Source organism: Panicum virgatum, chromosome 7N (assembly GCF_016808335.1).
Source record: "Panicum virgatum strain AP13 chromosome 7N, P.virgatum_v5, whole genome shotgun sequence".
Taxonomy (NCBI): domain Eukaryota; kingdom Viridiplantae; phylum Streptophyta; class Magnoliopsida; order Poales; family Poaceae; genus Panicum; species Panicum virgatum.
In genome coordinates this window covers 11450177-11505876 of record NC_053151.1, presented here as the reverse complement: position 1 = coordinate 11505876, position 55700 = coordinate 11450177, and the positions used below count along the sequence as shown (strand labels likewise).

General features: G+C 46.2%; 1 pseudogene; it reads right to left on the bottom strand.

Annotated features, from left to right (window-relative positions):
- Positions 1-32791: 32791 nt before the first annotated feature.
- Positions 32792-33234, bottom strand: LOC120680935 (annotated as a pseudogene).
- Between the last annotated feature and the right edge of the window lie 22466 nt (positions 33235-55700).

Genomic DNA, 55700 nt, shown 5'->3' with positions numbered 1-55700 from the left:
AAATAACCAGAAAATGATTTATATCCATCTTTAAGTTTATTAATCATGTGAGGGTCCAAGCCGCTCTTGACCGTGAGCACGGCTAACCGGTTAGTTTTAACTCTGCAGAGGTTGTACACTTTCACCACAATTCGCGTAAAAGTTCCGAAGAACTTTGAACCCAACCACGCAATGTGCTAGCTAGGCACAATACCATACTTCCGAGGTGTGATTGCATAGGGACGCAACGAGGCCTTTACAAAGATTCCCTAACCCATGACAGTCCGCTAAGGTTTCAAGTCAAAGCGGTCATAACACTGTCCTAATGAGGTGGTACCTTGCCAAAGGACCATTAAACAATACCAATTGCCCCAAGAGGACCGAGCTATACCCCGTCGATGCATCCCCTCTTGCCCTTTCGGTAAGACTATCACAAGCTAGAGTCTCTAATTAATCAGCCAAGACCAGAGCCATATAGTATTGTGGTTGGACTATTTTCTTGGGTGGTTCTCCATGTTCCAATTAAATCATCATAATACTCTTGTAAATAAGCATAGATAGAAAGATGGTTAGGGTCACTTGCCTTTCTCCAACGAAAAGCTACTCTTGCTGCTCTTCAGCTTTTGCTCACTTGGAACTCTTGATCTTCAATCTTCGAACGGCGATCCTTCTACTCGGACCAATCATGGAGCAAACATACAAGCAAACAAGAAGATATATCTAAGAACAATACACCAAAACAAAGAAAGGCTTTAAAAGAACACATTAAAGGATAGGGCTCGCTACTACGGTTACGAGAGCGCAAGAAACGCGAAAAACGGAGCTAAAACGGCGATTCTATGGGTTAAACGGTGAGTCAGGAATTTATTAGTCACGATTAACCAAAGGGTTAAGGACTAACAGAACAGATTTGCAAGACACAGAAAACTGTGCTCACAGAGGATAACAAGGTCATAAAGCTATCGCACACGTTGCAAGGATCACGTGAGCGCGAGAATCGATGAAAACGGAGTTAAAACGTGAAAGATATGGCTAAAACAGTGCACTAGGGACTTGTTTGCGATAGATTTAAACTTCCAGGGGCTAGCTTTAAAGAAACCAGGGACTAAAACCTAATTAAACCTTAAACGCAGGGGTTAGATTGCAAAAAAACTCAACTCACGGACGGCGGGTTCTATTTTAGAAAAACTCAAGGTTTAAAACGTAAAAGGAAGGACCTATACGTAAATATTTTTAAACATGGCTGGACTGTGGGTTTATTTTGTGAAAATGGAAGGGTTGTTTTGCAAAAGAGACACACGAACCGGTATCTAGGGTTTAGGAGCATCGGATCTAGATCTAACGGCTGAGGTCGATCCGAGAAACCGATCTAATCTAGATCGTCAGAAACAGATCGGGTGGTTAAGAACGAAGGGGACGTGCGGTGGCAGCGCAAGACGCCACCAGCGAGTGAACGCGGCGGCGAGTGGCGGCGATCACGCTGGAGTAACACCTAAGCGCATTCCCGAGCTCGATTTGACGTGGCTTTGCACGTGAAGACTACACGGGGAACTCGATTGCGGGGTCGGCAAGGTGCGGGGGTGGCCAGACGCGATCGGGCAACGGCGAGGGGTGGCTCGGCGGCGTAGTCTTGCTCTGGTGAGCGATAGCGCGCGGCACAGAGAGGGTACAATAGAGAAAAAAAGGCTCGGCAATGCTGCTCACCTCGACGCGAAGCTCCGAGGCAGCTGGGACACGGCGGGGAGCGGCAGAGCGGCGGTGCAGCAAGCTCCGGACGGTGGCGGCAATGGAGGGCGCAGAGCTAGGGTTTTGGGCGTGGGCAAAGGTGACGCTGCGGGTTTGGGGTTCTAGGGGCGAGGGTCGGCGCTATTTATAGACCGGAGGGGACAGCCTTGGCGTGTGGGCCACGCCGAGGCTGCGGCGGCGCAGTCGGGTCGGGCTGGGACTCAACCAGAGTCCTGGTTGCGCACGGGGGAGGGGATGACCCCGATAGGTGGGCCCCACCTGTCGGTGGCAGGGAGGAAAGGAAAGGGTGGGAGGCTGGGTTGGGCTGGGGAAAGGGAGATGGGCCGGAAAAAGGGAAATGGCCCAGGGAAAGGAGTTGTCGTGCCGATTTGAGCTGAAGAAAAAGAAGGGGAAGGGGGAGAAGGCTGGGCCGGCAGGGGAGGAAAAGAGTTTGGGCCGGTGTTGGGCTGAGAATGTTTTCCTTTTTCTTTTCTCAAAACCAAACAAACAAATTCAATTCAAATTCAAACTCAAAGATTTGAATTCAAAAAATGAACCACAAACAATAAAACAAATGCAAGGCAGCATGGATGCGCAACAACAAAACACCTTCATTTAATTTAAAAGGCATACGATTATTTTCTTTATACTAAATTCCCTGTAACGAAAATAAATGTTGACAAAATTTTAAAATTATGAGAAAAACATTGATTTATTTTTAATTTTAATCACATCCTAAAATCCAAAAATTTCAGGGTGTGACAGAACTACCCCCCTTAAAAGGAATCTCGTCCCGAGATTCACAAAGCTAGCAAGAGACAAAGGTTTAGGTGGGTAGCATCCGGCATATTATCTTCCTTCTCGATCATTTCCTCTTACAACGTATACTGTTTAATTCCTGGTAATCATACAAAACGCTTCACGGGTATTCAGTCTAATTCCTCCTTAAACTTCCATTCTTTCCACAGCTTCGTTGGCACATCTTTCGAAGAACATCCTTCGTACCTTGATAAAGTGATTTGAATAGAGCTTGATTGTTTCTTTCTGGCTTGGAGTCTTGTATCACCTCTCAAGTCTTCATGTAATTCTGTCATTATTTATCATTTTTTTTCACACCAACTGGCAAGATGTCCGTCTTCTCCACACTTGAGGCATTACAACCCAAGATCATGGGACCTGGTCTTCTTATGCTTTGTTGGACAACTATGGGCATTGTGCCCTCCTTTACCACAATTGTAGCATGACCACTGAGTATTGTCTACATCTTGCTTCGTTGGGCATCTTCTAGTGTGATGACCTAACTTGCTACGGTTGCAACACTGTTGTGAAATATTCCCATGTTCACATGAAATAGCAAGACATCCATCTGGGCTATTTTTCTGCTCCACCATAACTCTTTGCACATCATGATTCTTCTTGATAGAGTTGTCATGCGGAGGTTGAACAGCTTTAGGCTGTGGTTGGTTGAAACTGGATTGAGTACAGCTATCTGCCAATGGTTGCGGTAACTCCAACTTTTCTTGGCTTGTTTTACTAATTTGTTTCTTAAGCTGCTTGCTTCTTTTAGGCTGATATTCTTTGAAAGAGATAGTCCAATCATCGAGGTTTATAGTCTGAGTACTGTCTTCATCTTGGGCGACTTCTTCTATGACTGGATCTTGGGCAGATAACTTTCTGTTGATCTCTGAATGGTAACGTTGTCTTGCTTCCACTGTCATTAAGCTATCTTCTTGAAGACACAGACGACCATAATGCTCACAGCATTGACATGTTCCAGGAGTCTTACTAATCTCATGTTTTTCTTTTTGGAGTGGCTTTGGTGCTTCATAGTTTCTCTTACGCCTTTCATTATTCCATGCTTCAGCAACTTTCATTTGTTGATGACCATTGCAGATGCTTGGAGGTTGCTACTATTGTTGTTAGTGTTGCCATGAACTTCTTTCTTGACATCCTTTAAAGGATTAGGTAGAAAGATAGAAGATAACAAGGAGGTGGGAGGTACATAAGAACCCAGCTAAACAACTGATGTCATTGTAGGTAAAAGACCCACAATACACCAACAATCATTACAAAGAAGGGAAATCAGACAAGGTCATAAAGACAAACATCATCATGCAAACACAGAATTCCACCAGACAACATAGTCAAAGAGCGATGCTACACGTTGTTAATTGAGTTAGAGGGATTATCATAAGCATGGTTATATCTTCCAGCTTCATCGTTGATGACACGTGCCTTCTTCAATTTGTCCAGCGTTGACTCCACCTTCGTGATTGTAGTGGGAGTGTCATAATCTCGCTCAGGCTTGATTCTTTAGTGGAGTTCTGAATCCTTCATCCAACTTGAGTAAGAATGTGGGTAAGTGGTACAATTTCCAATCGCTTCGACTTGACTCCTCATGATGAACTGTCAGCTCAAACCTTCAGATGACTTGGACGGGCATTAGGATACGTGGTATGGATCACCTAATTTTCTTGAATCAGGAAAGATAACTTAGAATCAAAAATCAAGGGATGATTCCAGAGCGGTATTGTTATTATTATTATTTTGGAAAGAAGAGGCACAATGTGAAAACTGAGCACATTGTAACAAAGAAAATATGCTCAAGAAAGATTAAAAGAAATTCAAGGATGGAATTTGTATAATCATACATCAAGAAGGATTAAAATCAAGGAGTGATCCAGAAGGGGAAATTAGACCGTCCAGAATTGAGGGTCTAATATTTGCGAAATAATAAGGTGCAAATGAGAAGGAGTCAGACGAGAAAGGTGAGTTATCAAAGCAGATTGAGAGAAGAAAAAGCTAAGGAGTGAGAATATTCAATGGAGGAGGTCAAGGAATAAGAATGAATGAATTTTATATAAAAAAAAATTAGAACACGGCCATTGCTATCTAGGCTTACGTCCTACAGTCGACACAGTTCTGATACCACTTCTATCACACCCGGTTTTTAAAAGAAAACCGAATGCATAGCTATATGTATGCCAGGATCAAGTTTCATACATATAGAGACATCATAAGTGAATAATCAGTAACAGTATCACGTAAAAGAGAAAATAAAACAAATAAAAGACTATCAGAGTTATACAGCTTATTCTGGAAACGAAGGCTCCAAACTTCACAGGCAATCGAATAGGGGCTGCGTACGCCTAGAACTCAGCAACATCTTCAAAAGACTTCACCACAACTTTCTCCTTCTGAGCAGCAGTAAACAAGGGTGAGTACACTTATGGTTGGTACTCAGCAAGGCCACAAGAAATAACCAGAAAATGATTTATATCCATCTTTAAGTTTATTAATCATGTGAGGGTCCAAGCCGCTCTTGACCGTGAGCACGGCTAACCGGTTAGTTTTAACTCTGCAGATGTTGTACACTTTCACCACAATTCGCGTAAAAGTTCCGAAGAACTTTGAACCCAACCACGCAATGTGCTAGCTAGGCACAATACCACACTTCCGAGGTGTGACTGCATAGGAACGCTACGAGGCCTTTACAAAGATTCCCTAACCCATGACAATCCGCTAAGGTTTCAAGTCAAAGCGGTCATAACACTGTCCTAATGAGGTGGTACCTTGCCAAAGGACCATTAAACAATACCAATTGCCCCAAGAGGACCAAGCTATACCCCGTCGATGCATCCCCTCTTGCCCTTTCGGTAAGACTGTCACAAGCTAGATTCTCTAATTAATCAGCCAAGACCAGAGCCATATAGTATTGTGGTTGTACTATTTTCTTGAGTGGTTCTCCATGTTCCAATTAAATCATCATAATACTCTTGTAAATAAGCATAGATAGAAAGATGGTTAGGGTCACTTGCCTTTCTTCAACGAAAAGCTACTCTTACTGCTCTTCAGCTTTTGCTCATTTGGAACTCTTGATCTTCAATCTTCGAACGGCGATTCTTCTACTCGGACCAATCATGGAGCAAACATACAAGCAAACAAGAAGATATATCTAAGAACAATACTCCAAAACAAAGAAAGGCTTTTAAAGAACACACTAAAGGATAGGGCTCGATACTACAGTTACGAGAGCGCAAGAAACGCGAAAAACGGAGCTAAAACGGCGATTCTATGGGTTAAACGGTGAGTCAGGAATTTATTAGTCACGATTAACCAAAGGGTTAAGGACTAACAGAAAAGATTTGCAATACACAGAAAACTGTGCTCACAGAGGATAACAAGGTCATAAAGCTATCGCACACGTTGCAAGGATCACATGAGCGCGAGAATCGATGAAAACGGAGTTAAAATGTGAAAGATATGGCTAAAACAGTGCACTAGGGACTTGTTTGCGATAGATTTAAACTTCCGGGGGCTAGCTTTAAAGAAACCAGGGGCTAAAACCTAATTAAACCTTAAACACAGGGGTTAGATTGCAAAAAAAACTCAACTCACGGACGGCGGGTTCTATTTTAGAAAAACTCAAGGTTTAAAACGTAAAAGGAAGGACCTATACGTAAATATTTTTGAACATGGCTGGACTGCGGGTTTATTTTGTGAAAACGGAAGGGTTGTTTTGCAAAAGAGACACGCGAACCGGTATCTAGGGTTTAGGAGCGTCGGATCTAGATCTAACGGCTGAGGTCGATCCGAGAAACCGATCTAATCTAGATCGTCAGAAACAGATCGGGTGGTTAAGAACGAAGGGGACGCGCGGCGGCGGCGCAAGACGCCAGCGGCGAGTGAACGCGGCGGGGATCACGCTGGAGTAACGCATAAGCGCGTTCCCGAGCTCGATTTGACATGGGCTTTGCACGTGAAGACTACATGCGGCACGGGGAACTCGATTGCGGGGTCGGCAAGGTGCGGGGGTGGCCAGACGCGAGCGGGCAACGACGAGGGGTGGCTCGGCGGCATAGTCTTGCTTCGGTGAGTGATAGCGCGCGGCACAGAGAGGGTACAATAGAGAAAAAAAGGCTCGGCAATGCTGCTCCCCTTGACACGAAGCTTCGAGGCAGCTGGGACGCGGCGGGGAGCGGTAGAGCGGCGGTGCAGCAAGCTCCGGACGGCGGCAGCAATGGAGGGCGCAGAGCTAGGGTTTTGGGCGTGGGCAAAGGCGGCGCTGCGGGTTCGGGGTTCTAGGGGCGAGGGTCGGTGCTATTTATAGACCGGTTTGGACCGCCTTGGCGTGCGGGCCACGCCGAGGCTGCGGCGGCGCGGTCGGGTCGGGCTGGGAATCAACCAGAATCCTGGCTGCGCACGGGGGAGGGGATGACCCCGACAGGTGGGCCCCACCTATCCGTGGCAGGGAGGAAAGGAAAGGTTGTGGGGTGAGGTGAGTACCAGGATTCTGGGGTGAGGTGAGTACGGTGAAGGGGGCCGCAACCAAAAGGTTGTTGTGCCCCCGATCAGGGCGCGTAGAGGCGGCGGACTCGGTCTCTGACCGAGTCTCGTGCGCGAGATCAACCAACATTCTCCCCCTTGATCTCAAACTTATTCTTAAACTTAATTCTTTAACTTGACTTACTTTCAGCTCCTCTCAATAGATTAGCACACAAAGACCAAGGGTTACGACAGTCAGTTACGTACTGTCGAACTCAATGACTACAACATGCTTTTCTATCTTGAATTAGAACAACTCAAACTTCTGGGGGATGGTTGCATATATGACCCCTTAATGTCCAGAATCACAGTCTTTCCATTAAACCCATGTCGGCAAGATGTTCTCTGAACACTTTGGATGGAAGACCTTTAGTAAGCAGATCCGCCAGCATTTCCTCTGACTCAATGTGCTCAATCTCAATCGTCTGATCCTGGATTTTCTCCTTCACAACTTAATACTTAATGTCAATGTGTTTGGCAGCACCACTTGACCTGTTGTTGTAGGAGTAAGATATTGCTAGCTCATTATCACAATATAACTTTAGTGGTTTTTCAATGCTGTCTACCACTTTTAATCCGAGAATGAACTTCTTTAGCCATAGTGCTTGTCCGGTTACCTCATAACATGCTATAAACTCAGCATACATTGTTGACGATGCAACAATTGTTTGCTTTAGGCTTCTCCACGAAATTGCTCCTCCAGCAAGGGTAAATATATATCCTGACGTGTATCTTCTTGTATCTTTACATCCTGCCCAGTCAGCATCTGAATAGCCGACTATCTTATGGGCATCTGACTTTCTATATGATAACATGAGGCTCTTTGTTCCTTGCAAATACCGCAAGGCTTTCTCAACTGCTTTCCAGTATTCTATACCTAGATTTTTCTGATATCCGCCAAGCATCCTGATTGTAAATGCTAAGTCAGGGCATGTGCAAACTTGAGCATACATAATACATCCGACAGCTGAAGTGTACGTGACTGACTTCATTCTATAGATCTCATACTTAGTCTTAGGACACAAAAAATTCCCGAACACGTCGCCCTTGATTATTGGGGCAGGCGATATACCACATTCATGCATACTATATCTTCTCAAAACATTCTCAATGTATGCCTTTTGTGATAAGTCTAATACCCCTTTCTTTCTATCTCGGTAGATTTCAATTCCAAGGACGTATGACGCCTCTCTGAGATCTTTCATATCAAAATTTGAGGACAGAAAACTTTTAGTCTCCAGCAACATACTCATGTCACTGCTTGCTAACAGTATGTAATCGACATACAACACAAGGAAAGTAAATTTCCCATTCTTAAACTTCGCATAAATGCAGTTGTCCCCAACATTTTCTTCGAAACCAAATGATCTTACGGTTTCATCAAACTTAAGGTACCACTGTCTTGATGCTTGCTTTAATCCATAAATGGATTTCTTTAGGCGAAACCCTAAATTTTCTTTTCCTTCTATGACAAAGCCTTTGGGCTGAGCCATGAAAACATTCTCATATAAATCTCCATTTAGGAATGTCGTCTTAACGTCCATCTGATGTAACTCTAAGTCATAGTGCGCAACAAGTGCCATGACTATCCTGAAAGAATCCTTTGACGAAATAGGTGAGAAGGTTTCAGTATAATCGATTCCTTCTCTTTGAGTGAAGCCTTAGGCTACAAGCCTTGCTTTATATCTTTCAATATTCCTTTTGGAGTCACGCTTAGTTTTGTAGACCCATTTACAGCCTACTGTTTTGGCTCCTTTAGAAATTTCTTCTAAGTCCCAAACTTTATTGGAATTCATTGATCTCATTTCATCCTCCATGGCAGCCTGCCACTTAGATGAATAACGGCTTCTCATGGCTTCCTCGAAAGAGGTGGGATCACCTTCCGTGTCTGCATCCTCACTTATATAAACTTCATAATTAGCAGGTATAGCTGATTTTCTGTTTGACTGTGACCTTTTAAGAGGTTCTTGAGCAGGCTCACTGGCACTGCTCTCTGCTTTAGGAGGTTGTTCTGGCTCCTCATGTGCAGCAGTAGGAACTTCAGGCTCCACTGTAACACCCCGTCCTCCAAAGCCGCACTGTCCAGCCCTTCCGAGGGATGGGCATGCGTACACATAGCACCCTGCTTACACTTTCGTCCTCGCTTCGTGTAAAAGGATTAACCTGAAGGTGCTATGGATCGGGGACAAAGGCTTATAAATTGACACAACCCTTGCTCAACTAGCAATATGGTACTAAACTCGCTCATGGGCCACTACTGGGCCGAAACAAAATGGGCCGGGTGTCACACACACACCCCCTCAAAGAACCCGACGTCCTCTTCAGTACAACTCACCCACACGGGCAAAGGTCCAGGACTGCCCCCTCTTGGTGCACGCACGTTCAGTGCCGGCGCCATATGCCATGCTGTGTGTCCCATCTGGACCCACACGCGCCATGCACCACATGCCCGCACACTGACCCGTATGCACAACCGCGAGGGTCGGCTCTGATACCACTTTTAACACCCCGTCCTCCAAAGCCGCACTGTCCAGCCCTTCCGAGGGACGGGCACGCGTACACATAGAACCCTACTTACACTTTCGTCCTCGTTTCGTGTAAAAGGGTTAACCCGAAGGTGCTATAGCTGGGGGACAAAAGCTTATAAATTGACACCACCCTTGCTCAACTAGCAATGTGGTATTAAACTCGCTCATGGGCCACTACTGGGCCGAAACAAAATGGGCCGGGTGTCACAGCCACTGCAACAGTGGGGACCTCAGGCTCACTAACAACTGCACTCAGAGTACCACCAACAGGTGCTGCAACAACTGGAGTCGCAACAACAGCAGGTATCGAGAAGAAAGGCTCCTGAATCATAGGAGTTGGGGCACAAACCCACTTCTTATCAAGGCTTATCTCTCGGGGTACCGTGCTCCCCCTGATCATCTCATCTTCCAAAAACATAGCATGTCTTGTTTATACAAATATAGTATGTCTGTCTAGGCAGTAGAAATGTTATCCTTTTGTTCTTTCAGGGTAGCCAATAAAATGGCAACTCACTGTCTTAGGTTCCAATTTTCCAATATTTGGATTAAATAATTTAGCCTCAGCTGGACAGCCCCACACATGAAAATAATTCAGTGTGGGCTTCTTTCCAGTCCACATCTCATACGGTGTTTTAGGCACCGACTTACTAGGAACTCTGTTTAAAATATGGGCGACGGTTTTTAAAGCCTCCATCCATAACTCAATCGGTAGAGTGGTGTAACTTATCATACTTCTGACCATATCCATTAAGGTGCGATTGCGCCTTTCAGCCACTCCATTTTGCTGAGGTTCACCCGGTGTAGAATACCGGGTGACTATGTCATTTTCCTGTAGGTACATTGCAAAAGGTCCAGGAACTTGGCCATATGGGGTATGCTTCCCATAGTATTCATCACCATGGTCTGATCTTACAACTTTAATCTTTAAGTCATGTTGATTTTCAACTTCAGCTTTAAATATCTTAAACTTTTCCAATGCTTCTGATCTATGCTTAATTGGATAAATATAGCCATAGCGAGAGAAATCATCAGTAAATGTAATAAACGAATCAAAATCATCTACTGTCTTCACAGGAAAAGGACCACAAATGTCCGTATGAATTATCTCTAAAATTCTTGTGCTTCCTTGGCATCTTTCTTAATTTGCTTAACATACTTTCCTTTAATGCAATTAATGCAATATTCACTATCTGAAAAGTCTAATGGGTGGAGAATTTCTTCTTTAATTAATCGTTCAATCCTCCCCCTCGAAATATGGCCTAAACGATGATGCCATAATTTCGACGACGATTCATTATCACTTCGCTTTCGCTTAGTACTTACATCACAAACATTCATAGCAGAAGAGGTAATCATATCATTCACAGACTCACAATGGGAAAGTAAATAGAGCTCGTCTTGAGGGATGGCAAGACCAACATTCTCATTATTATACTGAATTACACACTTTCCATCCCCAAAATGACAGTGAATGTTCTCATCATCCAAACAGGATACTGAAATCATATTCCTTCTCATGGAAGGCACAAATAAAATATTTCTCAAATACAAAATAAATCCACCATCTAATTCTAAAGCAAGATCTCTGATGGCGTCAACTCCAACTTCGAGTCCATTGATGACTCTAATGCTTCTTTCCCCTCTTGGAAGGGTCCTCTTCATATGGAATCTCTGCAAAGAATAAGCAACATGAACAGTTGCTCCTGAATCAATCCACCAAGTATTGGTGGGTAAATCTAAATAAAGAGATTCATCTATGAATGTAACTTTATCCTTACTTGTTTTATTCAGCCACTTCAGGAAGTCCACACAGTTGTTTGTGTGGTGCCCCTTCTTGCCGCAGCAACGGCACTGATCTAGCGCCACCTGGTCCAGAGGAATAAGCCTGCTTCTGCGCGGGGGCCTGTCACCATCTCTCTGACTTGTGCCTTGACTTGCACCCTGGCTGGAACTCTAACCACGCTCAAACTTATGCTGCCTACCCTGAAAGTTGGTCTTCTTGAAGAAAGGCTTGCTTGGTTTATTAAAGAAGTTCTTCTTCTGTTCACCCTTCAGATGGTAGACATTACCAGTAGGGTGACCTCTCTGAGCTTTAATCCTTTCTTCTTCTTGCACACACATGGCAATGCACTTCTCTATGGACCACTTCTCCAGACTGATGTTGTAATTCACAACAAAAGTCTCAAACTCCTTTGGCAAGGAGTTCAAAGCATGGTGGACAACGAAGTCATCCTTCTGCTCCATGTCATAGGACTTAAGCTGTGCTGCCATGTTGGTCATCCTCAGAATGTACTCCCTTATGCCACTGCCATCATACTCAGCGTTCACAAACTTCTTAATGAGTGCCCCTGCATAGGCCTTAGTAGAACCTGTGAACTAGTCCTTAATCTTCTGCAGATACTCAGTGGCAGATCTGCACTCAGGGATGGCACTTCTGATCGACTCAATGATTGTGCTTCTTATGACCATCAGACATTTCTTATTGGAGTTCTCCCGCTTAGTCTTCTCAAGATCATATATCATCTGCCTTGCTGGATTGTTGGCGGCACCAGGAGAATCATCCCCAGCCATCACAGGCTCCATAGGGCGAGGATTCTAAGTGGCATAGTCAATATCAGCCATCGTGAGAGCCATCATCAACTTCTCCCTCCAAGAGGGATAATTCGAGCCATTCAATGGTTCCAGTCCATTGATCACACTTAGAGCATTGGCAATCTTAGATGGTGAAGCTTCAGAAAAAAATAATAGCTTAATTAGTAAACTGAATAAAATTAAAATGCTCTTAATAAACAATGAATGCTCTATTTCTAAATCACCGTTGGGCAGAGATAGAAAAGAACAAAACTTCATTAAACTTAATGAACATGGCAAAATATCATCAACGTTGGTCAGAAGATCAATACCAGTTCATATACATCATAAAAAAATTTCTTATTGCATAAAACTTAAACCTTTACTCTCTAGATAAATATGAAAATAAAGCTTAAAACTTAAACTCAGTGCATAAAAATTTAACTCAGAAACTTAATCTTAACTTAATCATGCAGCAAGTATAATACTTTAACAGTGACAAAAAAAATTATACACATATAAAACAAATTATATAATATTGAAAAAGACTTCTGAAAAAAGAAAAACAGCTACTGTGCTGCACTGTTCACCGGCTGAAACCGGCCCGAAACAGCCTAAGGCCTGCACCGCAAACTCCTACCCCCGCGACCTAGGCCGCAGCCTGGGCCTGGGCCGCGAAACCGCTCGCCCGCCTGGGCTCAAACCGGCCCATCCTTCCCCGGCGCGATCCCGGCCGCACGATAGGATCGAACGGCCAGAAATCAATGCGCCTATGTATAAAAATCCGAAAATCACAGCGGGCATCAGAACCCTAGGTCATTTCTCCCCATTCTCCCGGCCGCGAGCTCTTTCTCTCACTTTTCTCCCCCCGCGCCACTGCTTCCTCTTCGCCGGAGTCCATGGCGCCGCCGTGCGGCCCTTCGCCGGTCACGCGCTCGCACGCGGGTGAGCGCGCCGCCGTTGAACGGCCCCACTGTGGCGCCTTGAGGGCCCTTGCGCGCGCTTCTGCACGCGCCCGGACGGCTTTGCCGCCCCTTCCCATGGCCACCGTCGTCGACGACGACCAGGTATTTCTAAAAGGGCCTCCAATCTTGTTTGCGCGGGGGTTTTTTCTTCGATTTGACCGGGATTGCTTAGATTAGGGTTAGGGTTTCTCAAATTTTGGGGATTTCTTCGATCTTGGGTGTCTGGGTATGGGGATTTCTTAAGACTTGGATTAGCCCGAGATTTGTGGGTGTAGGGCTCAGGTCAGCCAAAACCAAAAGGTTTTAGGGTTCTAGGGTTAGGGTTAGGGTTCTAAAACTTAGCTCTGGTACCATTGTTAGGTCTTATAGGATCTTTCCCTTTCCCTAAACCACTAGAACGACTAGGATTAGATTGAATACCTTTGGTTTGCTGGCTTGATGACATGGTGTAGTGGCGAGTATCGGCGTCCTTGTGCCGTAGATGTGCTCAGCTACAGCTCGGGGTCGCCGGTGTGGTCGAAGCAGAGGTGACGGCGCGGTGGCAGCGACCCTTCCCTCCACTGCGCGCTAGGGCTAGATCGGGTACCAGGATTGTGGGGGTGAGGTGAGTACGGCGAACGTTGGTTCGCGTGCCAGCCCTCACCCCCTATTTATTTAGCGCGTGTGGAAGGGGAGCCGCAACCAAAAGGTTGTTGCGCCCCCGATCAGGGCGCGTAGAGGTGGCAGACTCGGTCTCTGACCGAGTCTCTGACCGAGTCTCGCGTGCGAGATCAACCAACACTGGAATCACTATTGTTCTGTTATATTTGAGATGTCATGGCTAGCATTGTCTTCTCAGTTTGATGAGTGATTACCAACACATTCTGTTTTGACGGTCTCACCACGTGGAGTGGACAAATATCGCGACTAAGAGGAGATTGTGTTATTCTTGGTCTGTGGTGGTGTAGGTATATGGATGGCGTGGTGGTCGGTGGCATGGGTTCGGATAGGCGAGCGGTCATGCCAAGGGCTGGGAGTCACGCGACGGTGAAAACCGGCCCAGGAGCATGGGCCATGGAAGTCGCGGGGGCGCGGGTGATCCACCCCTAGGGCCACAAGCATGTGAACGGGGGTGGAGACAGTGACAGTCAAGTCGGGAGGAGCTGGCAGAGGCTAGACATGCATCGGAGATGGCTTGGCAGGTGTGCCAAAAACATCACACGAGAAGGATTGGCAGACTCCTCCAAAACCGCCTCCATGGAGAGTTCAGCAGTTTCCCAAAAACTGCGGTGGGCAGAGAAACCGAAATGACAAGTGTCTATATCCGGGAGTTTGCGTCAAGTCGAAGCAAAGCAATTGAAGAGTGATGACCGCTGAATCGGGATCTCCATGTATCTTTTACGTTTTGGCTCCTACAGATGTTTTTAACTTAATTTCAGTATTAGGGGGTTAAGTGTAAAAGGTGCAGTGGCAATAAATTGGGAGAGGACAACACCCCCTCTCTTTCTTAGCCATTTTGACATGTTTTAAATCTAGGCTAAGTGCTAGTTGCTAAGAGAGAGTTTAGGCTAGATATTTGAGCATTCTAGTTTAGCATCCTCCACATCAAAGAGGGTACGATGAAGGGAGTCAAGCCTAGTTCAAGTACTTAGAAACAAATTCTTCGTGATTTATCAATCACTCATGGTGGATTTGTCAAGTCCTTTGTGTCCCTTGAGTGATTGATTTCTGAAATCCCCTTCCCCCCTCTCTTGCTATTTGAAGTTCTTGGGCTCTAACCCATGCATTTTGTTGGTGCTTCGTCCACGGGGCTAGAGTGCTGCCCTTCTACTGTTTTTGAGTAGCTATGACGTGTGAATGCCCCATTGCAAGCCACAACTTTTCCTTTACAATGAGCTATCTCGATTTGGTGTCCTTGTGTGCATGCATTTTTCGTTCCCTTTCCCACAATCTCTCAAAATACTTATGGATCCTGGATCTTCCCTAGGGGGTCTTCAGGGAACTTGTCCATGATACATTGGTGAATCTCTCCTCCAAATTTGAAGTGTTTTAGCCCCTACAAACTATGCTTACTGGAAGGTCCACATGTAGACCTATCTTGAGAGTAGATCCAGAGTACAAACATCGAGCATGTTCGCGTTACACAACTCTCTAGGCTGCTCCCCTTTGACATCTACCTGCTATAGGGTTCTCCCCTTTGACATCCCTCTAGCGCCGCCGCTGCCACTTCCCCTCCGCCCTCTCTCGCACGCTCTTCCTATCTCCTGGGCCTCTCTTTTCTCCTCTCCCTTTTCTAGACGAGATGCTGCTCATCTCCCGTTGGTTCTAAGCTGGTTCAATGCGTGATAGATGCCGAAGGGGCTCATCTTCTTCCTCTCCCTTCTCACTCACTCCCTCTCCCATTCTGTTATGGTTTGGGCAATGCGACGGCGCACACACAGCATTTTTTCCTGCTTGGATGCCTAGACGATGCCTTAAGAACCATGTACATAACACAAGGTGTGCGACGGGATAAAATGGACCTTCATATGGAGGGCACAATTTTCTATTTATACAATGTGATGTTGTTTTGGATATATTATATGTTTCTGTACAATATTTAATTTTTGAAGTTTTTTTACTCTTCTATAAGTTCTTAAAAAATATTGTGTTTTTATCAAGTATAACAGAATAACAAATTTTTACTCTTCTATATTTTTGTTGGTGAAATAAGAATGACAAATTTTCACTAGCGTGGCGCTATGATAGCATAAAAATTCATCAACCACATAGGACCATCGATAATACTCCCTCCATTCACTTTTGATAGCTATATTTCACCTTGACATAATAACCAAAGAAAATAACCTTACTTATCATGTAATAAATGCAACATGGACTTTTTTGTTGGTCCTCCAATGCTTTAGCTGGAAACTCCTCGTTACTAGTGCTTTTATTGCCATAGCCCATGCCAATAGCAAATACTCCCTCCATTCACTTTTGATAGCTATATTTCAAAAACTTAAATGTTCATAAATGATAGCTATATTTGCTATTGGCATGGGCTGTGGCAATAAATAGCACTAATAACGAGGAGTTTCTAGTTAAAGCATCGGAGGACCAACAAAAAAATCTGTGTTGCATTTATTATATGATAAGTAAGGTTATTTTTCTTAGTCATTGTGTCAAGGTGAAATATAGCTATCAAAAGTGAATGGAGGGAGTATAGCTATTATTTATGAACATTTGAGTTTTTGAAATATAGCTATCAAAAGTGAATAGAGGGAGTATTTCTATGCTTATAAATTTATTTGTTAACTTTATAAAGGTTTACTTTGTTAGCTTAATTTCCTTGGTTTTTTTGACGAATATGACCTAACTTCTACTGAACTTTTTAATTTTGTTGGTTTTCAGCCACCATAAAAATCTGCTGTCACTGTAGCATACCATGTGGCTCAATAAGATATGTGAGGGAAGTGTAATTATTTGCAACTTTTTAGTAGACGTGCATAGATGTGAGTGGCTATTGTTACTGTTGTCTGTGTAAACACTTACGTTTCTGATATATAATTAGTAGTCGATGGCCCACATTCCGGGAAGAACTAGAAAGTTGAGTAGAAGTGGAGAATTAAGCTGGGCCACATTCCGTTGATCGTTTCGGTTGGTCAATGTTGGTTGGCAGTGTCCGGTTTCCTGCTTTCCTCTTCTTGACTTCCCTCATGTCCTTTTCGGTAGCATTCAACTATCCCCTTGTTAACAAGTTACAAAATTCAAAATCTATCACATCGAACGAGAATATTATATGCATGAAATATTAAATCTAGACGAAATAAAAAAATTAATTGCATAGTTGGTTTGTAAATCACGAGACGAATCTAATGAGCCTAATTAGATCATGATTAGACACGAAATTGCAACAGTAATTGCTACAGTAACTATATGCTAATGATGGATTAATTAGTCTTAATAAATTTATCTCAAAGTTTACAGACGAGTTCTGTAATTAGTTTTATAATTAAACTATATTTAATACTTCAAATGTGAAAAAAATCCATTTCAAAAAGTTTACATGGGGAACTAAACAATGGTTATATATGCGACAGTGAGCTAGCTGTCATCCATTTTGCGGCGCTATCTATTGTACTGGCAGCAGCTCTCGACATAGGTGGATCCATCTTATCAATGGAATCCAATATCCTCTCCTGTTCACATCTTAATGAAAATAAACAAATCATCAGTCATAATGAAATTAGATTAAAGTAGTTGAAAGTATTGCCCGCCCAGGACACCTAGCCTTTACTTGCCTTAAAGTCTTGGTAGTTAGTGCAAGATAGTAATTAGAGCATACTTATATTAATGTTTGGCTCTTTATTCTCGAGGGAAAGCTAACATGCATAGAGCAGTATTTTAACTACCTGTACAACATGACAAACCTTACGGGAGTTTAATTTACATTCCCTTGCGCGCTTGTTTACTATTCGCATTTAAGCTTCTACCTATACTTGTTTTGTGTGTCGTCTTTACTTTCCTAGAGTAGTTAATAAGGCTGCCTTTTATACGAAGACTCTACATTGCAAGTCTTTTAGGAAGTTGAGACTGTATGTAACACCCTATTTCCACCTCCTTTTCAAAATTTGCCAAATAAAATTTTGAATTTTCAAAGTTTACATAAATTTTGTCAAAACCACAGGTGGTTTCGATTTTCCTTTTGAAACAAAAACTCTTCAAAAGGTTTCCAAAAGCTTTTGAGTGCCTCTCTAGGTTGTAGTGGTTTGAATAAATTTTGTGGTTCATGTTTGTGCCCCAAACATGTCAAATTCCATTCAAATTTGAACCCAAAACCATTTGAAAAATATTTAAACCTTTAAACCCTGAACTGGGCCGCCCTTTTCCTTTCTCCTCCGCGCAGCCCAGCCCGACCCGCTGCTTCCCCCTTCCCCCTGGGCCGCTCGGCGCCACGCGGCCCACCCCACGCGCGCGCACGCCCCTGCCGGCCCGCGCACACGAAGCCGCCTCCACGCCCGGACGCGCCCTCCTCTCCCTTCTTCTTCCTCCCGACCGGCCCCTACCCTCGCCTGAGCCACGTGGCCGCCGTGCGCGAGCTCGCCCCGCCCTTTCCTCGCTCAGCCCCCACATTCCTCTCCCGGCCCCTACGTTGCTCGAACCGCTCGCCCCTCTTTCTCCTTCTCTGCCCCGCACCCAGCCCTCATGCCATCGCCGTTGATGACCAGAGAAGCTTCCCGAGTTTCCCCGCCCGAACCGACCTTCCCTCGCCTATAAATTGGACCCAGCGACCCGGAACTCCTTTTCGCCACAGCCAAGCCACTTCACCGCTTCCTGTCGAGCTCAATCGCACGCGCCACTGCCTTCCCGCTCTCGGGCCGCCTCTACGAGCCGTGCAATTAGCTGCCGTTGAGCCCGCACTGCCCAACCCAATCTGCAGGTGAGCTTCACCGAGCCCTCCTCTTGCTTCTAGGCTAGACCCAGAGCCGCCTAAGGCCCTCCCCACACCGGAACACTAACGCCGGCATAATACCGCCACGCGCAGCCGAGGTCTTGCCGTGGCGAGCTCGCTACTGCACAGTAGGACCCCGCGCAGGACTTGACCAGGCTTACTGCTACCCCGCGGTAGCACCCCGACCCGTTTAACCCCAGTGCCAAGCCCCGGCGTAGCCCGAACGCGCACGCCGGCGAGCGCCGCCAGTGCTGCTGCGCCCATCGCTACGCACCCTGCAGCCCTCAGCTAAGGCCCTAGGTAAATTACGCGTGTCGCGTACTTCATCCCAGACCCAAGCCCGAGCCGATTCGACCCCTGGAGAGCCGAGATTGGTGAACTCCGGCGAGCCCCCGCCGCGCGCCGCTGCGGAAAAGAACCCCGGCGACCGAGCGCCGCCGCCCTCGCGCCCAGAACCGATCCCAGCCGTCCGATCTAGAGCGGATGCACGTGATTAGAACCAGCATAACAGTTCGCATGCAACTTTGCTAAAGAGCCCCTGAGCTTTTAGAAATCAACCCATAGTCCAACGTAGTTCAAAAATAATTAAGAATTAGCCCCTGACTTTACGGTTTAAACCCTGTAGTTTTAAAATATAGAACCCGCCGTCCGTGGGGTAAGTTTTCACAAGTAGACACCCAAAAGTTTAGCTTTATCACATTTTAGTCCCTAGTTTTTGCAAAAAGACCCCTGGACCAAGGATATTCTATGGAATATTCCCTGGTTTCACCTTTTCTAGGATTTAAAACTTCCACAAGCCATAACTTTCTCATTTTTCATCCAAATTCGATGATTCTTGTTCCTAAAATTTTCTAAAATCAAGATCTACACAACCATACCAAATTTACTCAAATCAAAGCTTATTTTCAAATGTTGCTTGTTTGATTGTTGTGTTTGAGCACGATTGTCCGAGCCGGTAGTGACGCTTTCGACGTACGTGCGTAGGTTCGAACGACGTCGAGTTCGATGACGACCCTGAGGACTCGGATTACGAGGAAGAACCCATCGACAAGCTTGAAGGCAAGTCCTATCGCCCCTCCTTGATCATATTGAACCCAGAATTTTTGCAAAACATAAAATATGACCAATATTTAAACTGAACTTTAATTTTATGCATGATGTGATTTTTTAAACATTTTTCTTGGGGATAGTGATAACCCAATTTGCTAATTAAACCAATCCTTGAGCTTTGAACACCCTGATTCCTTGATAACCCTAGGTCAAAAACTTTATTTCAAATGCTTAGGCTAGACGCTTCTCTACTGCAAAACTTTTAAAACAACATTTTCTCGTGTTGGTTCATGAATGGTTTAAAAACTATTTTGAGCTGGGAATGACATGGCTAAGTACCAACTTTGTACATATGCTACAGAGAGTCTGCCCTAGCGCATAAGGATTGTCGTTGTGGTTATCACCTAGCATTTCATACGTGCAACCACATGTCCGACCTAGGACGGACTTGGTCACGAACCCATAGGCTCTTAGAGCCACAATTCACCTGGAGGCGGGGTGCAACGGACACAAGGAGCGGACCCAGAACTTGTGTGGCGTACCAGAGTCTTGCCCCGGCACGGGACCTGTGTGGCGTACCGTGTCGTGAACTGAATTATATATCCTTCAGCTGTGTGTTATCGGGCCCTTGGTTGTTCCGTGGCTATATGTCCTATGCGTGTACGGGATCAAGTTGTGCTTGACGCAACTCAAGTACATCATGTGGGGAAAGTGTACAAACTCTGCAGAGATAAAATCTATCCGGATAGCCGTGCCTGCAGTCTCAGGCATGCTATGGTGGAGTCACAGTGGTTAGGATTTTAAGAGTTTGGTGTGTATGTTTAGTTGGAAAAGATTTCCAAACTCGGGTACCGAGATGTCGGGCAAGGCTGTGTGGAAATGCCAAAGAGTGGCAGTATGCTTCTAAGCACGGGAACTGGCAGGATTGAAGTATCTCCCCCAGGGTCAAAAACCCTTTATGATGAAATACATACTCTCTTCGTATCTCTTCTTTTCCAAAGAAATATTGCAAATTACGCACATGCATTAAAAATAGTTGTTCCGCAAAACTAAACCCAAGTCTTTCCTTGCCTTACCCTTTGCATCTAAATAACCTTTGTGTCAAAGATAGGGCTTGCTGAGTACATTACGTACTCACCCCATCCGATATCATGTTTTTTAGCAGAAGATGCAGAAGGCGACTTCGACGCAGACGAAGATGTGTAGATAGGGTTTCGCCTACACCCAAACTTTTGCCTGAGGTTTTGGGTGATCGCATAGTGCTTCCGCCGTGTAATAAAGCTTACGGCCTGTGAGCCGATACGTAAGAACCTTATAAAGGTTTGTGTAAGACTCTGTGTTATGTATTGTATGTGATGTCAGGCCTTTGTACCATTTCTGTTTATCTATGCGTATCAGCTACTGATCCAGGGACTGATATAGTAAGCACAGTGGATCTCGGAAACGGGGTCCGACCGAGGTGGTATCAGAGCCGAAGTTTGGCCGTAGGACGAGACCCTAGGATTGACCGCTAGAGAGGATCTAATTTACTAAAAACTAATTTCAAAAAATGCTTATAGCCTTTTCTTGTCCTCTACTTTATAAAAATTGTTTTATCTCTACAACTCATCTTTTTCAAAATTTTCGTAGATGGCAGGATACGATGACGAGATGACCTCTCCCTTCCCTAGCCTAGGATCCCTCTCTGTGGTGCTGTCAGAGGCTGTCCAGAGAGCCGTAGGTGCCGAGGACAGAGAGCGAGCACTACGGTTTGAGTTGGAGCAGATCAGAGCTCAGCTCGCAGCAGCAGAGGACCGGATTCGCACCATCCAGGAGGCATGGGAGAAGTCCGAGGAGAACCTCGCCAGGATCCTCGACCAGGTCTACCGGCACTGCTACCATGCTCATGAAGGACCATGACGCTGCTACGTAGCTCGCAATAGGCTTTTCACTTACCCGTGGGGCGGTAAGGTGAAGAAGATCAATTGCGCACCTAGAGACATCGACGCCAAGGTTCCACCTCCACCCCAGCCAGCACCTGAGGAGGAGGAGGACCCAGAGATTCGGATCTACTACAACAGCGACGACACCGCCGAGTCCCTCGGAGAGCATGACCCTAACCTTAGGCTTGCGGACTTTGAGGACTTCGACGACGACGCCTGAGTTGACCAGTAGTAGAGTCTATGTTAAGTCAGTGGCGAGTGTGGCATCGCCTTGAACAACTGCCTCTGTTAGATAGTTAGTGACCCCCTAAGCAATGTCTATGCGTAACTTATATGACGCAAAGCTATGTTCTAGTTATGTATGTATGCAATCCGTGGGTCGCATGTAGGAAAAATGATGTATGTGTTTGTGCTTGAGTTGTAATGAAGTGTTGTTTGTGTGTATGTTTGCCTTGTGTGCCTTGCTTTGTTTTGCCTAAAAATATTCCTTGGATAAACCCCCCCCCCATAGAACTCTCTTCTTACCCCATGCTATCACCGGGCGCAGATGCCGCGTGCTCCCTCCACCCGCATTCAAGCCCGCCGTGAGCGTGCCGCTCAGGGCAATGAGGAAGCAGCTAGAAGGCAAGTTGCACGACCAAATCGTGGTAGACAGGTTAACCGAAGGAATTCGTTACCTGTCCCCGCACGAGCGAATCGTCGTCAAGAGGAAGAAGAGGAAGTTCAGCAAGAGTTGTCTTATGAGGAAGGAGCCAACTACGATGATGAGGACTTGGACGAAGATTTTGTAGCTGAGGAAGAGGAAGAAAGTGAAGAAGTTGAAATGGAACCGGATGAAGAGCAGGAGTTGCCCGAGCCTCCGATGAATGATCTAGTAGCCGTTATGGCTCAGTAGACTCGGTTGCTGGAAGCCCTCCTCTAGGACCGACAAGGACACCGAAAGAACGCCCGTGGACCAGAGGCAAGACTTTCAGAATTCTTGAAGTTTAGACCTCCCACCTTTGACCACGCCGAAGACCCTCTCAAGGCCGATGATTGGCTTCGCGAGATCAATAAGAGGTTGGACATCATCCATGCCAGAGGAAGAGACCGAGTTCTCCTGGCAGCCCACCAACTCATTGGAACAGCTGGAGAGTGGTGGGATAACTACAGCAATGCCTAAGAAAATCCCGAGAACATCACCTGGGAGGAATTTCAGGAGGCATTCCGTGAATACCATATCCCGGAGGGGATAATGGAAATGAAGGCGGAAGAGTTCCGCAATCTGAAGTAGGGTGCCATGATGGTCACCCAATATATTCGGAAATTCATGAAGTTGTCCCGCTACGCACTGGATGACGTCGACACCGACAAGAACAAGCTGGACCGCTTCAGGAGAGGATTGAGTCCGGCACTGAGGACCCAGTTAGTCACTCACATCTACCCGGATTTCAACACACTTATGAACAAGGCGATCCTTCTGGAAAACGCCCGTTCGAAACTAGAGAATGATCGTGTGACACCTCAGGTGTCAGTTTAGCCAAAGCAAGACCTTTAGCACATCATCCTACATAATTCCGCGAAGCAAAACTCAAACAAGAACCTTCGGTTATGTTTCTTTAATTTCGTATGCACATATAGGTGTGAATTTGAAGTGCATGTGCTTGAAACATAACAAAATTTTATGTGTTCAAACTCGAGCTGGCATAAATGGTATCCACGCACTAAAACCCACCTTGCTTAATTCCTCATAAACTTCTATGCAAATCGAATCAAAATTCAAATGCTGTCAAATAAAATGATAACCCTTTTCAAATCATTTTATCATGGTTTCATAATAACTTTCAAATGGTTTCACCAAAGTTCCTAAAACTTTATGGGCATGTCCGCAATGACAAGATTAACAAAACTCTAGTTGAAGCCTAAGAAAGAAACTGAAAATTTTCACATAAAATGATAAGTTCCTTAAATTGCAGTTTTTGAATTAATTAAATAACTTTCAAACCGTAGCTCAAATGAAAAAGTGCCTAAAACCAAACTTGTTGATCTCAAAATTTTGAGCAAGTTTGGTATTCACAAGTTTTACATTTGACCTCGGGATCAGTGAGAAAAGATCATTCCAATTTGGAGCCATTTCACTTTTCCTTTTATTACGATTCTGCCCCTGTGTTTCTTCTCCCTCCTCCCGCTGCTCGCTGCGCCATGCCTACTGGTTTCCCTGAGCCCGCTCCTCCTTGGCGCGCCACCAGCTCGACACGCACCCCCGTCTCTCCCCTGCGCGACACGCCGTCGTCGCCGTGCACCAGCGCCACACCATGCCCCAGACCTTCGCCCAGGCCGCACCTCCCCCAAGCAGCCCGCCCCAGCTCATCAGTCCCTCGCTGCACTACCTCGCGCCTATAAAAAGGGAAGCACCCCTGCGTTCGCGCCTAGACCTCCCGAACGGTCCGCCATTGCTTCGGCGAGCTCGCCTATCCACTGAGCGCCCACCCCGGCCCTCCTGTTCTCGAGCAAGCCCCGCCATTAGCTCCACCTCGCCCCAGTAAAGCTCCCACGCCCAGCCATTGGCCCTCTCCCTCATCAGAGCACCCCCATTGCCATCGCCGGTGAACAGAGCTGCCGCCGGCTGCCTACTCACGCGGAGCCGCCACCTTTGGCCTAACTCCGCCCAAATTGACCAACCTACAAGTTCCTCCGACACTCACAAAAGTCCACCAGCCTGGCCACTCCCTCCCCACCTCACCGGACCGCAGCCGCCTTGCCACCTCCACGCCGCCGCCCCACTGCTCCCGTGGCGCCGCCGCCACAATCCACCTCTGCCCAACTGAGACCACCGGCAGGTGCGGCCCGCCCCCCTCTCGCTTCTTCCCCAGCTTGCCCTGTTCGTCCCCAACAGCCTAGGGACCCAATTGCGAAGAATTGAAATCTTTCCAGGGGCCTGAATACAAAAAGTGCATGAACACTTGAATTCAAATAAGTGAACTTTAAAATTCATAACAAATCATAGAAAAATCTGAAAAATACAAATTCAACTGTTTTCGAATCCTTCCAACAAAATCTACAAGTTTTGTTAAAACCGCATCTTTAGTTTTTGATCATATTTTAATCTAACAAAAAGGTTAGAATAATTAGGATATCATTGTTCTAGGAGTTCTACTCAGTAACTAGGGCTGATTTTTTGGTATGTCTTACTTCATGCTATAAGTAGGCTTGTGTAAAATTTTGACCACTAGTGCACATCTCTAACTAGATGAAATCCTAATCCCAACTAGATCTAGTGTGTCTTCACTTTTTATTTCTGGATGATCTGATAAAGTTCTATGTATGAAACGTTTTCCATGATCTTAGAACACTAAAATAACCCCACTTTCCAAGTTCGGTTAATTTTTGAGCTGTTTAACTATATATGTCATTTAATCCTCCTTTAATAGCCATAAATCATGAAATATAGTTGTTGCAACTAGAAAAATTTGAAACTTTTTTCTAAGGGTGTTCTTGGCTAAAAAAACTTGCATGCAAAGTTCGGAAACTAGATCTTGAGTATAACAGAATATATGATTTAATCATGAAATCACAAGTTTGTTTGTTTATTTTCTCCTGGTAGTTTCTATGAGTTTTTGTTTCTGAAAATCACACCCAAGCCTTCTAGTGACACATAGATACTGCACAAAAAGTTTGAACATGTCTTCTTAAGACAATCTACCCTGAATATTTATGCATTTTTAAAATAGAATAAATGCAAAACTAAATCTCTTGATGTAAAAAAATGCTGAAAAATTTACTACAGCACCATGATACAAAGAATAGGCTCTAGTAAAAATGTGAAACCCAGAAACAACACAAAACTCTAATAAAAATTTAATCTTGTTATGTTGATTAAATGCTTGTCAAATTTTGTTATCACAGTTTTATGCGGAGGAAAAATCTGAAAAATTTATGGAAGGATGATAATGAGAAAACATCTTGCTGGTTTTTGCTGAAAATTTTGCTATAAGCTCATGTCTTTGTTTTCTCCCTTGTGCAAATTTTTGTAGCACCAGAACATGAACATAACTCATGAAATAAAAAGATCAAAACTTCTTGATGGATAATAAGCACTTAAAGGCAAAACCCAACCTAGCCCAATTGCGAAAATAAGTTTGATTTAAAACTACTCTATAAATGATTGCCCAGTGAACTTAAACTAAAAGAAGTTTACCCATCAAAACTCTATGTTTGGTTTACAACTCTATAGTAAAGGAAAGCTATACTTTAAACAAATCATAATACAACCTCTCTTGCATTCATATAGAAAACACCCCGATAGAAGATGGAACGTACGTATTGGTGTCGACGAATGAGAGTACGTCCGCGGAATTGCAGCTGAACGCAAGTGAACTCATTCAATACCCGAACCAAAGTTCGGAAGAGCTAACTTTTGACAATGCCACAGAAGGCAAGCCTCGATGCATTTAAACATCCTTTATTTTCGAGTATATGATATTCATGTTGTAATTTAATTATCTACGCATTTAAGTTCTAGGAGTTATCTGAAACCTTACATCCATGATCCTAAGTTCCCATGTACTGATTACCATGATAACGCTCGACTACATGCTTCGCTAATTAGGACCGGTAGAAGTCGAGTAGTTTCCTGCTACTCGCGAGATCTTAGGTTCTGTTTACTTTACCACATACTGCAATCATAAGGTTTACGGGCAGGGTCAATGGTGGTATTTAATGGTGGAGACCCCGTCTGTTTAGTGAAAATGGACTAGGGCCGCAGTGTGTGGTACATCTGTTAAGTGTTTGAGTGTACTAACCACATGCCGAGAAATATGGTAATCGGTAAGCTTAAGTACCTGATTGGATCGTGACTGGGGCATACCTCCCCACTGTCTTTACTTCGGTTCCATCTAGCTAGTGCGCGGGTGCAGAGTCCTCGTACTCTGTAGTCGAGGGCGGTGGGCCTGTTCCATGACACGAGAAGAAAGGGGAACTGTTGCGTGGGCGATGTCGTTCCCCATGCGTGTGGAATAGGTTTCCCTTGAAAGGTTAAGAACTCAATTCGAATCGACAGCCGCTCACGGTCAATGAGACTGCTTAACATTTCTGCCACATAGAGTAACAAGTGGAACATGATGATAATGAATACTGATGGATGTTTAATTAATTCTCCAACATGGATGATTAGAGATAGATGCTCATTTAGAATGGTTAATTGAACTAGAATGATGAAAGCTAAAAGTTGAAAGTAAGGATCTACTATTAGTCGCTTTTTCGGCAAAACAAACCCCTCAATTCAAAGAGCCTTGCATGTCTAGTTAAACAGACTAAGTTATATCCGGTGACGGGTAAGTCTTGCTGAGTATTAGTATACTCAGCCTTGCTTGTGGCTTTGTTTTTAGGTGTTACTTTTGAAGATATGTTTGTTGGGTTGGCTTGGCCTTGTTCTGTGCCTCCGGGATGGGCTATGGTGTGGGATGGACCTTCAGCTGGTGCTGACTCCGATCCTCGAGAATGATATCTCGTATCAGCTTTATCGAGATATCTAGTTATCGCTAGTTGTATATTTTTCTGCTTCCACTGAACTCTGAACTTGAAATAAACTGTAATCATGAAGAACTTCTATAAACCTGCCTTGTCTTCAGAATGGTTTGTAATAATTAAATTTCCGCTGCTACTCTGAATGTATGAAATGTGGGTTGATGTATTATCTAGAGCTCACCTTCGTGTGAGTAATTGCTTGCTAGATCCTGGTGGACAGTGCCTTTAATCGAGAGTTTACTCAAGGGACTGCAGTGTCTGATGCAAGTTGGATCAGAGTTGCCATGCAATGTTGATTAGCGCATCTAAGCCGTGCTATTTTAAGCGGTTCCGCCACAGATCGCAAGGGCAAGTTCAATGCGCAGAGACAGAAATAGCAGGAAAGGATCTAGAGGCCCTGCTTTGGCTACTGCCAGCAGAAGTCGAGGTTCCATCCCACATTACAATTCAAAGCCTCTGAATCTCAACCGAACCAACAAGCCCCGACTTTCCGAAGCTACGGTTCCGTGAACCAGCAAAAGGACAACAATGGTGGGGCAAGTAAAGTGGTGAGCAATGATCGGACCTGTTTCAACTACCGAGAGCAGGGCCATTATGCCGCCAACTGCCCCAAGGGAACTCTTGCGGGAGCATAAGGACTGCCGCATCAGGAGCAGGACGTGGTGGACCACAAGCGTCGGGACCGCAAAAGAAACTGGTGCAGTCTTTTGGACGAGGCCGCGTCAATCACATCGATGCTCAGGAAGCACAAGAGGCACCGAACATGGTACTCGGTGAGTTCCTCATCGACTCCATCCTTGCAACAGTTCTGTTCGACTCTGGAGCATCCCATCTTTCATTGCATCAAGATTTGTTGCCAAGCACAAGATCCCTACAGTTTTGCTAAAAACCCCCTTAGTCACCCACTCACCTGGAGCAAGTATTAAATGCTTTTTGGGATGTCCCCAAGTTAGAATTATGATAAAGGGGATAGAGTTCCTAGCGAACTTAGTAGTCCTCCAGTCTAAAGGAATTGATGTGATCCTTGGAATGGACTGGTTAGGCAAACACAAAGGCACCATATCCTGTGGTGACCGAACTGTAACCTTGGTTAACCACAAAGGGAAACAAGTGACTTGCCAGCCACAGGGACCAAAACCCAAACCTATGGTATGCAACATGGAGACCACAACCCAAGAAGATGTGCCCATAGCATGCGAATACCCTGATGTGTTCTCAGAAGAATTGCCGGGATTGCCACCCGACAGGGACATAGAGTTTATTATCAACCTCTTACCCGGAACTGGACCTATAGCAAAGAGACCCTATAGGATGGCGACCGATGAGCTGAAGGAATTGAAGGAACAACTCCAAGAACTACAAGAGAAAGGATATATAAGACCAAGCTCGTCACCCTGGGGATCGCCAGTTTTATTTGTAAGGAAGAAGGATGGTAGTCTCAAGATGTGCATAGACTACAGATCGCTGAATGAGTTTACCATCAAGAATAAGTACCCTCTGCCCAGAATAGATGACCTATTTGACCAGCTGTAAGGAGCCAAGTACTTTTCCAAGATAGACCTAAGGTCAGGGTACTATCAGCTGAAAATAAGACCAAGTGATGTGCCGAAAATGGCATTCGTGACTCGTTATGGTCAGTACGAGTTCACTGTGATGCCATTTGGGTTAACCAATGCCCCGGCATATTTCATGAAACTTATGAACAAAGTGTTCATGGAAGAGTTAGATAAGTTCATCATAGTATTTATTGACAACATACTTATCTACTCTAAGAGTGCCAAAGAGCACAAACAACACCTGAGGATAGTATTGGAAAGATTGAGAGCCCATGAACTATACGCAAGTTCAGTAAATGTGAATTTTGGCTTACGAAAATTGCCTTTCTCGGCCATATATTATCTAAGGAAGGAGTAGCTGTGGATCCAGCAAATGTAGAGGATGTCACCAATTGGAAACAACCGATGATAGTAACGGAAGTCCGTAGCTTCTTGGGTCTAGTTGGATATTACCACAGGTTTATCGAAGGATTTTCAAAAATAGCCAGACCCATGACGGAGTTGACCAAGAAGGACAAGAAGTTCATGTGGACAGAGGCATGTGAGAAGAGTTTTCAAGAGTTAAAGAAAAGATTAACTACAGCCCCAGTGCTGACTCTGCCGGACATCCACAAGGACTTTGTGGTGTTTTGTGATGCCTCTCGACAAGGTTTAGGATGCGTACTAATGCAAGATGGAAGAGTGGTAGCGTACGCATCGAGACAACTTAAGGTGCATGAGAAAAACTACCCCACGCATGACTTGGAGTTAGCCATGGTAGTTCATGCACTCAAAATTTAGAGGCATTACTTGATTGGGAATAAGTGCGAGATATATACAGACCATAAAAGTCTGAAATATATCTTCACCCAATCAGACTTGAACTAAGGCAAAGGAGATGGTTGGAGTTGATAAAAGATTACAACCTAGACCTCCAGTACCATCCAGGAAAGGCAAATGTGGTGGCAGACCCTTTGAGTTGCAAAGCCCACTGTAATGCCCTGAGGTTGAAATCGCACCAACCAGAGCTAGCCCGAGAGATAAAGCACCTCAACCTGCACATAGTCAGGTAAGAAAAGATGAATACGTTGATGGTAGAGCCTAACTTAGAAGAACAGATCGGACAAGCCCAGAAGGAGGATCCATATCTCACTACCAATAAAAGTAACACGGGCAAAGGCAAAGCCCCAGGATTCCGAGTCGATGAAAAGGGAACCCTATGGTACAAGGATCAGATATGTGTAACAAAGAAAGGCGATCTACGCCAAGTCATCAGAGGCACACAACTCTGCATACTCCATTCACCCAGGAGCCACAAAAATGTTTATGGATTTGAGAAAGAAATATTGGTGGCGTGGAATGAAAAGAGACATCGCAGAGTTCGTCGCCAAGTGCGACGTATGCAGGAGAGTCAAGGCAGAACATCAAAGGCCTGCAGGACTCCTGCAACCCTTACATATCCCCGTATAGAAATTTGATGAAGTAGGAATGGACTTTGTCATTGGACTACCTCGCTCACCAAGTGGCCATAACGCTATATGGGTAGTAGTTGACCGGCTCACCAGGGTGACCCATTTCATACCTGTCAACACTACCTATACCGAAGATAAGTTAGCTCAGTTATACATTGACCGGATTGTCAAATTGCATGGAGTGCCAAGTAGGATCGTGTCCGATCATGACGCCAAATTCAATTCAAGATTCTAGAAGAAATTGCATGAAGCCTTGGGAACTAAGTTGGATTTTAGTTCGGCTTATCACCCACAAACAGACGGTCAAACCGAAAGGGTGAATCAGATATTGGAAGATATGCTAAGAGCTTGAGTGCTCACCTATGGAAGCAACTGGGAGAAGAGTCTATCTTTTGTGGAATTCTCCTACAACAATAGCTACCAAGCCAGCTTGAAAATGTCACTTTTCGAAGCCCTTTACGGGAGAAAATGTAGAACGCCACTCATGTGGTCCGAAGTCGGCGAAAGGTCATACTTTGGACCTAAGTGCATTTAAGAAGCCGAAGAGCAAGTAGCTAAGATTCGAGAAAATTTGAAAGCTGCACAGAGCAGGCAGAAGAGCTATGCGGACACCCGCAGACGCGACCTAGAATTTGCAGAAGGAGACCACATGTACCTGAAGGTGTCACCGATAAGAGGGACCCGAAGATTCCAAGTCCGAGGAAAGCTAGCACCTAGGTATATCGGACCCTTCAATATAATAAAGAAAGTAGGAGCTGTGGCATATCGTTTGGAACTACCGGAGGAAATGTCAGATATACACAATGTCTTTCAGGTGTCGCAACTGAAAAAGTGCCTGAGAGTGCCCGAGGAACAAGTTTTGACGGATGTCATGGACCTACAACCAGACCTACAATATCAAGAGAGACCTATTAAGACCTTGGACGTAGCCACTCGGCAAACAAGACGAACTGTCGTAAGGTTTTGCCGAGTACAATGGAGCAACCACACTGAAGCCGAAGCAACTTGGGAACAAGAAGATGATTTGAAGAAAGAGTTACCCTACCTATTTGAGAATTACCCAGAATCTCGAGGACGAGATTCTTTTAAGGGGGGTTTGGTTTTGTAACACCCTATTTCCACCTCCTTTTCAAAATTTGCGAAATAAAATTTTGAATTTTCAAAGTTCACATAAATTTTGTCAAAACTGCAGGTGGTTTTGATTTTCCTTTTGAAACAAAAACTTTTCAAAAGGTTTCCAAAAGCTTGAGTGTCTCTCTAGGTTGTAGTGGTTTGAATAAATTTTGTGGTTCATGTTTGTGCCCCAAACATTTCAAATTCCATTCAAATTAGAACCCAAAACCATTTGAAAAAGTTTAAACCTTTAAACCATGAATTGGGCCGCCCTTTTCCTTTCTCCTTCGCGCGGCCTAGCCCGACCTGCCGCTTCCCCCTTCCCCCTGGGCTGCTCGGCGCCTCGCGACCCACCCCACATGTGCAAGAGCGCCCCCGTCGGCCCGCACGCCCGAAGCCGCCTCCACCGCTCCCCGTTCCGCCTTCACCCACGCGCTCACGCCCCCGCGCCCGGACGCGCCCTCCTCTCCCTTCTTCTTCCTACCGAACGACCCTTACCCTCGCCCGAGCCATGTGGCCGCCGTGCGCAAGCTCGCCCCCCTCTCATCGCTTGGCCCCAACATTCCTCTCTCCGGCCCCTACCTTGCTCGAATCGCGCACCCCTCTTTCTCCTTCTTTGCCCCGTGCCCGGCCCCCACGCCACCGCCATTGATGACCAGAGAAGCTTCCTGAGTTTCCCCGCCCGAACCGACCTTCCCTTGCCTATAAATGGGACCCCAGTGACCCGGAGCTCCTTTTCACCACAACCAAGCCACTAAACTGTCTCCTGTCGAGCTCAATCGCACACGCCACCGCCTTCCCGCTCTCCGGCCGCCTCTGTGCCGCCGTGAAATTAGCCACCATTGACCCCGTACTGCCCAGCCCATTCTGCAGGTGAGCTTCGTCGAGCCCTCCTCTTGCTTCTAGGCTAGACCCAGAGCCGCCTAAGGCCCTCCCCACACCGGAACACCAATGCTGGCGTAATGCCGCCGCGCGCAGCTGAGGTCTTGCCATGGCGAGGTCACTGCTGCACAGTAGGACCCCGCACAGGCCTTGCCCAGGCTTGCTACTACCCCCGTGCTAGCACCCCGACCCATTTAACCCCAGTGCCAAGCCCCGGCGTAGCCCGAACGCGCACGCTAGTGAACGCCGTCACCGCAGCACCGCACCGCTGCTGCGCCATCGCTACGCACCCTGCAGCCCTCAGCTAAGGCCCTAGGTAGATTACGCGTGTCGCGTACTTCATCCCAGACCCAAGCCCGAGCTGATTCGACCCCTGGAGCACCGAGATTGGTGAACTTCGGCGAGCCCCCGCCCGCGCCGCCGCGGAAAAGAACCCCAGCGACCGAGCTTCGTCGCCCTCACGCCCAGAACCGATCCCAGCCGTACGATCCAGAGCGGACGCACGCGATTAGAACCAGCGTAACGGTTCACGTGCAACTTTGCTAAAGAGCCCCTGAGCTTTTAGAAATCAACCCACAGTCCAACGTAGTTGAAAATAATTATGAATCAGCCCCAGACTTTACGGTTTCAACCCTGTAGTTTTAAAATATAGAACCCACCGTCCCTGAGGTAAGTTTTCACAAGTAGACCCCTAGAAGTTTAGTTTTATCATGTTTTAGTCCCTGGTTTTTGCAACATAGACATTACTTAGTTTTGTAAGGGATTAACCGGATAAGTTCCGGCGAGGTCCGTGCATGAACAAAGCATCAAGCCCATGCCTTGAGGTACTGGCCGTAGTACGTCTGCTCGTCCGGCCGTAGTACGTCTGCTCGTTCAGGTACCTGGCTATCCCAGAGCATGATGCCGCCGTAGTTGGCCGCCTTCTGCACAGTGGGCAGCAAGTCGTAGTAGAGCGGCCTGACGCCCACCATGTCGTCGCCGCCACCTGTCGTCCCCGGCTCCGTGATGTTGGCGCCAACCAGGCCGAGGAACACCTTGCTCCTCGGGTATGTCGGCGTCCACCAGCCCCACTCGTCCATCACCCCGCGCAGGCCGGTGTGTTTGTAGGAGCACCAGTCGTCGCCGTAGAACCACACGTGGAGCGCTCGAACAGCCCCGTCACCAGCGCCTTCTCCATGCGGCGCTGCGGGAACACGCATCGCGGCGTCGCCGTCTGCCGCACGTGCTTGGTGGTTGCGTGGTAGTACATGCTGTCGGAGGAAAACTACAGCCGAGTGCCGTAGTGCACCCGCCTAGTCTTGAGGGTGAGGAACACGCGAGAGTTTAGAGTGGTTTGGGCCGCTGGAGTGTAATACCCTACGTCCACTTGTGTGTTGTATTGCTTGTGTTTGGAAGAAGTTCTGTGTATGAGCGTTGTCCGCCAGAGAGTGTCCGAAGAGAGTCCTAGTCTTAGCATGTGCTCTCCCTTTTATAGTCCAAGAGAGGCACGTACATGGCCGTTGGAACCCTGACAGGTGGACCCAGTGTGAATGTATTAAATAACATATCGCACAGAGTATTATGGCACTATGATCGATGGAGATCTCATCCTGGGATTCCCTACGCTGCCGTCGTGGATTCTCTGACCCGGACGAATCTTCAGACCGACGTGCTCATCCTGTCTTGTCAACGCGACGCCTGTAGCTAGCGGGGTAGGCTGCGATGCGCATACCAAACCGGCCGCGTAGTTTGCGGCGTAGGCGACATGATGGTGTGAGCCGTGCCGTCGCCTCCATTTAATGTGGTGGATAGGTGAGTGCGCGCGGCGCTTGTAGCTGCACTGTGTGCCTCGGTAACTCGTAACCCGCTGTGTTGTCATTTGAGCCTACCTCGGTAACTGGTGAGCGACAGTGTCATCTGGCAAAAGCTGCCCCGCGCACAACGGTGCCGGGGCATGCCTCAACTACTTGCATTTAATGCGGTAGGTGGGCGAGCTTTTACTGGAAGGCTCGCGCCCGCGATGCGGGACACGTGGCGGCCCCGGACCTCCCCTGACAAAGAGCTGGGCTCCACGCATTCAGGGGTCCGGATACGCATGTGGAGGTCCCGGACCCACTCGTGGGGTCCTAGCCTCCGGCTGCTAGTGCTGAGCGTTCCTCTCTAGAGACATGTGGCGACGGCAGACCTGTCCCCAAGTGCGGAGCAGGTTCAGGGTCGTTTGCTCTGTTGGTTGGGTCTGGACCCTTGGGCCCAGTTGCTCAGCTTTTTAAGGTATAGTTATGGATAACCACCCGTGACTTTCATCCAGACACAGTAGGAGGGGGTACCCCGATCGCGGGGTACCGACAGTGACCCCCGGGCCCACCTCGGGAGAGGTACAAACTTGCAGGTGGGGCTACTATCGCGATGTGGTTTTGTGCAACTTAGTTGCAATGGGCGCACGGTGGCATGCGGAGCGGGAGTCTTGTCCCGTGTTTCCCATCAATCAGGTCACTGCCTCATCATGCCCCTACGGCTTACTGACCCATGGCCCCCATGCGTGGTGGTACACCTAGCCATGCGTATAATCTTCAGCAGTAGTGCGGCACGGGTAAATGGGGTTTTTACCACCAGTGTAGTTCTCGAAAAATAGGCATTGCTCGCGAGCCATACGCTTGTGACAGTCTAGATCCCGCTTTTTCACACCTTTGCCTGCTACTCCCCTTACATGACTAGTGGGTCCAAGCCCTCTTATCATGGTCTAGGTCGCAAGCGCTTGGTGTGGGTGTTGTTGTAGCTGCTGTTGGGGGCGGACACGCCCCGGTGCTGCTCCTTTTAGCGCCATCGTTTCCAGCAGAACCCTGTGGATGCTGAAGAGGCGGACCTGCAAGAAGACAGGGGACCTGCCGGGCCGTCGCAGAGAAAAAACATTGTACTTATGAACAATGAAATTTAGGAATGAAACTGCGACTTAGCTTTTTATCATTTGCTCCGATCTTGACGTATGCTGCATCCCGGCACCTTGGCCCCCTAGTAGGTTGGCTCAATTGTTTGATGCTGACTACCACCCTAGCCGGACTTGGCCTGCATACAACTAAAAGCAGATGCTTTGGGCCTCCTGGTAGGCAGACTCAAGTGTTTTGAGTATGGCTACCATCGAGCCAGATATGTCCTGCGTACAGTTTAGAGCAGATTTAAGCATTGCACCCATAGAACCTACCTTGCCACACCCAGTCCGATGAGACATGCAACCGGACCTATCTTCCAGGGCTTAGGGAGCCAGCCCCTTCCCACAGAATGAGGTCCGAACCCCTAGTGGCACAGTCCAAGTATTAGAGCACTTGTTGCAGGGTGGTGAAGTGTGTAGGCTTATGGTACGAAACCAGGCTAAGCGGCTACACAGGGCTTTAGACCACCCCAGGGGACAAGTACAGCTTCCCCGGACCAGGCTCCGAGTGACCCAAACCCCTTTCTTGGAGTGAGAAGGTCCCATCTTGTAGATCTGAACGGGTGTTCCGGGCATAGGTGTAGCACAAATTGTAAGTCTATAGATAGAACATTTTCATCGAAAAGGACATGATAATGTGTTGGGCGACTTGTTCCCTGAATACCAGAATGGCTACAGAGGTAAAAATCAAACTCGCTGGTATGGTAGTAATGATACTGCAACTTAGCTGTTTGACACATGTAGTGTGGATCCTTGGTACATAGCTCAAAGAGGACACTCCGGCCCACTTGGGAGACAGGCTCAAGTGCTTGAGTCTATCTACCACCGAGTCTGGATCTCGACCTGCATGAAACCTTAAAGCAGATGCCCTGGCCCCCTGGTAGGTAGGCTCAATAGTTTGAGGCTAGCTACCACCAGTTGAGGCTTAACCTGCATACCACTCAAAGACAAAGCTTAGTAGCGTACCTGCGGGACCCTTTCCGAGCCGGCCCTTGTGCTAGAATGAGGTACGGGCCTCTAGGCTCGCGAGTCCCGGTACTAGGGTACGTGTTATAGGGTGGTGAAGTGTGTAGGCTTAGGGTACGGAACCAGGCTAAGCGACTACATAGGACTCCAGACCACCCTAGAAAATAGGTACCTCTTCCCCGGACATGGTTCCTAAAGATTCGGACCCCTCTCCAGCAGCGAAGGGGTCATTTTGTTACACGCAATCCTTTGAGATATACAAGCAGACGTGTCGAACAGAGCTTAGGAGACCACCCATTGCGCTAGAATGAGGTCCGGGCCTCTAGATACGCTGCTTCAAGTACTAGAGCACTTGTTATAGAGTGATGGAGTGCGTAGGATTAGGGTACGGAACTAGGCTAAGCAGCTACACAAGACTCCGGACCACTACAGGAAATAAGCGCCTCTTCTCTAGAGCAGGTCCCTAGGGGTCCGAACCCCCTTCCAGCGGCAATGGAGGTCCCATCCTGAACGACAAGCCAGTTAACTCAATTCGGATCATAGCAACAAGAGGAGGGATCCACATGAGGGTTAGAAAAAAGTTCATAAGTTGATGTTGGATGAAATTAACACAAAGACAGAACTGGGGGTAACCCTTTCCTTTATAAATCAATACACATTAGTCGTGCGATGAACGCCAGAGGCCGGGTTTATGAGGGTTGACCTCACCGTTCTGGACCACAGGTTGTGCGATGAGCGCCAGAGGCTGGGTTTATGAGGGCGGACCTCCACCACTCTAGGCTGCACGTAGGTGCTACCTCATTATAAAGGAAAAAGTTCATTTCCGGTCTTGCCTAAGGATTAAACTTACGAAGGTGGTCTGAGCCGGGGGTGGCCTGAGCCAGGTGGAGGAGACGGTCGACGTCGTCCCTCTACTGCCTCATCATGTCAGGTGAGGCAGCAGCGGTTGGGGGGTTGCGGAGCTAGCCGCAGTCAGCGGCCCACTGCAAGCGGCCTGTGAGGGGGCCCTGGATGCCCGCCCTGACATGTGCTGCCGCGCAGTGGGCGCTGCAGCCCCAGGTGCTGGATGATGAGAGGCCTACGTTGCGGACGATGCCACACCCTCCCAGGAGTGCCGAATGTTGGCACATTGTTGCGGAGGGAATGTTCAACTACCTGACAATATTCAACCAGAAAGTCAGGCAAAAAATCTTACCTAAATCCCCCTACCTGGCACGCCAAATGTCAGAGGAAAACTCCAGCCGGGTGGTGTAGTGCTCCCGCCTAGCCCTGAGGGTGAGGAACTCAGGGGTAGCTAAAGGTTTCGCCTGAGTAAGGTACCGAGAACATGATGAACACACGAGAGTTTAGAGTGGTTCGGACCATTGGAGCGTAATACCCTACGTCCACTTTTGTGTTGTATTGCTTGTGTTAGGAAGAAGTTCTGTGTATGAGTGTTGTTCGCCGGAGAATTTCCGAAGAGAGTCCTAGTCTTAGCGTGTGCTCTCCCTTTTATAGTTCAAGAGAGGCACGTACATGGACATTGGGACCCAGACAGGTGGGCCCAGTGTGAATGTATTAAATAACATATCACACAGAGCATTATGACCCGGGCGGATATTCAGACCGGTGTGCTCATCCCATCTTATCGGCGCGATGCCTGTAGCTAGCGGGGTAGGCTACGGCACGCATACCAAACGGGCCGCGTAGCTTGCGGTGTAGGTGACATGATGGTGTGAGCCGTGCCGTCGCCTCCATTTAATGTGGTGGATAGGCACGCGCGTGGCGCCTGCAGCTGTACTATGTGTGGAAGTTCAACCTAAATTAATCCGGCTCAAGTGCGCTAACCATCACCCGGAGGGTAATCCCGGCTACAACGCACTTCAAACGGAGTAATCCGAAGCTTCCATCGGGTAACCTCCCGATTTAACCACTGGAACTCGGATCGAAGTAACACAGCAAATACTCGCACGAAGGCGAGCCTAGAGTTAAAACATTCACGCACAAGTTTTACATCACAAAGTTCAAACTTAAATAGTTATTATAGACCAGTTTGAAATAAAGTACTTAAGTTCAACATTTTAAACATAAATCAGAGTTTACTGTAGCAGAAGTTTTTTTATCAAAAGCAGCGGAATTCTAACGACGATAAAATAAAGTGGTTCGCGATGAAGCCCGTACGCGAACTCACTTCGCAGCATCACCATCAGCAGGAGATGGGTGCCACTCGACGGACCATCTAGGAGGCAGCTGACACAGCCAGGTTAACTCGGCAATCTGCTCCTCAAACGTACCTGTACAGAAAATTTATCCACAAGAAAGACTGAGTATACTAATACTCAGCAAGGCTTACCCGACTAATGGGTATACTTAGCCCATCTAACTAGACATGCAAGGCTTTTGGATTGAGGGGTTTGTTCTACCGAAAAGCGCCTAAAAGTGGATCCTTACTTTCATCTTTTAGCATTCAATTAAAATTATCACTTAACCATTCTAGGTTAGCACTTAGCTAAGCATCGATGGTGGTACACACAATTTTCTTTCATCATTCCACAAGTTCATCCTCATCATCTTCCACTTCTTACTCTATGTGGCAAAAGTGTTAAGCAGTCTCATTGACCGCAAGAAGCGGACGATTCGAATCAAGTTTCTTAACCTTGCAAGGCAGACCTAACTCACACGTCACGTGGCTACTCAAAGAGTCACACGTGTAACATTTCCCCTTTCTTTCCGGTCCGTGGTTCGGGGCCACCGCCCCTTAGTGACAAAGGTCCAACGCTCGGTCAACACCGAGTCGTGGTGACTCCTGAAACCGCATGTGGCCGGCATGAGAACTAATTTCAAGTGACGGTGGGAGGTATGTCCACTCGCCGGTCGGTTTAGATACTTATGCTTACCGATTACCATATTTCTCGGCATGTGGCTAGTACGTTCAAACGCTTAACATCCACTACTACACACTGCAGCCTTAATTATTTTCTTAAATAGACGGGGCATCTACAATTACATTTCCCCGTCCGTAGACCTTATAATTGCAGCATGTAGTAAACTCGCAACTCCTATAATGCTCGCGATTGACAGGAAATCACTCGACTTCTACCGAGAATAAGCTTAGCCATCTAACAATCTTAACCTCTAGTAAGCATTTCAATAGGAAGATAGGATTATGCAACTAAGTTTCCAATCAAGTCTAACAACTTAATGCACAAACATTAATACAACATAAATTGCCTAATATAATAACTAGTTAGTAAGGGTTATGCTCCGGGGCTTGCCTTCTTGCTCGGGTTCTTGAGTGGGGGCTTCCGGACGTTGGCCCGGGTCTTCGGTCGCTTCCATCCACGCAACTTGTGCTTCGCGGTTCTCCTCTCCGCTTGCCGGCACCAGCTCGTAGCTACCGTCAGCGAGGCCGGTCAGTTCTACATGAATGCAGATGCATGTGTTATTGCGACGTTTTTAGCAATTGTCCATTCCCTAACAAGTGATTAGGCGTACCCTTAACTGAGAGTGAGTTATCTCATTTCTTTACCTTACAGGGCAATCGTTTATAGGGTATTTTTAATTCTGATTTAACTCACGAAATGAGCTGGGTTGGTTTTCTAAAAACTCTTTAATTACTTATAGTGGTTATTATTGATTTTCTATTGCATTGATTTGGTTAAAACTGAAACTTAACTTCTTCACCTTTGCTAGTCATGAAAATTTAACACAAGGTGCAATATTCAACCATGGATTTACTGTGAAAATTTTAACCCATTTTGTGCAGCATATTAATTATGAAAAATAAAACAAAACTGCAGCCTTTTAAAATAAACTAAAATCATACAGAGAGTTTAACTTAAGTATCTGGATGTGTGAAACTGTGTGCCCAGGCTATAGTAAAAATTTCAGCATTAAATGACTTTTCTACTGGGCAAGAAAAATTGCACAAGTTAAATAAGCATGTAGATAAACTAATTTCCATAGAGAGCCATGGTGAGTTTAGCAGTTCAACTTTTTCCAGTGTGTTTCTAACACTAATTACAGTATCTAGAAATAAAATCCTATTTTCTAAGTGTTAAACTATTTATTTTGATTTTGTGTGATTGTCCAAGCTCAAAATGAGTTGGACCAGTTTACTACACCAAAAAATTACCAAACTTTTTCTGTAGGCTTAGTGCAACAATATAGACATGCAATAAAAGTTTCAAGGGTATACGTGTAGTATAAACAGAGATATAAATAGATTCATGTATAAAACAAGAGTTAAAATAAACCTAAGGCTAATTAGCAGTTCAGGGCCTCAAATTTTTACATGAGTCCTAACTCTAGAAGTGTAACCCACTGGTAAAATATGAAGGCCAGTAAAGCTCTATAACTTTGAGATCTAATTAAACACATATTTAACTTGTATTTAATCTAGAGTAAGATACAGTGATCAAATGATATACTTCATGTAACAAAAGTTGTAGATCTGTGCAGTAGGAACCCAAAACATTTGGATTTGCATTTTTCCGATTTTTCTTAAATTTTATACCAAATTTTGAATTTCCCTAGTCTGGATTTAAAACTTGAGTTATGGATTTGCGTTTAGGCCCTCGGTTCTTGCGTATAACCCCCTGGAAAGATTTGAAAACTCGCAATGTTGTCCTTGGCCATGAACTAACACTGCGCAGCGGTGCTCCGGTCGATTCTCAGCGAGGGGAGGCTCACCGGTGGTGGGGCTCTAGCCTAACAGGTTCAGGGCCTCGAGAGCCACCTTCCGGTGGTCGGGGCGCGAGCTGAGGTGGCCTGTGGTGGCGAGTCGACGGTGGACAAGGGCAGTGGCAGCATTCCGATGACGTTCAGCGGCGAGCTCCGGACTTGGGAGCTGCAAGAGGGTGAGGTGAAGCTTGAGGATGAGTCGGATGGTAGGGAGGAGGGCCGGAGGTAGGGGTTCAGCGGGCTAACCGGCGAGGTTGCAGCGCGGCGTGCGAAGTCCGGTGCTGGGCTCGATTCCGGCTGAATGTGGGGGTTTTCTCGATTTGTGGAGCTGCGGGGAGGGATGGGGAACTGATTTGGAGGGTTGGAGGGGCTCGGGCGTGACCGGCGGAGGGTGCACTGCGGTGAGGTGGGGCGCGACATGCAGAGGAGTGGTGGCACAAGCTCGCCGGAGTCTGGTGAGGCTCGACGCGGCTGTGGGCATGCTAAGCCAGTGAGTGGCGTGCGGAGTGCGCGGGTGCGCGCAGGGTGCGGGTGGTTAGGGGGTAGCACAGGCAGGGCGCTACGACGGCGAGGGTGAGCAGCGGTGGCTCTGGGTGCCGGGCACTAAGCTCTGGGCGGCGGCGTGGGAGAGGAGCAGAGAGCGAGGGCGAGGGTGTGCGAATGGGAATGGAGGGTGGAAAGAGCCGGGACCGCGTGCGGGGGATGGAGTATCGTGGCACCGGCGTTGATGGTCGACCGCGGCGGCATGGCGCGATCGTGGCAAGCCCGATGGGACGGGACGACGCTGGTCAGGATGTAGTCGGGCACGGGCGGGATCGCGCGGGCACAGGTATCGCCGGCCACGCGGCCGGCGATTGCTGCCGCGACGCGCACAGTGTGGGAGGGCAGGTGCTCGGGGGAGAGAGAGATAGAGGCGTGGTCAACTCTAGTAAGTGGTTTTGACTTCAAAATTTCTCTAAAATTTTGAACTAAGCTTGCAAAATTTTGAATACCAAAGTTGTAGCTCGTGTCAAGATCTAAAACTTTGGTTTCAGCGTTTTCCCATTTGAGGCTCGGTTTGAAAGTTAGAAATTCAAATTCAAACTTAAATGAAATTACGCTATACTTGCTGTTTCTAGGGTTTTTCTCCAAATTTTATGTGGTAACTTGAAAACATTTGAACATGAAAATTGTTTGTCTTGCTAAACTCTGCAACTTTTGTTTTGGGCAAAATTTCATTAGAGCTAAGTTGTGAGAGTTCACTTTTTACCCCTTTTAGGTATATTTTTCTGAAATTCAGGATTCGAATTTTGGATTGGTTTACACTATCATTTCATGTGTATAACTTCACTTCTCCCCATGCTTTTGTTATGACTGAGTTTTGCCACATTTTTAGGACATGTTTGGGAAGTTTCAACCGAATTAGAGTTGTGGTTTGAATTTTTACGCCATTCTCCCGACTTAAAGTTTTAAACTTAACGGGGACTGTCACAACCTACCCCCTTAACAAGAATCTCATCCCGAGATTCGGACAAGGTGTGAGTGTGGATGGTGTGTGTACCTGACATGGAGTTTTGGAAACCCGGGAAGTTGTGGTTGAGGTAGTGCTCAGTTTCCCATGTGGCTTCTTCCTCAGTGTGATGAGCCCAATGTACCTTGTACATCTTGACGGTTGCATGTCGAGTTTTCATCTCCTTTCGATCAAGGACCTTGAGAGGTTGTTCGACGTAAGAGAGGTCGGGTTCTACTGAGATCTTGTGCTGATCAATTGCTCACTTGGAACTCTGACGCACTTCTTGAGCTGGGATACATGGAATACATCGTGTATGCCTGCCGGATGCGAAGGAAGTCGCACTCTGTAGGCCACTGGTCTGCATTTCTCAACAATTTCATAGGGGCCGATGTAATGAGGAGCTAATTTTCCTTTCACTCCAAACCATTGTATACCCCTAGTTGGTGAAACCCGTAAATAGACGTGATCGCCAACTTCAAACTGTAATGACTTTCGCCTTTTATCGAAGTAGCTCTTTTGTCTCGACTGAGCGGCTTTGAGATTGGCTTGAATCACTCTCACCTTCTCTTCCGCTTCTGTTATAAGTTTGGGTCCGAATATGACTCGTTCTCTGACTTGTGAGCAGCTTAATGGAGTTCGACACCTGCGACCATACAAGGCCTCGAACGGTGCCATTTTCAGACTCGCTTGATAGCTGATGTTATATGAGAACTCTGCTAGAGCTAAGCACTTATCCCAACTTTTGCCATAGTGAATGACGCATGCTCTCAGCATATCCTCTAAGATTTGGTTTACCCTTTCGGTTTGGTCATTAGTTTGAGGATGATACGTTGAACTTCTGATAAGCTTGGTGCCTAGGGACTCTTGTAATGGCTCCCAGAAGCGTGCAACAAGCTATGCACCGCGATCGGATACAATGGTCCTTGGTACTCCATGTAGACAGACAATGCGCTCAATGTAGATCTCAGCATATTTCTTAGCTGTGTGGGTTGTGTGCACTGGAATGAAGTGTGCTGTCTTTGTGAGTCTATCTACTACAACCCAAATGGAATCATGTTTCTGGGCGGTGTTCGTCCATGCTGATATCCTCCAACTTCCATGATGGTATAGGTAAAGGCTGAAGCGTACCTGACACTTTCAAATGACTGGCTTTCACCCTTTGACATGTGTCACATTCTGAAACATACTTGGCGATTTCTCTTTTCATTCGAGTCCACCATAAATTTTGTTTCAGATCTTGGTACATTTTGTTGCTACCTGGGTGGATCGAGAATTTTGATAGATGTGGCTCATCTAGGATTTGTTTTCAGAGCTCATGGTTCTTCGGAATGACCAAGCAACTTTCAAACCATAAGATCCCTTGGTGATCTTGTCGGAAGCATTTATATTTATTAACCCCTTGTGCAAGTTTTTGTTTGATGATGTTGATGCATTTATCATGAGCTTGTGCCATTACAACTTGATCGTGAAGGGTGGGTTCAATGGAGATGTGGTTCAGAGCACCCTGAGGAATGATCTCCAAGTTGAGCTTCCTCATCTCATTGCAGAGGGTGTCGCTGTATGACTTGACAAACAAGCAATGGCAATGAGCTTTACGGCTCAGTGTGTCCGCGACTACATTTGCCTTGCCCGGATAATAGTGCACATCAAGGTCATAGTCCTTGATTAACTCTAACCATCTTCGCTGCCTCATGTTCAAGTCAGCTTGCGTGAAGATGTACTTGAGACTTTTGTAATCTATGTAGATATGGCATTGAGTACCCATAAGATAGAGCCTCCATATCTTTAGGGTGTGAACAACCACTGCTAGCTCTAGATCATGAGTAGGATAGTTCTTCTCATGGGGTCGGAGTGCTCGGGAAGCATAAGCAATGACCCTATTATCTTGCATAAGCACACAACCAAGACCTGTTCCTGATGCGTCACAATACACGTCGAAAGGTTTGGTGTTGTCAGGTTGAGCTATGACTGGCACTGTAGTTAACTGTGCTCTCAGAGTGTGGAAAGCTTTCTCACATTTGTTGTCCCACACGAATTTCACTCCCTTTTTTAGCAGCTCTGTCATTAGCTTGGCAATTCTGGAGAAGTCCGAAATAAATCTACGATAATATTCGGCTAAGCCTAGGAAGCTGTGAATCTGATGGACCGAGGTTGGAGGTTTCCATTACATCACCTCTTGCACTTTGCTTCGGTCCACAGCGATACCTTCGCTGGAGATGGTGAGACCTAAGAATTTTACTGTGTCTAGCCAAAATTCACACTTGGAGAATTTGGCATATAGTTGATGGTCTCGGAGACGCTGAAGAACAATGTGCAGATGACTAGCATGTTCCTCCTCATTCTTGGAATAGACGAGGATGTCGTCGATGAATACCTCAACGAACTTATCAATCTCGGGCATGAAGACTGAATTCATGAGAAACATGAAGTAGGCCAGTGCATTGGTAAGGCCGAAAGACATGACCAAGAATTCATATAGCCCATACCGTGTGGAGAATGCTGTTTTAGGAATGTCGCATGGGCAAATCTTGATCTGATGATAGCCAGAACGAAGATCAATCTTCAAGAACACCCTTTCTCCCGTTAACTGATCAAACAAGACATCGATTCGGGGGAGTGGATATTTGTTTTTGACATTGTAGGGTCGAGATGGCGGACTAGAGGGGGGGTGAATAGTCCTTTCTAAAACTAATTGCGTCGGCTAACCGAAACTTATGCGGAATTGAAACTATTCGCTTAGCCAAGACTACACCCCTCTAACTATAACTTTAAGGCACCTCCAAAAAGATCCTACACAAAGCAAATGGAGTGCCAAGCTAGTAAGAGCTCTCTTAAAAATTCTAAAGCCAAGTCACACAAGCCTAAGCACTAGTACTACACAAACCGGGGGAGCTCCTACACAATTCTAATGAGCAAAAGCACAAAGCCAACCTAAGCTCACTAGATGCTCAAGGACAAGGATACACAATCCAAATCCAAGAGCTCAACTTGCTTAGTTACACAATCTAAGCAATGGCAACTAATTAAGCTACACAAGCTAACTAGATACACTAGGATCTCTACTTCTAGCTACACAAGCAAGAAGTTGATTAGCAAGCTACACAAGCTAACTAATCACTAGAGAGCAACTACACAAGCACAAGATATAGAAGAATGTAAATACAATGCTTGTGATTTGGAGAATGCAAACCACCGAGAAGAGTAGACAAAGTTGACACGGTGATTTTTATCCCGAGGTTCACTTGGTTGCCACCAAGCTAATCCCCGTTGAGACAAGCTCCAAGGTTGCCGCCGATCCTCTTGCTAGTGGTGACTCTCAAGTCACACTCTCCCACGTGGAGTGCTCACACCGAGCTCTAGCACATGATCCGGCCGGACCACTTGTTGCTCTTCACGTCTCGCTCAACTAGAGTTGCTCTTCGCGGCTCCCGCGGGGTGAGCACAATACCCCTCACAAACTCTTCTCCGGAGCACCGCACAAACTTCTTGCGGGCTTCAACGGAGTCTCTTGCCACCAAGCCGTCTAGGAGGTGGCAACCTCCAAGAGTAACAAGCACACCGGCTTGCAACACGATCACCTAGTGCCACTCGATGCAATCTCTCAAAGCAATCACACTAGAATCGCTCTCTCACTCGATCGGATGATTACTATCAAGTTAGAGTGAGTAGAGGGCTCTCAAGCACTCTCACACATGGACACCAAGTCCCCAAGGTGCTCTCTACTCTCAAATGGCCGGCCACACCCTCTATTTATAGAGGGAGGCCCCAAACTAGCCGTTACACTCAAATCCCGTGAAAACTGAGTTTTCGCGGACTGTCCGCCTCACAAAAACCGGACCGTCCGCCATTTAAAACCAACGGCTAGAACTGTAATGATTATGTGTCAGAGTCGACCGTTAGAGCCCCGGGCGGACTGTCCGCGCCCCTGGGGCGGACTGTCCGCGGTTCAAAACTTCGAACCAACCGATTTGCAAACGTCTCTGACTAAATCTGGAAGTTACCGGCGGACTGTCCGCTCCCCAGGGGCGGACTGTCCGCAGTTCAAAACGTGAGCACACACAGAAACCGCAGTGTTTCTGTCCCAGAAATTTCAGTAGGAGGCGGACCGTCCGCCCCCAAGGACCGGACGGTCCGCAGGTCATTTTGGGCACCCAAGACAGAACAACCAAGTTTCTGCGCCCGTTTCAGCTTTTAAAGGCGGACCGTCCGCCCCCATGGACCGGACGGTCCGCAGGTCATTTTGGACCACCCACAGAGCCAAAAACGGTTCTGTTTGAGCTCAACCGAGATAACGGCGGACCGTCCGCCCCTCAAGGGCGGACCGTCCGCAGGTCTAGGGCGGACCGTCCGCAGGTCTATTTCCAGCAGAAATGTACCTCGGTAAAACGGCCATAACTCTTAGCTCCGATGTCCAAATTAGGTGATCTTGGACTCTATGGAAAGCTAATTCAGAGGGCTACACAACCCAACTGAATTCTTGATCCAAAACACAATGAATCAAAGCAGTATTCCACTCCAAGAGACAACCTAATTTCCGGAGAAAACCAAAAGACCTTTCTTACTTCCCAAAGTTGATCAACATCAACTCCAACTCTTTCTCCTTTGCAAATGTGCCAACACCACCATGTGAACAACACCATGTGCATGTGTGTTAGCATTTCACAATCATTTTCAAAGGATTTTCACTTGATCTCACCATGCCACTCGATCCTAGCAACATCGCAATGTTAGATCGCTCAAGTGGCACTAGATGACCGATATGCAAACAAGTTTGCCCCTCTTGATAGTACGGCCATCTATCCTAAATCCGGTCATGCACTTCTCTACACAACCTTTGACAGGTGAAATGAAATGCCCTACAAGTCATACCTTTGCCTTGCGCATTCCATTTCATCTTCCCAAATGTTGATGCCACACAAGCACCAAACTCCATCAAGCCTTTTGATCATCTTCATGAGTCAACACTTGGCTTGATCTTCCTTGAATGATATGATCCATTCCATATCATTACATGACCTCTTTGGTCCATCGATCTTGACCTTGCTCGCTCTTCACCGTTGCCTTGGTCCATCGGCGCCAAATCTTGCCCAAACTTCACCGCCTCGCGGTCCCTCGCTTCAAAGCCTTGACTTGCCCTTCTCCATTGCAACCGGTCCATCAAGCCAAGCCTTGTCTTGATCTTCTCCACTTTGGTCACATAACTCCATGTCATGTCTCATATGCAATGAGCTCCTCGATCACACTATATGAGCATAGCATCAACCTTTAGCCATTTCTCCTCCATGGCACACGTTGCTCATACTAGTGTCTTTGTGTGGACTAATCTCCTGTGTATCTCAACATAAACACTTATTAGTCCACCTAAGTTGTCACTCAATTACCAAAACCAAACTAGGGCCTTTCAGACATTGACCGCATTGAGAGGCCGGTAGTCCACACACAACCTCAGACTATCATCTTTCTTCTTTACGAACAAGGCTGGACAATCCCATGGTGAAGCACTAGGATGAATAAAACCCTTGTCCAGCAGTTCTTGGAGTTGGATTTTCAATTCCGCCAATTCCTTAGGTGGCATTCTATATGGCCTTTTTGAAATAGGTGCGGTGTCTGGTTGTAACTCAATGACGAATTCAATATCCCTATCAGGTGGCATTCCCGGCAAGTCATCCGGAAAACATTGGCATACTCGCATACCACTGGAATAGACTCAGTTCCGTGGCTTCGGCGGCATAGGCGCAGGAATTTCTGCACTCATGGATTGGAAGGTAGAGTGTGGATGCCACGTGTGTTTGTGAATTGATTTCTACAGCTCTGGTGGAGATGCCTAGAACTACCCCATGTTGTGTCATCCAGTTCATCCCGAAAATTATATCTATGCCTTCAAGTGGAAGTAGTATTAAGTCGGTTTTGATAATCTTACTACCCAACTTGATCAGTACCTGCCAGATGATTTGATGTGATGCTATTTTACCACCCAGTGTCGATATCATGTAAGAACCCTTTGTGTGGCAGAATTCTAGACCCACATTTGCACCAAATTTCCTGCTTAAAAAACTATGTGATGCTCCAGAATCAAACAATATAACTGCAGGCTTGTTGTAGATAGAGAAAGTACCCTTCATGACTGGAGCTCCTTCCGGAAGGTCAGTGAGGGTGGTGTTGTTGATACGTCCTTGCCGGACCTGCACCATCTGCTTCTTGCCCTTGCCCTTGTTTTGCTGGCCAGCACCCTGGCCTTGGTTCTGCTACTTTGCTTGGGCGCAGTAACGGGGAAGTGTGTCGTACTCCCGCAGCTGAAGCACCGGTTGGCCGGGCCTGGCTGAGCTGACTGCGGTGGTGCGTTGAGCCTAGGGCCTGTTGGCTGCTGCTAGGGGTAGCGGAGTGCTCCCTGCTGCGGTGGTGGCCTAGCCACCCACCGTCCATGCTGCGGTGGCCTCTCGGAAGCCTGGGGTACCGCATTCTGCACGAGCCTGTATTTCTGGGGAGGGGCATTGGAGGGTCCTGATAGTGCCTTCTTCCTCTTCTCGGCCTGGTGGGCCATGACGCAGTCTTCCTGGGTGATGGTCATGTTTACTAGCTCATTGTAGGATTCCACCCGGACGAGGTTGAGGCGCTCTTTGAGCTTAGCAATCATTTTGGCAGAGGCTGTTGAAAGCCTGGGCGTACTGGAGCACGGTGTGAGTGCCCTGGGTGAGAGCCAGGAACTCGTTTCTTCCAGGAGTCCTGCCGAGATATGATGCGCCCGAAATGCAGTCCGGAATTTCTTCCACGTCACGACGTGGTCCTGCTCCAGCATGGAGGCATAGTGATCCCACCATAGTCGTGTGGGCCCTCGAAGTTGTTGAGCAGAGAATAGGGCCTTGCTCGCCTCAGTGCATGGCACTGTCAGCAACGCGAACTTGGAATCGATTGTGCGAATCTAGGCATCGGCGTCCAGTGGCTCCTCCACCTTGGTGAATAGAGGGGGCTGGGTACTCAGGAAGTCTGAGTAACCCGCTTCATGTGGAGCTTGCCCACCCCGATGTTGTTGTTATTGCCTCTGCACAAGCGGACGGAGTAACTCCGTCTGTGACGCGATGAACTCGCCGAAGTTCGGTGGCGGGGGCGGTGGTTGTTGTGGTGCTCCGCTGGGCAGCAGTGGCGGAGGTGGTGCACCGCTGCTGCTTGCGTGGTCGTACCCCTCAGGGTGTCCACGGGTTGGTCCCACCATCTGGAATATGCAAAACCCATCGTTAGCACAGTACATACCCACTGCTCGGGTGCATAAGATTGGTTGTGGAACAACAAAAATGTAAAGCAGCATAAGGATTAACGGGTTGGACAGAATGCTATCCATTACGAGAAAATTCATAACTTTCAGTACGTTACTCCAAATGCCATCATTTTCACCAGCGGATAGAAAATTTATAGAGCTACCACTTAGGTATTCAACTTAGGATCAAATTTCGTGTTTATGATGGTCGAAAAATTTAGTTTGTGCCTCTCTATCTTGGCTGTTTTTCAGCAGACCGAGCTGTAATGATCGGCTCGTAACTTTTAGTACATAGGTCTAATGATGCTGAAATTTTGCAGGCACCTAGGTCACGATATTTGTGACGACTTTGATATTCAACATACAGCCCAAAAATAAAAGGAAATGGAGATAAAATTTTCGACAACTACTGCAATCAACATTTTGGCTGCGCGCCAACGTTAACAACCATTCACCAAGTTTCTAAATTTGGTCTACACGATCAAAGTTTAATACAAAGGAGTGGCACTTGACGCAAATGAGAGGTGCTCAACTTGTAGTTAGCCTATTACAACACATTCAAGAGCAAGGCTAGCCTATCGAGGAGTACAACAAAATACAACTATCTCAACATCTAGAAGTCATCTAGGTTGTTGATCGACGACTTGCTCCTAGCTGGGGAGTGGGCTTCCTGAGGTGGGGGCAGTGGGAGTCCTGACACTGTGTCAAGTCCTGAAATGCCCTGGACCATCGGGGGCTCCTCCTCCTCCTCCTCCATGGGCTCGGGTGGCGCCTGCAGTCCCTCGAGGTGCTTGTATGGTCCAACGCGTCGTCCACCTGCACCTGAAGTGTGATACCTCAGGTGTCAAATTAGCCAAAGCGATATAATTAGCATAACATCATACATAATTAAGTGAAGAAAAACTTAAGCAAGAACCTCTTTTTTGCTTCTTTAATCCATGTGCAAATGTAGGTGTGAATTTGAGTGCCTTGGGCTTGCTAAATAATAACATGGAGGTTTCAAAACTTGATTTGGCATACATGGTAACAATGCACCAAAACATACCTTGTTTAATGCCTCATAAAACTTTCTATGCAAATCAATTCAAAATACAAACACTGTCACATGAAATGATAACCAACCTGAAATCATTTTATCCTAGATTTAAAATAACTTTCAAACGGTTTCACCAAAGTTCATGAAATCTTATGGGCATGTCCACAATGACAAGAATAACAAAAGTCTAGTTGAAGCCTAAAAGAGAAAATGAAAATTTTCACATGAAATGACAAGTCCCTTAAATTGCAGTTTTTGAAATAATTAAATAACTTTCAAACCATTGCTCAAATGAAAAAGTTCCTGAAACAAAACTTGTCTATCTCAAAATTTTGAACAAGTTTGGTATTCAAAAGTTTTTCATTTGACCTCGGGAATAGTGAGAAAATCTCAGTTTACATCGGAGCCCCTGCAACTTTTCTCTATTTACATTTTTACCCCCAACTTCATCTTCCTCCTCTCTTCTCCTCCCTGCATCCTGCCTACCGTGACCCCGTACGCCGGCACCATTGCCACCTGGGCGTCCACACGATGTGCCCTCAGCCAAACCACGCCCTTGCGCCCCCGGGTTCGCCCAAACCGCTCCTCCTTGGCGCCTCACGCCACTGCTACGCACCCACGCTAGCTTCTCTGCTCGCCACGCCGCTCGCGCCGTCGCCGACGGCCGCCGAGCCACCCCGACCACATGACCCTCACCCAGGCATCGCATTTCGTTCTTAGAGCCCCTCCTCCTTGATGCTCACCTATAAAAGGCCGAGCCAAGCCTCTGCGCGTGCCCAAATGATCGCCGCCTCTCCTCTTGTTCCGGTGAGCTCGAGCTCACCATGGAGCTCCACCCTCGTGCCCGCATTTCCCCAATCCAGGTAGCCCACCATCTTTTCCCCTCGCGCTGAACCTTCCTGGCCCGACTCCTCCCTCCCTGTGCCGCCCCCAGCTGCACATCGAACCCCCATCACCGCCCCTCTTCCGTCTGAATTGACCACACCAAGAGCTTCCTCTCATCGCCCTGAACCTCATGGCACGACCTTGCTCCTCCTCCCTCGCCAAAGCGCCATCGCCGCAGCTTGCCACCACCGCCGCCATCACGGCTTCCGTGGAGGAGCAGCCTCGGAGCATCTCCCCGTGAACCGAGGGCACCAACAGGTGCGGCGTGAGCCCCTCTTCCTTTTCCCCATCTTCCCTCTCGCCGCCGGCCACTACCCTCGCCAGAATCCGGCCAAAAACTGAGCGCCTAGTTTGGTTTCCCGGCGAAGGACCCAATTGCAAAGGAAAAACTTGATTCCAGGGTTTAAATCGCAAATGTTACATGAATCCCTAAATTCAAATCAGTGAACTTTGAAAATGCATAACAAATCATTGAGAAATTGTAAAAATGCAATCTCAACTGTTTTGGAATCCATGTAACAAAATCTACAAGTTTTGTTACATACACATCTTTAGATTCTATCCACATTTTAATCTAGTAAAAAGATTAGAATAAATAGGTTATATTTGTTCTAGGAGTTCTACTCAGTAACTAGGGCTGATTATTGGATATGTGTTGATCCATGCTATGAGTAGGCTTGTGTAAAAATTTGAGCACCAGTACACATTTCTAACTAGATGAAATCCTACCTCCTACTAGATCTAGTGTAGATTTTCATTTTTTTATTTCTGGATGTTCTATTATAGTTCTTTGCATGAAACGTTTTTCATGATATTAGAACACAAAATGAACCCCAATGTAAAAGTTTGGTTAATTTTGGAGCTGGTTAGCTATTTACTACTTTTAATCCTCCTTAAATAGCCATAATTTGGGAAATATAGTTAGCATAGCTAGAAAAATATGAAATTTATGCCAAAGCATGTTTTTAAGTATATAATCGTGTCTGAAAAGTTTGGTAACCAGATCTTAGACATAACTTTAGAAATGGCCTACTTTTTCTCTCACATTGATTTAATGGTAGATTTCTTAATAATAGCTAAGATACATTTTTGACCCTGAAAATCACACAGAGTCTTACCATTTGGTTAAGGAACTTGTACAAAAATTTGGAGCTTGAGTTCTGAACAACATCTAGGTTGAATAATTATACACGCTATTAAATGAATAAATACTAATCTTGTTTTATACAGGGAAATAAATGCTGATATTTTTAGTGGACCATGATTTGGCATACAGTAAACAACCTGTAGAAATTAACTTAGTTATGCACATGCCTATTTTGTTAATTTTGCTGCTACTCTTTTATGCTTAATGAAATTCTAGAAAAATTTCAGTAGCAAGAGTATCACTTGTAATAGTTACTGTAAAATTGTGAGCTACAGAAACCTTCAAGAACATCATCTATAAATTATGGTTGATATTAGCATACTAGACTTAATTTTTTCCCATGCTTGCTAGGTTACTGCTTTGGCTGAAATTTTGGTCATAAATGCTTAAGTGAATTTTATGCTTTGAGTAGATTTTTCCCAACACCAGAAACTTTTCCTAACCTATGCAATGAATTTTGTCAAATATCCTCATGCACTTTAACGAGAAATAAAAACAGTCACCCAGATCATTTTATGAAGTAAAGTAAATACATGAACTACTCTATGAATGATTGCCCCAGAAAATATAATTAGGAAACTTCATAATAAAACTGGTGCCAGAACTCTATAATGAAAGAAAGAATAAATCGTTCTCTAAGTAACATGCACATAACTCAGAAAACAAAAAGATCGAACTCCTTTATGAATAATAATCACTTAAAGGCAAAACCCAACCAAGCACATTTGTGAAAATAAGTTTAATTAAAAGCTACTCTATAAATGATTGCCCAGTAAACTTAAGATAAAAAGAAATTCATCGATCAAACTATAAGTTTGGATTGCAACTTTATAGCGAAGGAAAGCTATACTCAAATCTTTTTAGTAATAAAACGTCCCTTGCATTCATATAGACACCACCCAACTTTCGGACGGAACGTACGAGCAGGTGCCGAAGTACGAGAATGAACGACGTAAAGCTCGAGTGAATATAACTGAAGTTAACCAAGACCCGTACCAACGTCCAGAAGAGCCCAAGTTTGTTTTTAATAGTGCCCAAGAAGGCAAGCCCCGGTGCATTCTCCCATTATTTTCGCGCATAAATTCAATCATGTATTATATATCTGTTGTAATAATTTCTTTTGCGCATTTAAGTTCTTAGGAGTCGATTGAAACTGTAGTTACATGCTCCTAGATACCTATGTGGTGTTACCCAGTTCTTCTCTCGATTGGGTGCCCCGTTAACTAGGTACGGTAGAAGTCAAGTGGTTTCCTGCCTCTCGCGAGCTTATATGAGTTGACTGGCTTTACTTACCGTTGAAATATAAGGACCACGGATGGGGTTGTGTAGAAGTGATACCCTGTTGGAATAGTTGAAATTAGCTAAGGTCGCGGTGTGTTGCACATTTCGTTAAGATTTTGAAAGTACTAGCCACATGCCGAGAAATATGGTAATCGGTAAGCTTAAGTACCTGATTGGACCAACGAGTGGAACGACCTTGCACTCTCTTTGAACATTGCACATCGTTCTCATGCGGCCAACATGCGGGTGCAGAGTGGTCGGACTCAGTACTCGAGGAAAGTGCCCCAGATCCACGGACTGAGAAGAAAGGGGAAAACTTGCATGGGCAATGTCGTTCCCCAAGCGTGTGTTAGGTTTCCCCTGGCCAGATTAAAAAAACCGATTCGAATCATCCACCTCTCACGATTGAGATTGTTTAACAATTTCTATCACATAGAGTAACAAGTGGAACATGATGATGATGAAAATTGTTGGATGTGTAATTGTTCTCTAACATGGATGCTTAGAGATAGATGCTTACTTAGAATGGTTAATTAAACTAGAAATATGAAAGCTAAAAACTGAAAGTAAGGACCTACTATTAGTTGCTTTTTCGGCAAAACAAACCCCTCCAGCCAAAAAGCCTTGCATGTCTAGTTAACGGACTAAGGTATATCCGATGACGTGTAAGCCTTGCTGAGTATTAGTATACTTAGTCTTGCTTGTGGCACTATTTTTCAGGTACTAACTTTGAAGAGTCGGTTGCGAGTCTTGCTTGACCGTGTTCTCTGCCTACGGATTGGTCTGTCAAGGGGGATGGTTCCTCAGCGGGTGCTGACGTTCCTCCTTCGGAGTGATGTCTCGTATGGGCTTATCGAGGCATCATCGTTTAGTTATTTGTCGTTTTATCCTTCCACTGCAACAATGAAATTTGAATAATTGGTGTAGTCTAACACTCTGTGATACTTCCCCACTTTCAGAACTTGGTTTGTAATAAATACTTGGTTTGTAACACTCTGTGAGCCTTCCACAGCAGAAATGGATAGATTTCTAGAATTTCCTTAACGGTCAATAGCCATACTCCAATAAACCTAGCGTTCCCGATTGTTTTCCCGTTCGAGTTTTTGTTGTTTTTCGGAATGGAAAGATGCATAACGATCCTATTCGCCCTCTTAAAATAAAACAACTACCAACTATCGTTGCGCTTACAGGGTTAGCGCCGGTGGCTTGGCGCATATAAACGGCTCTTCCTACATATATAGAACTAATCGAGTTCTAAGCATTTTTATTTCTTACATGTATCGCGGTTAGTGTACCTACAGAAGATTGATATATATATATATATATATGAACCTTTCATGCTAGCACTCATGAAAGCGTCCCCATACATTACCGCTCATTATAGAAGCGGCATCCATGCGTTCAGTACCGCATGGACAGCACCTCAAGTAGTCCACTGCTTGAGGGCAGCGTTCGGTTCGCATCACCGACTGGAAGGTCAAGCTCTTTCAGTTGACTGAGTTCATTTACTCCCAATATAATCAACCGAGGTTTGGTATATTGGCAGCAGCTCAAGTAGGCCACTGCTTGAGGGCAGCGTTCGGTTCGCATCACCGATGGGAAGGTCAAGTTCTCTCAGTTGACTGAGGATCCTTACCGTCTTACCTTATCGTAGGTGCGTCATTACAAAATATAATTACTGAATCTAAATTACTGAAAGTAATGTGCTGGAAGTCAGTAAGTTACATATAGACCATAGTCAAATACTTAGCCACCATTACCCATAAGCGCGTAATAACCGTAGGGCTTTACGATCTAGTACATTCCTTAACGTTCCAATGTGAAGTTTTTCAAACTTATTTTTCTAGTGGTTAAGTTTTCAGAAACCCTATTTTTCGAGAGTGGTGGTCCCTATGGTGTGTGTTTTTCTGCTCTGGTACCGGCTGTGGCAGTTCACCCCGAATTAATCCGGCTCAAGTGTGCTAACCATCACCCGGAAGGTAATCCCGGCTACAATGCATTTCAAACGGAGTAATCCGAAGCTTCCGTCCGATAACCTCCTGGTTTAACCACTGGAACTAGGATCGAAGTAACACAGCAAATACTCACA